Source organism: Dipteris shenzhenensis, chromosome 29, assembly GCF_047967505.1.
Source record: "Dipteris shenzhenensis isolate YYH24624 ecotype China chromosome 29, Dip_SZ_1.0, whole genome shotgun sequence".
NCBI lineage: Eukaryota > Viridiplantae > Streptophyta > Polypodiopsida > Gleicheniales > Dipteridaceae > Dipteris > Dipteris shenzhenensis.
In genome coordinates this window covers 15698871-15770959 of record NC_141624.1, presented here as the reverse complement: position 1 = coordinate 15770959, position 72089 = coordinate 15698871, and the positions used below count along the sequence as shown (strand labels likewise).

The window sequence follows — 72089 nt, the reverse complement described above, 5'->3', positions numbered from 1 at the left end:
GTTCAAATGCGTTGCAGCCCTTGCATCTCCAGCTGTCATCCCCTCTGAATATTTTGATGACCTTGATGATTAATTTCTAAGGGACTCAGCTCTCTCTTAGCCTAAAGCTATTCTCACCTTTTAGTTTGGTAATTTTGGGGTTTTATGAACCTGGCACAGTAAGGTTCTTTGTGTAATTATAACAATGTAGAGATAATCCAGTATGAGTTCACTTGTATGATTTACTCGCTGGCTAGGTACTGGATTGTGAGTCAGTCCAGTATCAAGGTTAGCTTGGAAGAGTTCAGCACTTTAGGAATATGCTTGAATATCCTTGCACTGGAGTGTGAAAAGTCTGCCAACCTTCCAAAAGGGTTGAAGTTAATCTATAGTGAAATAGAACTGTCTGGCATCAAGTCAATATGCTATCTGCAACTCAGGCAGATCATTTCAATGTATATTTATGCCAGCCTAATTGGGCTTGTCATTAAAAAATTTAGGTGATTTGATTTGATTCTTTTTGAGTGCTTACCAGATTTTATTAAGACAGAATCCTGTGCAGGTTTAAGCAGCTGATGGAGCTTCAGAGTGGAAGCACAATATCCAATTGAATGTTTTAAGCTTAGACCTCCAGCTATTGTATTCAGTTGCACCAGCAGTTAATCATTAAATGAGTTTGTTGAGGCAAGTGGATAGAATTGGGAAACTTAAACTTAAACTCAAACATACTATTAACCAGGATTGAGGAAAGTACTACATTCAAGGCAAGCTAAGAACTCTGAATGGCTATGCCATTTGGGTTGTCAAATGCCTCTTAGTCGATGACTTGGACTGTCAGGTTGATTTACATTTTAGACATTGCTTGAACATCATCATTCAAACTGATGTCCATCCTTGGATTTACCAACTTGATATTCAAAATTAGTGCCTCCTTAACTGCAAAGACTTCAATGAGCTGCCATATGCATGGATACATTCAAATTGCTACAAAGTGTGTTGTGCAACTTTATTCAATTTGTCAAGAGCTTGATAGTGCCTGCAAATCCTATAAGAATCATTCTTTTCAATCAACATAAAGAGAACTTATAGGGAGAGCTATTAATCTTGAGGAAGCTATGAAGGAGAACCAGCAAGACACCAAGGTTAGGCTTTTACTAGATCCTAAACAAAGTCAAAGGACGTTTCAGAAGGCAAGACTTAGAGCACAACTGCTTGAGATATGTGATGCCACTCAACAGATTGGTTTGGCCTTGATCATTCTAGGTTACGATAAATGTGGCAATTCCTTCTTTTCAACCCAAAGAGGAAAAGAGATCGGAGCATGAGATATGTAGCATGCACAGCTTGAAAATGCATAAAGATATTCATGGTCTACCACTGCTTAGTTTTGGGATGGAAGAACATGCACACTTGGTTAATTGTCTCCTTGAAGGTTACCTTGAAGTGAAGTATATAGCTCTCTTCACCCTAAATGTTCCAGCTGTCCCCCTCCTTTTTTAAGCCCCGAAAGAGTACTATCGCCATGTGGCAATTCCTATGCTTCATGGGTAGTCAACTAAAGGAGGGCAACAAGAACATCAAAACCTACTACAGCTCAATTTCTGGATGATTAAGGAACAGTTAATCAATGGGTTAGTTGAGTAGCACTACCTCCATAAGAGGAGCTATTGCATTAGTTTGGAAGGCTGAAGGCTTGCCACCTAAGAGTGTCCCCATGCATGCTAGAGCTTCCAGTATAGGAAGCTACGTGCCTGTGTCCTGAACTGAAAAGTGCTAGTGGTGCCAAGCTTTTAGCATTGCAATGCTCTGCCAACGATGCTTGCAGGCTGGCCGAAGGGTTTTTAGATTCGTTAGCAATGGAGGGAGCAGTCTGCACTGCTCAATCCCTGCAAAGCTCCATAAATGCTTGATCCTCCATGGAGATAAGGCTATGCATTGATAGCATTGGGCAGTCAAATGCAATCAATTGCCCTGGGAAGACAGCCAATTGTAGTCTTACGTGCTTTTGTCGTTGGGAAGGTTGTACTGCATCGACGACTCAGACCTGAACTTCTTAACCCTTTTGCCATCGAGAAGAGACTTGACATCGTTTGAAACCTTGACACTACCACCATCCTCCCCTACTTCGGTAGGGATTCTCCTCTGAGAATGTCTTGGCCTGCTAGATCTTCCTCCTCTCGCCTGATCTCCTGGAAAAATCAGGGGGAAAGTTCTTGCTGGAAAGGATTTGACTCTTTTCTAGAGGGATTGCAGTATCTCCAAAAACAGGGGACTCGGAAGCAAAACCTTTTGGTGGGATCCTCTGCAGTGAAGCCCATAGCATTTGTGCAGCTCCTGCTCAAGCCTTGCAATCTCCAAGGTGTACCTGCATCCAGTCTCGGATCCTCCGTTCTGGAATGATCCTCGCTTAAATTTCTGCAAATTCGTGAAAGTGGGTAGTGGGGACTGAGGGCAACTACGGTAGCAAAGGAACGAGTTTGCTCAAAGATAAAAGGTCAAGCTTCATAAACAAACCAAGAACAAGCCCCAAACTTGATGTCGACTAGCTGCTAGGCGTGAAGCTTTGGCATACTTGGTTCTTCTCTCCAAATGCTGACTTGGGTTTTGAAAATTTGCACAGATTGTAGCTTCCAAGGCAGCATCTGTACACAGAAAATCTCACTTGTTTTGGCGCTGGCATGGGTCTAAAGAGTAGAGAATGGTGAGGTGGCCTTTCTCCCTCCCAGATTCCCAAGCTTTCTATGAAGTGGGAAAGTGCTCTGGGGTTGAGTGTAAGACGATCTGAGCCGTAGGATCAAATTTTTGGAGGAATCTCCAACTTGCTGAAATTGCTGCTCGGATTGGTCAGAATGACAGGGCCGCGTCCCTGTGAAAGGGGGTGTTTGCCTTTGCCCTTCGGGAGAAAGACGTCCCCTTGGACCCGGCGTAGCAAATTTGAATGGCAATGCTGTGAAGATTTGCTTTGCGTTGGTGGTGTGAGTTGGTTGTGCGCCTTGGTGCACTCTGACGCGGGCAATTTGGCCCTTTGTATATATGCGAACAATTTGGTGTCCCTTGCTCTTTGCAATTTATGTGGGTAGTCTCTCTACAATCAGTGCATGCAAATTGCATCCTATGCTAGCAATTTTATCTGGTGGTTACTTTGTTGGTGGTTACTTTCTGTGGGTTGCTTGGTTTGCTTTGGCTTGTGTGTAGGTAGTTTGGTTTGTGACAGTGATTGGCTTTGCGCATAACATGTGGCAACAACTTTGTCACGAGGAGCTAGATGTCGCATTTAAATTCAATCTACTTTCATTATCTAGCTCTTGTGATTTATTATGCATTGCTTTGAAATTCGATCTCCTATCGTTTTCTAATTGTGGAATGCTATGCGTCGCCATTTTAATGGCTTTAGAATTTGGATTTACTTTTTGGGTTGGTGGTTAGAATTTGGATAGCCCTTTAATTGGATGGTGGAGATGTGTTTTCCATTAAGACTGAGGCCCTTGATGAGTACGTTGTTCTCCCTCTTAAAGTGCTAGGCAAGGCAATCCTAATCTTGACCTTGGAGATGGGTGAAAGTGTTTGTTATGTCCATGCTAGTTTTTCTTTCTTGGGACAAGATGTGATAGGTGAAGGTGTTTGTTATCAAACATGATAAGTTGAGGAGGGAGAGGGCAAAACCATTTTGGAGGGAGAAGGCCAAGATATCAAACATGATAGGTTAACAAAGGCATCCAAAACCTTTTTGGAGGGAGAAAGGGAGCTTCCTCTTTTTGTAATTAGTCCACATGTTTTTGATGTTATTGCATGATGAAATGGTGATTATCATGTGCTCCTTTTGAATTGCACTTGATGAGTAGAGGTTTCTTTAAAATCTTGTTGTGTCATGACAACAAAATGATAACGAGAAAATCAAAATATGACCCTAGAGTATAGCCTAACAAAGTATGTATGTGCAGTATAACTCTTAAGTTGTATACTTGGCAGTATAACTCTTAAGTTGTAAATAATCCTAGCAAGTACTAAGTTGATATTAACAGTAGTTGAATTTGTTGGGGAACATTGCTTGGTGAAAATTATTCTTGAATGAGTACAAGAACAAGATCTATCTTAAATTTAAGATGCTTTTCTTTTATGAAGTGATAGTGCACCTCAAAATGCCTTGTTTTGGCATGAGCGATTGGGTTCTTTGCAATGAAGGTTTGCTTGGCTTGTGTGAAAAAAGTATGATTAGATCACTTGAGAGAATTTCAATCTTTGATAGAAGTCTTTCAAAAGATACTACTCACATGTGATATTTGTGGATCCTTTGTATTTTGTTTCTATGGATGATAAAGCAATTGGTCTCTTGCTTTGTTAAGAAAAAGTAAAAAAATCCACTTTATGAATAACCATAGCATGGTGAGTAGATCTTATGTTATGCCTACAAGTGCCATGGACAAATAGGTCATTCTCTATAGGACTTGGTGCTGGGCGGTCAATTGTCAAATTGATTGGCATGAATACATAGTGACACTAACCAATGAGGGTGGCACCTTAGTTATTTCGATCGGCCCCAAAATCTTAGGACCATCAACAACTAGTGAATATAGGACCATGCCATCCATGAGCAATAAGGTAGCCACTCCCTTAAATACAACCAAGGCTTCCTCATCCACTTCTATTATTATCAAGACTATATTTGCATCTTTTAGTGCAAGTACCACCATGGCCTCAAAAGGGCCAATAAAAGGGCTACTCTTGACCATACCTTCCACATTGACAGCCCCTCCTCTAGTTTCCCCCTCCCTAAGAAAATAGAAGCTCATTGGATCTAGAAGGGAGTGCCTCCTATCTATACTCAGCACCATGTAGTGAATCACTCTCAATGTGCAACTTTATTCCCCACCTTACTCCCCACACACTCTCTCTTGCAATCGGCAAGTCCAAGGAAATCTCGAGCAAGGAGATGCACATCGAGAGGCAAGAAGTGAAAACACCAGCCCCAATGGATTCCTAAGTGGTTACTCCAAGCTCAAGGATACTATGAAGGTAATAGGTATATTTGGGTGCTTAAGGTCTCCAACTTCACCACCCCACCCACCTTGGGGTACCCATCAGGATCACACCCGCAGGTCCATTCAACGGCGCAATGGTAGTAACACAAGAACTTGTTGCAGCAAAGGGAATGGAGGTCCAAGCCCTCAAAAAGCTTTGATGGGTCCATAAGTGGGAGTCACTAAGATCAATATCTACTCCTCTTCCCATGTTGATGATTGGCACAATGGTTACATAAGAGCCTACTCTCAAAGAGGGAGTAGCACCACAAGAATTCCATAGGAAGTGTGCCCACAACAAGCTCCAACATCTCTATAAGTGCCACGGAATCTTGGACACTACCTTAGGTTTATCATGATCTCCAAGCCATACTCCTTCCAATAGATTGAACCGCATCCACATGCCTTGACACAAACAAGATGGGGACATCGTTGGTCCATAACTCTAGAGCACAGCTCTCTATTCTCTTCTTTGATGCACTTAGCAAAATATGTAGCTTGGAGAGACACCAAGAACACTAAGCCCTCACAAGATTAAGTCCACCCCCACCTCTCGCTGTAGGTGATAATAGGCAATCCCCCCTTATGTGAAAATAGGAGCTCCCCCTTAACAAAGAATCACTCCCTAGGTGAATAGGACACCACCAACATCCCCCATATTTTCCATTGACAAAGCACTAAAGTTGATAGGTCTCGTCACTCCATCAACCAATTCCACCACAATCACCCTCGTCTCTTTCTCTCATTGATTTGGCTTGCACACAGTCTTAGAAAATGTCAAGAAATGTCAAAATGTCCAAAAACACTCAGATGGAACTCCAGAGTGCCTTTCCAAGAAAACGTCGGGTCATTATCTCCATGGATATGTCAAGTTAATATCCCCTGCCCCCATCAGATTACTATTGCATCATCCATCGAGTTAGCTACAGGTTCATCGGGTTAGCTCCAGATCCATGAGGATAATATCTCAATGCACGTTGGATTGCTATAGTAGTGCTTGTTGGGTTACTAACACAGCATGTGCCAGGATGGGGTTTTATATAAACAGCACCCTAGGGCAAAAATCCTCTACGTTAATGCTTTTAACAAAACTCTTGCAAAATTTCCCCAAAATTTCCAGTTGTTAGATTTGCCTCCAAATCCATCCTATCTGCCCTCTTGCACCCTAGATCCTCCCAGTTTGCATGAGTTCACCTTCAAGAGCTTTGACGACTCTTTGAGCGACCTTTTTGCCATTTACTACTTCAGTCCCATGGAGTCCAGTCATCAAACCCATGTCTCTATTGCCAGCTTGACTAGTCCCTCTACCACTCCATCCACCGCCACAGTCCAACCCTCTTCCCCCCTCTCTACTCCATCCATTACTCTCCCTCTCTCTCTTCCCCTTCCCAATCATATAACTCAGCAAAAGCTTATAGAGGACCCATGGCCAACCCCGTCTCGAAGAAAGTGGCCAAGCCTCCACATCTCGGCCAGCCAATTGTAGGAAGGCCAACTCGACTGCCCCACTTTATACTGAGCATTCTATTACTACTTCCAATACCTCCCCCCTAAGTCATGACTGGGTCATTGCCCTTAACTACCTGTCTATCCACTCATCCTTTTGCTACAAGCCTCACCTACACGTCTGCATCTCTTATCACACTTACACATATTATGAAGCCTGTTGTGACCCCTAAAGTCCCAACCCTACCTCGAAGACGTCGACCTAATGTTGCTTGTGGAAAAGCTCCCTTGCTACCTAGATCTCAATCTAGTGATGTAGTTCATCACAACTATAGCCCTGCCACAAAGATGACATCCTTCACAGATGAACGAGGGATCACCCACCATTTCCAATGTAGTATCGATGCCATCAGGGCAGTTTTTAGGTTTCCAGTTATGCCTGATCCCTTTGTTAAGGTCCAATAGATGGAGCAAAAGCTTGTGAAGTGGGTTGATTACAATGCCCGTTGTCGCCACAAGGAGGGTATCCCATTCAATGACATCAAGAACTCCACCTACATCAAGCCGGCTCGTGTACTTAGAATGCTCACTAAGGTCAAGATTCCAACCACCACAATGTGGTAGTTGCCAACCTGCTATTAAGAGTTCCAGAGCCCATGCAATTCAAAACCAACTGGGCGGACCATTTTTATAAGGAGATGGATGTGCAATGCACAAGCCCCAATAGAAGATCGACAACCCCATGCTTTTCATGCCGATCATTAAGCACATCATGAAGTCCATGCATTGGCCGACAAGACACTATGGGGCAGCATACCACATGATTTGAGGGATTCTATCAACCCTAGCCCCACAAGTATCGATAGTAAAGGAAGAAGCATAGAAGCGCAAACAAGAAGAGGAGGCAAGGGCAGCCTCATAATGGGAACAAATTATGCATGAAGGAGCTCTTGTGGGCATGGGCCAACAAAGTGTTACGATGCCTCTTAGGCCCCTGTTCATTTGTGAATGGGTGTTAGTCCTCCCCCTCCATTCTGGCCATGCAGGCACAGGGCCAACACCAAGAGAAAGAAGAGCAGTAGCAAGGGGCAACTAGACCGAGGAACATATCTATGATGATATCCTCAATTTCAAAGACCTAGCTAGCCTTAAGTCACAGCCTGCTGAGCAGCCCATCCCCGATTTGTCACGGCATATTGCCTCCCTACTCTCGTTCCTCAAGGGCAATGAGCACCAATTGGATTGATGTACAAGATGCTCTCAACCATTGCACAAACTTGCCTATGGGTCACCATCACTAGGCACCAGTGCATGCCAATAGAGCAAATCCACCGGTTGACCGAAGAGATCCAATTGGCAAAGGCCGTATCATCTGTCTACAAGAGGTGGGAGAAACCTTGGAGGAAGCAGTTCGCAAGTCAAGGGAATGGGCGACGGCCTTGCAAGAGAATAACGAGGCACTAGAGTAGGAATTATTGGATGATAGCAAGACCTGATACGAATTTCATACAAATGGACGAAGCTAAACAGGCTCTTGAATAGTACCGATAAGAGGAAGTGAGAACACAAAAGGCCATGCACCACCACATCAAAGCCTTGCACGCCACCAATTAGGCGCAATTGGAGAAGTATAACCAATTGTACCATCATCTTGAGCTCGTACGACGAAGCTAGCCTGCCGAGGTGGTTGAAATGGATAGCCAAAGGGAAGCGGAGCATGATCAGGTATTGGAAGCATATGCCAACCTTAGCACCCTAGAGCCCCGCATAGTGGAAGACACCTTCCACTTTCACTTTAACATCCTTCGAATCTCTTCCATTCAGTATCACTTAGATCTCACTAACTCCCTTCCCCCTACTTACATTTTTTATGTAATCCATCGCCACTATGCACATGTATATCCCATCTTAGCAATGGCTTTTTTTAGTGGAGACCTTAAGGTTGAAGAGGACGGTGACATCCATCACCTCCCTCTACAACCCATTCTCCTAAATTTTCATAGCTGGTGTAGATGCTTTCTAGAGTGGTACAATACTGTCTTGTTGGCATTATCAACAATATAATAAAATCTTAGATGATGTCTAAGATTGCTAGATGAAGGTTTCAGCCATTTTGAAATTGAGCATGTAGCTTATCCTTGCTCACTCACTGGAGGAAACCAATATGGTCATCGCTATATTTAACTCCACCACCCACCCCAACATAGCTCACCTTCCCCATCCACAAAATAATCCCAACTACCACGCTGCTTCCCCCCTCAGCACTTATCTTAACTTTCCTAACCCCACCACTTCCTCTCCGTTTACACAACCTTATTCCACTCAAACATTTTAAGAAGCAAAAACATTTAAAAAATCTCAAAAAAGGAAAAGGTATGTTGTCATAGATGAAAATGTGGACAAGAATGAGTATGTCTCTATGTTTGTAATGCTTCTAAAAGTGTATTGAAATACATAGAAGCAATTAAAGACACACCATGTTATGAATGCTTTTCATGTGTGCGACTACTTTTTTCAAAAGAAAACTTTTTTCTTAAAGAAAGAAAACCATCACAGGCTCCAATGGCAAATTTGAAAGAAGGAAAGACTTCAACTATGCCTTCCCAACAAAAGCATACTGTACATGCAAGGACAATTGAAAAGCTATACAAAAGAATAGGTTGCCTAGCTACTTTGCACATAATCAAATACAAATAAATAGACGAAGACAACATGTTTCCATATTAAATGAAATAGAGGAAATATTAGTGTTTCTAAGAATAGCCTTTACACAAATAAGAGAACTTACTTTCAATGGTTAGTATGGAGTGAAGGGTAACATTGTTAAAGTTTTGGCTAGCATAACAAAAGTACAAAATGTCTTGCCACATTTCATGGATGGTGACGCCAACATAATCATTGGTATCAAACAAACATTGGAATGCAAGTCAAATGTATGATTGGAAATGTTACACCATTGATTCTCATGGTGTTAATGCACACACTCTTACCCCTCTCTACAAAAATAACAACATAACTATAAACAATGAATGGTACAATCACGTGCACACTCTAAAACATCGACAAAGTACAGAGGTCGATGTGGGGGCTAGGATACATTGGAAGAATAAGAGAATAATGATGTTGAGACAGACACATTAGTACACAATCTCATTAGTGCAGAGCATGTCCTTGAGTATGAAACAATGGTGCAATTTGTAGCACCATATGAGAACTAAAAGCCATTAGTATTGATCCAAGAAAAGAAAAGTGAGGTTGAACTTTCCCACACTATTCTTTGGTCAATAAGGTCTATTGGAAACTTGAATTTGTCATACTTGGACATTGTGAAATGGGAACTAACACACGTCCTTGAAATTCAATCAAAACATACCAAGCTATTCTTTAAATCAATTGACAATAAAAGTACTTATTCATCAAGTGATGCAATCTATATGGGTTTGTTTGCATAAGGGCATGCTTTAAAACTTTAGCTCGTTATTGCAAAGGATGTCATGAACAATACAACATTAGAAATGCCTTCTTGCATGCTCAACAGATGAGTGCACAACTAGCATCTTTCATAATATTGTCCTTTCCATTACATAAAACATCAAAACAGTTCCCATTTATTAATACAAATGAGCAAGGCAATAGAGAATTAAGTTTAAAAATAAAACGTCAATTGCAAAATGTAGATGATAATTCCACAAACATAGCATGTGACACAATCATTGACAAATACATAAAGCAACAAGGAACGGAGCACATTTTTGGAATATTGCTATCACAATCTAGGATTTGTATTGGTGAAGGACTTGAATAAAGATTATTGTTTCTTATACGTCTAATTTTTTGTATCATTGTCTGTATGGACATTTCAACAGATGGGAATAAAATTTTGAAGGTTTTTATTTTTCATTAGTGGTTATTGTTTCTTTCAAAGTTTATACCGAATAAGTTGTCCAAAATTTTTCTCATTGAAGTCCTTATGGAAAGTGCATGGGAAGATTAACATGTCAGGATATTGTATGACCATTTGTACTGTTTACCTTTGAAGATGAGTTGTTTATGTATTTTTTGTCAGTTTATTATCATGATATATTTGAATTTTAAAGTTCAAATCTCAACTATGCTTTTATATACAAGTGAATCCAAAAGAGATAATGTGAAAGTGATGCTATCCAATATTTTTAAATAGTCCTCGATGGTATTTATTTGAGGGTACAAATATAATTATTTTCCATCCACAATTAATTTTTTGTTATACCTTCAACAATCATGTTTTGAATATTAGTTTTCATTTGATAATTTAGCTTCAAGCTAGATTGTCATAGAAGCCATTGTCATTAGTCCATCCACTTGATGGAATAAGAAGGGTATTGAAAGGTCTATCAAGGGGATTTTTTGAGTAAGGGGTTGTTAATAATTTTTGGGTGCCATTTCCTTCTTGGATGATACCAAATGCAATTTTTTGAAGGAGGGAGGGTAGAGGCATGCTACAATTGGACTCAAGCTTCATTCTACTCTAAGTGAGGGTTAATCTCATGAAATTTGAGTATTAATAAGATTGGCATCCCTTGCATTAGGATTATGGATAAATTTCCACACGCGTGGACGAGCCTCACTTTTACAACATATACAAGAGTTGTATCGAAAGTGCTAGCTTTGATGTTGTTATCTATTTGCTCATCTTTCATTGCCTACTCCACTTCCACATCTGCAAAAACATGAAAGTTCCATCCTAGGTGCAATTCGAATCACATACCACTATGTGTCATCAATGTGATTGGTTTGAAAAGCAAGTTGAGAATTTCACAGAAATTGATCCATGGTAACAGTCATGTACAAGTTGCTCAAAATCCATGATACAATGACTTCTTTCATAAAAGGGTACTTAGTTTCTCAATATGCATGGGTAGAACATTCATGTTTATAAGGTCATCAAAAACTTAAGTAAATGGCAAAGATACCATTTCATTCCTTTCTCATTTTATCATGAGAAGCTCTATGCATGACCTTGAACCATTTGACATCAAAGATAAATACAAAGAGATCAACACATGGCACCACCATCAAGTCTAGGTGACTATATCTTAGAAGTCCCAATGAGATGGTTTTCACAAAGTCAAATACACAACATACAAGCTCATGCTAGCAATGCCTTATGTGGGGGTTAAAGGTCACTGTGCCTTTACCCCGGTTATGTACAATACTCAAACACATATATAAATAAATGAAAAAGAAGATTAGGGTGGTTCTGCACCCACCAAAACTTGTGTGGCTCTTTGTCTCTCTCTCTCTCTCTCCTCCTTCCGTTCTTGCTTCCGTTGAGAGCACTCTCAATTGGTATCAGAGCCCGGGTGATCTAGCTGAGCGTGCGTGAATGCTTGAAGCTCAGCAGCTCTGTGGGAGGAAGGAGAAGCTCTGTGGGAAGCTTTGTGGGTGACTTTACTTGCATCCGAGTAGCAGAGACCTTGGAGGAACATTTGGAAAAATCACTTTGGCTTTGCGAAGTGGTTTTGAGAGCCTGTTAAGTGTTTTCCAAGAAAAAGTCGTTTTTTGAGCTTTTCCCTGTTCCGTTTGATGACAGAGACTCCATATTGACTTGTAGAGGCAACTATTGCTTGCTTTTGGTATCCACTTCACTTCAGGAGCTTGGAAACGCCTTCATTCTTGAATCTGGGATCATTTCATTGGAAATCTGACTCACTGTGTCAGTTCTTGCGTTTTTTGCTTGGGTGTTGGAACTCAAGTTTAGAGCAACCATTTGCAGATCTGTCAGTTCCGGTGGACTCATGAGGTCCTAAAACTTCTATGTTGCTCGTCATTTGCACTCCGGTGGAGTTTACAAACAGCTCCGTTTCCAAAAACGTTTTTCAGTCCGTGTGTTGGACCCAGTGATTGAGACCACGGTTTCCAAAACCGCGTCTGTCCCATTGCATTCCGGACGCCCAAAAACCCTTTATGTCAGTTCTTACGCGATTCGGTGGAGGATTTTCAGAGTTATAGATCTCTGTGTATTCGATTTCGTCTCTCTGTTATGCATTTTTCATTCTAAGGTTTTGAAACCTTAGATTTATGACACATGGCAGTGGATAAGTGTTGACTCCCATTTCTCACTCATCGGTTGGGATTTTGGAGTTCTCGTAGAAGAGAGATATTTGCAGATTTTCTTGCTGAGTTTGATTATGCAATGGCGCCCATGTTTTGAGGCATCTCAGGTTCTATTTTCAGTAGCGGTCATTACCGTGGGACTATGATTTCTTGAGCATACCTTATGCAGATCACTCTGGTTGCAGTTTGAGCAGTGTGCGCTTATTCGTCGTGGTATGCATTGGGTTGCAGTGGATGATTTATAAGCCATTTGGATGCATTGCGGTCCTTATTGGATGCGTTGATAGGCCCAAATTGCCTTGTGGGATGCTATTTTTATGGACGCTTTACACATGGATGCTATTTTATGCTGAGGGACAGCTTTGACACATTGCAGGTGATGCACTGATAGTGCTATGCTCTCTTGGATGAGATATTATTGATGCATATGCCAGTGGACGGTGTTTATGCTTGAGTCATTTGGCACTTATTGGCATTTTCTTTTGGGCCAGATTTGCTCATATGGATGCATAGTATATGCACATGAGTCAGATGCATCTTTTGATGCTTTGAGCTTTGAGTTTTGGTGATATTTCACTCTATTGTGGCATACACATTTGGGTGCATCTGGTATTTGGTGTGATTCTCTCTTGCAGGCACTAGCATTTGGGATTTTGTTTCATTTGCATCATGGCATCCTCTTCCATGTCTGAAAAGGAGTTTTTCAGCATTAAAAAGTTTGATGGGACAAACTTTTCTTTGTGGAAAGAACAAATAAGGGATGTGCTTATCCAAAAGAAGAAGATTAAACCCTTGGCAGGGATTGAAGCTAAGCCTGCAAATATGTCTGAGGATGATTGGAATGACTTGGATGCATTAGCAAAGTCTACTATTAGACTTCATCTTGCAGAGTCAGTTTATTTCACAGTAGTAAATGAGCAGACTACGGAAGATTTGTGGAAGAAACTGTGTGCCACTTATGAGAAGGAAACTGCCTCTAATAAAGTTTACCTCATGAAGAGGCTGTTTGAGCTGCAGATGAAGGAAGGGGTCTCCATTGCTTCTCACTTGAATGAATTCAATATTATTTTCAGCCAGCTTCAAGCTCAGAAGATGAATTTTGATATGGAGACTAAGGCAATATTTCTCTTATGTTCATTGCCATCCTCATGGGATACCTTCTGTACAGCTATCAGTAACTCTGCACCTGGTGGAGTACTCAAATTTGATGATGTTGGGGGTAGCTTGTTGGCCGAGGAGATTAGACAGAAGTCTATGGATGGCAACAAGTAGGATGCAGCCTTAAATGTGCAATGGGGCAGATCACAGTTCAGGGGGAAGTCCCAAGAAAGAGGGAAGTCTCGTAGCAAATCCAGGGCACGGAACATTGAGTGTTACCATTGTGGCAAGAAGGGCCATATGAAAAAGGATTACTACAAGCTGAAAAGAGAGCAAAAGGATAAGAAAAAGAATGCAAATTGGGGTGCAAATCAAAAGGAAGAGAGTCCAAGGGAGGACAAAGGAAAAGTGAAGATCGAGGAGATCAATGCAGTCACACATGATAGTGACAATGACGTTCTCTTCATGTCTAGTTTATCTGCAGAAATGCTTACCACTTCAGATGATGCATATTCCCAAGATTGGATTTTGGATTATGGTGCTTCATTCCATGTTACTCCCCATAGGGAATGGTTCTCCACTTATGACAGTGGAAAGACAGGTTGTGTGCATCTTGGAAATGACTATGCATGTGACATAGTGGGAGCAGGTGACATAAAGTTTTCTTTTGCAAATGGGTATGCATTTGTTTTGAAACATGTGAGACATGTGCCTAAGCTGACCAAGAGTCTTATTTCAGTGGGTCAGCTAGATGATGCTGGTTTTCACACCACTTTTGGCTTTCAGAGTTGGAAAATTCAGAAGGGCTCTATGCTTTTGGCTAGGGGTGCCAAGTGTGGGACTTTGTATCCCTTACATGTATCAGGGGTATTTGATCATGTTGTTGCAATAACCGAGCAGCCAAGTACTTCTTTGTGGCATTGCAGGTTGGGGCACATGAGCCAGAATGGAATGAAACTCTTATGCCGTTTGGGTTATGTACCGCATTTGAGTTTCTCTGATTTTGAATTTTGTGAGCACTGTCTCTATGGGAAGCAAACTAAATCAGCCCATAGAAAAAGGGGAAAGAAAGAGTTTGAAAAGCTTGATTTGGTGCATTCAGATGTATGTGGTCCCATGCCTACACGGTCATTAGGCGGGGCTGAATACTATGTGACATTCATTGATGATGCAACTAGGAAAGTGTGGGCTTATGCTATAGCTCGGAAGAGTGATGTGTTCCAGGTATTTCAGAAATGGCTGGTCTTGGTTGAGAATCAGTCAGGTAGAACGCTTAAATGCCTACAGACTGACAATGGTGGAGAGTATCTCTATCATGACTTTCAGCATTTCTGTGATACACGTGGGATTAAGAGGGAGCTCACATCCCCTCATACTCCAGAGCAAAATCCAGTTGCAGAAAAGATGAACCGTACCATTCAAGAAAGGTTGCAATGCATGCTTTCCACTGCAAGTCTTTCTAGTGGTTTTTGGGCTGAGGCAATGAAGACTGCAGTGCATGTGATCAATAGATCACCTAGTAAGAATTTAAATGGTGGTATTCCTGAAGAGGCATGGAGTGGCAAGAAGCCCTCTTACTCTCATTTGCGTATATTTGAGTGTGAGGCATATGCACATGTGCCAAAAGAGCTTCGAAAGAAGCTAGATCCTAAGTCCACGAAATGCATCTTTTTGGGTTATGCTGAAAGTAGAGAGATGGGCTATCGTCTCTGGGATCCAGAAGCAAAGAAGATCATACGCAGCCATGATGTAGTCTTCAATGAGAAGAAGATGCATAAGGCACCCATGAGGGATGTGGAAATGAGGAGAATCACTTTCCAGGATGTGAATCCACCTGCATATGTTGATAGACAGCAAGCTGTCCATGCACCAAATGTGCAAGAAATGGTACCACCAAGTACTCCCATAGGTATACAATCAAGGGTAGATGATGGATCATCTATTGGTGGAAACAATGAGCCAAATGTGGCTGATATGCAGGTGGGAGAGCAAGCTGAAATGCCCTTGAGAAGATCATCTAGAGTGTCTAGACCGCCTGATAAGTTTGTTCCAGGGGTAGACTATGTGATGCTTACTGATTGCAGGGAGCCTTCTTACTACAAAGAGGCTATGATGCACGAGGATCAACGCAAGTGGGAGTATGCTATGCAATCAGAGATGAGTTCACTTATGAAGAATAAGACTTGGGACTTGGTTTCTTTGCCACATGGAAAGAAAGCATTGCCATGTAAATGGGTCTACAAAATGAAGGTCACAGGTGATGATGTGCCTATGTACAAGGCCCGTTTGGTTGCTAAAGGGTTCAAGCAAGAGAAGGGTGTGGACTTTGATGAGATATTCTCTCCGGTTGTGAAGATGACCACACTTAGATGCATGCTTGGACTAGTGGCAGCAGAGGATATGGAGCTTATGCAGATGGATGTCAAGACAGCTTTCTTGCATGGGGATTTGCATGAGGAAATTTACATGGTGTAGCCGGAAGGCTTTTAAGAAAAGGGCAAAGAGCATTTAGTTTGCAAGCTGAAAAAGAGTCTCTATGGTCTTAAGCAAGCGCCTAGAGAATGGTATCAGAAGTTTGATGCTTTCATTCGGTCCCAGGGTTTTAGAAGGAGTGAAATTGATCACTGCCTCTACACTAAAAGGGCTAAGGATAACAGCCTGATAATCCTGGCACTATATGTGGATGATATGCTATTGGCTAGCAAGAATACTTATGAGCTAGATGCATTAAAGGCCAAGTTGCATGAGGCCTTTGATATGAAGTATTTGGGACTTGCAGGTCATGTTCTTGGTATGCGCATCACGTGTGATCGGAGTAGGAAACTCCTTTGGCTTTCACAAAAAGAGTATGTTACAAAAGTATTGCAGCGTTTCGATATGGAGGGGGGGAAGGCAGTGAGTATTCCATTGCCTCCATATGTGAAACTGAGTCATATAGATAGTCCCAAATCAGATGAGGAAAGGGCCATGATGGCCAAAGTTCCTTATGCATCAGCAGTTGGGAGTCTTATGTATGCTATGATAGCTACTAGACCAGACATTGCATTTGCAGTGGGAGTTATTAGCCGGTATATGGCTAATCCAGGAAAGAGGCATTGGGAGGCAGTTAAGTGCATCATGAGGTACATGAAGGGTACCAAGGAGATGTGCATCTGCTTTGGTAGAGGAGACATGCGTGTACTTGGGTACACAGATTCAGACTATGCAGGGAATGTGGATAGTAGGAGATCCACTTCTGGTTATGTGTTCACCTTTGCAAGTGGTGCAGTGTCGTGGATGTCTCACGCACAGAAGTGCGTTGCTTTGTCTACCATAGAGGCTGAGTATGTTACAGCCACAGAGGGTTGCAAGGAGGCTATATGGCTTGATCGGCTAGTGGGAGATTTGGGGATTCAAATAGGTGTACCGACATTGCATAGTGATTCCATGAGTGCTATTCAGCTAGCACGGAATCCGGTCTTTCATGCAAAGACCAAACACATTGAGGTTAGGTACCATTTCATCAGGGAGGTACTTGAGGACAAGCGCATAGAGCTTGTCAAGGTTCATACAGATGATAACCCTGCAGATATGCTGACGAAGAGTCTACCTAGTCAGCGGTTTGAGTATTGTCGTGTATTGATGGGCATTGGATAGTATGCTCACTGGTTGTTCTCCCTTAAAGGCACATTGTCCTTTAAGTGGGAGGTTGTGGGGGTTAAAGGTCACTGTGCCTTTACCACGGTTATGTACAATACTCAAACACATATATAAATGAATGAAAAAGAAGATTAGGGTGGTTCTGCACCCACCAAAACTTGTGTGGCTCTCTGTCTCTGTCTCTCTCTCTCTCTCTCTCTCTCTCCTTCTTCCGTTCTTGCTTCCGTTGAGAGCACTCTCACCTTATTCATGTATTGGGTGGCTTTACTTCCTTAATACAATGAGATCAAAGCATGACACCACCATCAAGCCTAGGTGACTATATCTTAGAAGTCCCAATGAGATGACTTTCATAATGTCAAATAGATAACATACGAGCTGATGTGAGCAATGCCTTATTCATGTATTTGGTGGGATTCAATTCCTAACCTACCCATAACTACTTCGGTAATGAAAGCACTACCCCTGACATTGCATAGAGGATCAGGTTGCCATGGCCCCGTGTGGTATCTTATGTCTACGATTTTGTTCATTCTTTGAAAAAAACAACAGTAAAAATTGATAGGATTTAGGTTTATTTTTTAGTTAATGAGTAGCATGACCTGTCTACTACGGGTGAGACACTTGCGTCCCTCAAGTCTCAATGTTGGGATCTTATGTGCCCCGTAATTTCAAGAAATACAAATGTATATTTTATTTATAAATATTTGGATGCCTTAGAAAAATTCCAAATTGGATCTAGATTAAGCCTTGGTATTGTTTTTTGGTTAAGAAAAACGTTTTTGGTGGGATTGCATACATCTCTCTCTCTCTCTCTCTCTCACACACACACACACACACACACACACACACACACAATGAAAACCAAAAGCTCTATGCATATGTATATATGTGTATATGTGCACACATGTACATTTGCATATCACACGTGCACACATGCTTAGGTATATGTATGCTTGTGTAAGAACACATGTGTGTGTTTATGTATATACACATGTATATGTGTGTGTTAAATGTTTGTCTATGACACATGTCATGGTGTGTCCACACACATGCTCATGACACAAATTGTTGCCACCTCCTTGCCCAATATAACCTAGGCAAAAGAGAAACCTTGTTGAGTTGCCACCTTGTGGGCGAAGACATCCTTGCATAATCGCCATGATAGAAGCAAGGGTAATCACAGAGGAAGTCTAGAAAATCCTCAACTCTCTGCATCTCTTATAGGCACATTTTGCTACATTGTCTACTTGTTTATTTGTTCGTCATAGGCTTTCAACTACAAAATCAATACGTCATACTATACCTGAGAGGTCGTTTCAACTTTGAAACAATTGCTACATGATTATATTGCCTAAAGATCGATTTGTGAGTAGCATTCGCACCATTTTCACTACATTTGAAAGCTCTAATTTCAATCACTCAATTCCCTTGCTATTATGTTCTACCACTCATGCAATGTTAAGCCATACTATCAATTTACGAAACATACAATTTTGCAAGTCTCATAGTTTCGACTCCCAGCTGCATGTATCTATAGAAATCTGCAACCTTTTCCCTTAGATCATGGTGGCAAAATAAGGCATGCCTTTGTGGAAGCTACAATGCAGAGACCAATAAAAACTGACCAGATTATTCAAATCCTGAGTGCCATCTCCATCGATGATGATGGAGAGAACTATATACACATGTATATGTGTGTGTTAAATGTTTGTCTATGACACATGTCATGGTGTGTCCACACACATGCTCATGACACAAATTGTTGCCACCTCCTTGCCCAATATAACCTAGGCAAAAGAGAAACCTTGTTGAGTCGCTACCTTGTGGGCAAAGATATCCTTGCATAATCGCCATGATAGAAGCAAGGGTAATCACAGAGGAAGTCTAGAATATCCTCAACTCTCTGCATCTCTTATAGGCACATTTTGCTACGTTGTCTACTTGTTTATTTGTTCGTCATAGGCTTTCAAATACAAAATCAATACGTCACACTATACCTGAGAGGTTGCTTCAACTTTTAAACAATTGCTACATGATTATATTGCCCAAAGATTGATTTGTGAGTAGCATTTGCACCATTTTCACTACATTTGAAAGCTCTAATTTCAATCACTCAATTCCCTTGCTATTACGTTCTACCACTCATGCAATGTTGAACCATACTATCAATTTACGAAACATACAATTTTGCAAGTCTCATAGTTTCGGCTCCCTGCTGCATGTATTTATAGAAATCTGCAACCTTTTCCCTTAGATCATGGTGGCAAAATAAGGCATGCCTTTGTGGAAGCTACAATGCAGAGACCAATAAAAACTAACCAGATTATTCAAATCCTGAGTGCCATCTCCATCGATGATGATGGAGAGAACTCGCGGATGATGATGGAGAGAACTCATGGTGAGAGGTACTCCGCTTTGAGTTGTTTGGTTCCTGGCCCACAATCATCATTTCTGTAGGGAAGAAGAGAATGCACGATAAGGGGAGCTCACGCTCTTCTTGAATTGATATCCCATAGTGGCCAGAAATGGGGGATTCTAGGAGAATATGAGACTTGTATATATATTGTCCCTTTTTGCTAAACTTCCTCAAGAGATGATCCAACGTTTACAGTGTTCCTTTCCTTGGCACTTCATCATTTACAACGCCTTGAGATGCTATTTCTTGCTATTGTTGCCGAGATTGCTCCACATTCTATAGTGTCGTTTCGCTATAATCAGCCACCAACGTGAATCATTCTTTCTTGGCATTCCCAAGTGGCCTTGCAGCCTCTCGGCTATTCTAGTGGACAGCAAATCGTTTTCCATTCATCTTCTCTTTCCCAATGGACGTGGATCATTTCCCTTTGTCCCTAATTCAATCTGTCAAAGCTCCTTCCTATGGACAAAAACTAAGAACTCCTTAGTACTGCCAAGGAAAACTAAGAATCTTGGAGACTTTGCAACTGATTCTTGAAAAATACTAAGAAACCTGAGAAGTGCATCCACCAAAGCATTGGATAATGAGCAGGCACGACTGGTCACCCTCCAACAACGTCCTCAGCTAACCGAAAGGGCAGAAGTCCATTTGAATCATTGCAGTGAAAGCTGCACAAGGCCATATAGTAGAGAGGATGTCTACCTCCTAGTGCAAGCATTGCGTAATGGTTGATGACGATGCATCAATGTGCAGGAGTGCATGAAGAAAGAATTGGCACAATCTTGACCAAACGAAACAGATGCACAAATGGGTCAATCATGAAGAAGGGAACATGAAACAGTTAAAGAGAGATCTACATGTAGTAAAGGAATGGGCTGGAGGACGAAGCAAGGGAATTATTAGAGCACGTTCGTGGGAGGGGGGGAGGTAGAGCTCAGGAAGGATAAAGGGGGGTTGGGGAAGGCCAAACTTGCAACCGTCTCATCATGCAAGTAGGACATGTGGGACTCTCCTATATGTTTTCATAAATCTAGGAGAAGAGCTATATGAAGGACACGTGGCTAGCCCCTTGATTGACACCTCAATCTCTAAAATAAGGAAGAGAAGATGAGTAGGCGACAATCTCTAGCCACCATCACTACCTTAGTAATAAAAGCACTACCCTTGACATTTGCAAGGAGGGTTAGGTCTCGATAAACAATGTGTCGTGTGTTGTCTCAATGATATTACTTGTTCTTTTCTTTTCTCTTTTAAGAATTGATAAATTAGTAGGATTAGTCGAGTTCCGAGTTAACAATTATGTGCTCTATGATAAGAAGAAACTATAAAATATTAGGTTCGGTCGATAAATGTATGCAATGAGATGCAAATTTATCAAAGGATAGTCATTAAAATAGACCTAGATGTACATGGCCTATATAGACTCTAAATCAAGATAACCATAGCTTGCATACCCACTAGGGGAATGTAAAATGGCCAATTGCCAGCTAGTCATTGTAATAGGCAATAGGCCTAGATGCACATTTCTTTTTTTTAGCACCTTTGTAATTGCAAGCTTTCCTCACATTACTCATACATACTCAAATTGTCATCACTCATGATACCATTAGGGAGGTATACCCCTCCAAATAATTGCCAATTAGCCAAGCACTACATCAGGACCATCACCAACATTTGGCATGGCATCTTGCACAACATGTTGCCATTAGGTGATTGGTGTAAGTCAAGGTGGCGAGATAAAACCTTGCACAATTGTCGATGAAGATGTATCACATGGGAATGGTGGTCTATAAGTGTGTAACTTGCAACACTTGTTAGGGTGTCCATTGAGACTTGAACCCAAGAGCTCCTAAAGAGAGGCAAGGGTTTTGGCCAATTGGGCTACAAACTCAACGACATAGATGCACATAGCCTACACAAATGCACATAGTCGGGGGGGGGGGGGGGGGGGTGTCAATCCCAAAAGAACCAATACAAGATGTAGCTAGGGAGAGGGACAACCCTCAAGGCCTACGCTTAAAGAGCAACTAGAGCCCTATGAACAGGTGTGGGATTAAACTAGATAAGCAGCAAACTGGAGAAGGCAAGTATTGATCAAGGAGTCATGCGTACCTAGCACTGTGCTAGGTCAAGCACACAAACCATATATAAAAAAAGCTACTATTTTTTGTTTTTAAAAAAAAAGCACATAGCCTATATAGATTTTAAATCAATGAAAACCATAGCCTACCTATCCACCCCTACTTTCAATTATATGTGAATTGAGGTGCACATTATCTCTTTAGAGCATATTCACGTGAGTAGCTTGGTTTGGGAACCTGGAGTAGATTTTAAGAGCTTGGTTGTAAGCCACGAAAAAATCGGTTGCCCAACAGACCCCTCCTTCTAAGTAGGGGCTTATGAAAAAACCAGCAGCAATGATTGCTTTGGACTATTTCCAGGCATGTTCACACATCATGCGCACAACCTGAACGCCTGCTTCTAGTCTCATAAAATTGGCTGGCGCGTGAATGAAATTTGATTAGCAACTTGGTTTTTGGTAGGCGAATCTGGTTTGAAATCAAGTTTCAAAGGCCTCCATGTGCTTGAATGGTAAGATGGTTAGGTTAAATGCTCAAGTTGACAAATTGGGGAATGGGATGAAGGAAAGTGCCCTGAAAGTGGCAGGCCGTGAGCCACTTCTCGGACACTTTCTGACCCAAGGGCCCATTCCCCATGGGCCACGTGTACCAGTACGATCATTGAGAAGGGTGTCATCGAACGATGCGCGTGGACCATCGTGATTTGATCCCTCATGTAATGGCATGTGTGCAGAGCCATTTTTGGACCGTTGGATGTGAGACACATGTGGAGTGCATCAGAAATAGGGAAACGAGATTCACTTTCTGAATGTTGCTTGATGGGACGAGGCGGAGATTCGACCCTGGAGTGGAAACTAAAGCAATGGTGAGGTTGTTAAATCTCGGTGGAGTGTAAACTAAACCAATGGTCAGGTTGATAGGTCAACGCTAAGTTTGACAAAGACCTTGTTATATGAAAGAATCTTGTCTTCATCTTCACCTTTATCTTCATCTTGAATGTATGAATTGCAGTGCTGTGTACAGTTGAAGCTGTTGGTTATGGCGGAGCTATGAACAACCTGTACCCTTCCCCCTTCATCGCTTTCAGGCTTTCGCCTTCGAAATGCCTCCCTCTCTGCTTTCAGCCCCTCCTCCATCCATCTCTTCCTTACCCGAGCCCTCCCCATTTCACAGTTTTCAGACCCCATCCTGCAGGACCCCCTGGTTTGGTTTGAATCTGCGGCTCCCATCGCCTTCCCATCACAGAGCCCGATGTGGGTTCAACAGGGTGCAGGCTTTAATCCAGCTTCCTACCCCCTGCGGTTCCTATGCCCCCGGCACGTTGAAATCCCAGGATTTCGATCCCGCTTCCATGCTTCTCAAGCAGCGGATTATCTTTCTCGGATCGCAGGTGATTCTTCTCCATTCAATTCAGTTGTTTCGTTAAGTGTGCTAAGGAAAGCGTCTTCTCTTGGAGCGGAGTTCTGAGAGTGGGTAACGCCAATTTCGGCAGGTGGATGACTTTAGCGCTGATGTGACTATTAGCCAAATGTTGCTGTTGGATGCTGATGATCCAACGAAGGATATCAAGCTATTTATCAACTCTCCTGGAGGTTCTGTCACTGCCGGTATGGATTGAGAAGATAGCATTTGCGCTTGTTCGGGGGAAAAAAGGAAAAAATTAGCTCAGTCTAATCTCTAATGGAAAGGCTAAAGCATTACTATTTATTTTGCTAATAGGAAAAAAAAAGGCTAACTCAGCTCAAACTATCACCACTTTTTGATCTATGCAGGGATGGGGATATACGATGCCATCAAATTATGCAAGGCAGATGTTTCGACAGTTTGCTTTGGTTTAGCTGCATCTATGGGAGCATTCTTACTAGCTTCCGGTACTAAGGGAAAGCGATTTTGTATGCCCAACGCACGGGTGATGATTCATCAACCCCTTGGTGGAGCACAAGGCTCGGTTGGTTATCAGTCCATCTTCCTTTGTCATTGAATTCGTAGCCCTAACTTCTCATGTATATTCGTCTTGGCCTCCTTAATGTCTCATGTAACTTGCCTATTATAGTTTGCTTCACATACCCAGCCTTATTGTTGGATGATTGCTGGTGTAATTTCAGGCGATTGAAGTAGGTTTGCAAGTGAGAGAAATGATGTATCACAAAGTGAAGCTGACAAAAATCATGTCCCGGTTAACTGGCAAATCTGAAGAGCAGGTATTCATAATTTGAATTCCTGTGATCTCTTTATGCTGACTAAAAGTCGTAGACTTGTACAAGATTTAGTGGTTTGTCAGAGGCCAAGCGGAAGCATCTGTGTGCAAGTAGAACACGTAGTCTGCAAGCTGTTTTACTAATGAACGGAGAACAACGATTGATGGACTGCTCAAGGAGTGACCCTTGGAAGAGAGGGTAGAGAGAAGGGGGGAGGAGGGAATGCATAGGGACTGAGAGGTTCTATGGTCAACTGTTGCTTGATGCATTGTTTATGTGTTTTTTGGTGTCTTCCAGATTGATTTTTACCCCTCTGCCCGAACCAAAGTATCTTGGTCGTTTCCTCCACTCATTGTTTGGCCTTAATGCTGTATTTTAAATGCATTGTTTTTTAAAATGCTTCTGGCTTTTTTCCAATTATCATATCCCATGTTTATCGTTATAGCATCGGTGAAAATCAGATATGAGCTATATGTTGAGCAAGGTATTCGTCAATGAGCAAGTGGCTAGGATAAAGTCCCCCCATGTTATGCAAAAAAAATTTGCGCAAGTGGTTTGCAAGGCATGCTGTGTATAGGTCACAATGTGTTCACTTCCAATGACAATCAAATCTGGTGGTCACATGGGGAAGGAGTTTATTACTCGTCATTAGCTTGTGAAGATATTGAAATTGAGTTTGCAATCTATGAGCTACATGTTGAGCAAGGTCACAACGTGTTCACTTCCAATGACAATCAGATCTGGTGGTCACATGGGGAAGGAGTTTATTACTTGTCATTAGTCTCTTAAGATATTGAAATGTAGTTTGCAATCTATGAGCTACATGTTGCCCAAGAGACTCTTTGGTTCTTTCTAATGAGCTACATGTTGAGCAAGGTCACAACGTGTTCACTTCCAATGACAATCAGATCTGGTGGTCACATGGGGAAGGAGTTTATTACTTGTCATTAGTCTCTTAAGATATTGAAATGTAGTTTGCAATCTATGAGCTATATGTTGCCCAAGAGACTCCGTGGTTCTTTAAAAAGCCAGTATAGCTGCTTATGCTTGGGCACTGATGACGTCATAAGTGTTGCTTTGCTTGCTAAGTCTGTCCATTTGTTTTTAAAAAAAAAATTGTTACGTCTTTCTTCTTCTCTTTCGTTTTCTCTTTTTCTGTGTAGATTTTTGGACTTTAGAACATCAGAAAATCTAAATTTGTATGATTGGATATATTCTAGTCTTAGAAAGGTATATGTACATGTTGAGCAAGGTATTCGTCAATGAGCAAGTGGCTAGGATAAAGTCCGCCATCTTATGCAAAAAAAAATTGTGCAAGTAGTGTGCAAGGCATGCTGTGTATAGGTCACAACGTGCACCTCCAATGACAATCAAATCTGGTGGCCACATGGGGAAGGAGTTTTATTACTTGTCATTAGCCTGTTAAGATATTGAAATGTAGTTTGCAATCTATGAGCTACATGTTGAGCAAGGTATCCGTCAATGAGCAAGTGCCTAGGATAAAGTCCCCCATTTTATGCAAAAAAAAATTGCGCAGTAGTGTGCAAGGCATGCTGTGAATAGGTCACAACGTGTTCACTTCCAGTGGCAATCAAATCTGGTGGTCACTTGGGGAAGGTGATACACCCTTGCCAAGGTAATCCTTTCCACCATCCCTCAGTTCTAATGCTTCATAAACACCTGTAAAAAAGTATCAAGGATGCCTGTCACGATCCAGAAAGGCATAGATATAGAAGGTAAAAAACATGTAATATTAATAGCATGTACACCACTTTTAGCATGTACATCATTGGAATCAGAATCAATTCTTGTAAAACTGAAAAAAGGGCTCATGCAATAATGAATACTAGAAAGGAGTATCTTTGTTTATGAATAGATCCAAATGTACAACTTTCTAAACCAAACACGTACCTAAAAGAAAAAAGTTCAAATACAATAAATTTACGGTTTGTTTTTAAAGGAAAAAAGGTCACTCAAGAATTCATAGGAAAAGAAATCTTAACAAATTAAAAAGCAAAAGCTTATGATGTTTTATTACTTGTCATTAGCCTGTTAAGATAGTGAAATGTAGTTTGCAATCATGTTGAGCAAGGTATTCGTCAATGAGCAAGTGGCTAGGATAAAGTCCCCCATCTTATGCAAAAAAAATTTGCGCAATTATGTCCCCCCATACATTGAAAAATAGGAAATTCAATTAGTATTAGTCCTGGTCTTGGCCCAACGAAAAATTAAGGTAAGGTTTTCCAAAAATTTTAATGATTCGAAGGCTCTACAATTTTGCTCATTAAGCAAGGCATTCTGTGTAGAGGTCACAACGTGTTCACTTCCAATGACAATCAAATCTGGTGGTCACATGGGAAAGGAGTTTTATTACTTTTCATTAGCCTGTTAAGATATTGAAATGTAGTTTGTAATCTATGAGCTACATGTTGAGCAAGGTAATCGTCAATGAGCAAGTGGCTAGGATAAAGTCCCCCATCTTATGCAAAAAGAAATTGTGCAAGTAATGTGCAGGCATGCTGTATATAGGTCTTAACGTGTTCACCTCCAAGGACAATCTAACCTGGTGGTCACATGGAGAAGAGTTTTATTACTTGTCATTAGCCTGTTAAGATATTGAAATGTAGTTTGCAATCTATGAGCTACATGTTGAGCAAGTATTCGTCAATGAACAAGTGGCTAGGATAACTATAATGCAAAGCAAAGCTTGCAAAGGTACTGTGCAGTTTTTGGCCTGCCCTTTAGGGAAGGTCTTAGTGAAGGTTCGAGTTCTTTCAAAAGGAAAAATAGGGGTTTTTGGATTTTAAAAAATTCTTCAATTTCATTGGCTGTTATAGGGGGCTTTCAATGCATGCATTTGATGCAGGTGGGAGCTGCGCCGTTTTGTTCCTAGAACCGAAACTAATTTTAGGCGAGTTCATTGATTGTAGATTAATAACCTGCAAATTTGCAGGTCCCATGCCATCCATCCTCTCCTTCCCCTTCCAATTCAAGGCTTCCTTCCCATCTTCGCCAACATTATCCTCCCCAACCTCCTCCTTTTTGGAGGAGGATGGATCGCACGCGGAGACAGTCTAGGAATTGGACTGGCTATCATCCCCCAGTTTCCCATCGCCTCCTCTCTCGAATGAGTCTCCACCGCATTCCCTCCAATGCCTCTCCAAGAAGAGCATTCTCAAGTATTGAGCTCTGCCCGAGCCACGGCGTTCCTGCCCACCTGGGAGCCGATCCGGGTATCAGCGATGCAACAGCTTGCATCTTTATGGAGCAGATTCCGACCCACCTTCCCAGGATGGCGCCTGCGGATGACAGGATTGTTGCCCAAGATCTGCCCATGACCGATGATGCTCACCTTTCCGGTACGCTGCCATCTGATCCTCTTGCAGTGCAGGCCCAAGGCGCTGGTAGCAGTAGCCTTGAAATTGTTGTGGTCAAAAATATGGAGCCAAGCATGTGGGATTACCTGTCGGATCATATCTTGGAGCATGTCCTGGCATACGTCCCCTTTTGGAGCATTCTCTGCATGCGATCCATCTCCCACGCTTGGCCTTCTCTTTCCCTATGCTCCTGCTTTCCCATTCCTCAGCAGGTCGTCGCTAATGCCGGGTATCTAGTGCGAGGCAGAGTTGACGATGTGTTGGGTCTGAAGAGGGGCATATTGGCAGGAGTGAGACAAGGCACACACAGATAAGGACGCTAAAATGCACTACGCACTGAGCAACGCATCGGAAGGAGTCCAAACACCAAGGATTAAGCAACTGTAATTGTTGACCGTCAAAACATGCAAACCATGTAAAACGATGCATTGCTTAATGCACCTGCGAGCCATTGTGTGTGGGGAGAACAGAGTGGGAAGGAGGGACAGGGGAAAGAGAGAGGAAGAAAGATTTTGGTTACGATAGAATTCACGAACATATTTACTGTCCTCTCTCCCAAGTAGCCTGTTCTTTCGAGCTATTAAGAAAAGCTAGGAAGAAGCCAACCTCGCTCTCGAAAATCTTGCAAGGGGATGTCTATGTATTTCGTTCACATTGGTGTTCTAATCTCCACTTGGTAGGGATGACAACTTGTTGCCTCTAGCTCCGCCTCTTTGCTTGTAAGTACCCTTGATGTTCTCCATTCCTCGGCCATAGATCTGGATGCTGGTTCTGCGCTACTCTTCTTCCCTGATTGTGGTCGTTGACATGTTATCCTGCTAAATCAGTGAAGAAATTTCTAGATTTTGTTGGTTCTTTTCGATTATTTCTGAGATAGGGTGTGGCATAGACTATCTGGAAACGTGGGATGCTTTGTCTTTTTTCAAATGTGCGAGCAATTCTGATGTGCAAGACTCTACACAACTAGCCTCGTTGTCTGTGTCTGCGTTTCCATCCTCCGACCTAGAAACAACACTTGCCTCTATCTACAGATCGAGGAACCCATTTCTCGAACACCGGTATTAAAATTGATCCTGTGCTATTGATGTAGTTCTCTTTGCCAGCGCCTCCTTAAATAGCTCTCTCACTTCTTGTAGCATTTGTTCTCTCAGCATTTTTATTTCTTTCCCATCCCATGGCATTTCCATTGGGCAGGCCCATTGAATGAAATTCACCTTGTTTAAAAATATAATTGACGAGCATTATTGTCCTAACCACCATAGATTGCTTCAATGCCTTTAAGACAAACAAAATTGCTTCCTCAATTGGCCCCTCCCTTCTCTTAGGGTGGCATATGGACTGGGGAGGCTGACTAAAAGTCCCACATGTAATATAGATCTGAAGGGGACCTTGAATATATATGGTGTTTCCCTTTACATAGTTTTTGGAGTTTAAAGGCTGCAAGGCTGTGAGGCTGGTGTGGGACCCCTGTACCCAGTGTACTGTGTGGGTGTGAGCGTGGTCTACACGTGGATCCTGCAGGGGTTTAACATGGTAACAGAGTCCCTGGGCTCTCTGTTAGCAGTGGTGGTGAGCAAGCTTGATCAGTGAACTGTGTGTGCAGGCTTGTCGGCAATGGCAGCAGCAGCTGGCTGAAGTGGTGTGATGTGTACCTGTGGCAGCTTGAAACTGGATCGCAGGCACGTGATGTGCCTTGAGGGCAGTTGGGCCCCATATTGGGCAGCTGGATATCATCAGGGTGATGTGGTAGCTTGGGTTGGGACAACGGGGGGGCGTCGAGAGAAATTTGCCTGTCCCCTTTCCTGGGGTGACAAGTGGACTTAGTAGTTCCACTCGCAACATTGGACCTAAGGGGACCTTGAATAGATGTGTTGTGAGGCCTTATATGTATCCATCCCAGGATTTCTGGGAGCTTCGAGGGCAGCACAGGGGCTTTAAAAAATGACACCCCATTTGATAGTCTCAATATTAGAGGATCTCCATCTCTATTGCTAAACTGACACACAAAGATGAGTTGTACCACATGATAAAGAAATTTCTTAACCACAACTTTAAAAAATAAATCTGATAGGTTGTAACAAACCTAATATCCCATCTTGCCTCCTGCTCGACTCTGGAAAGAAGATGACATTCAGGACATGAGGCAAGATACTTAATTGCGAAGCATGCCTTGCACACTACGCAATTTTTTGTTGCATAAGATGCGGAACTCCCTCCTGAAATGTCCTGATTCCTGAATCGTATCTTATATTCAATTGTTGATTAATTTATTTCTGCCGTACTACAGCTTTGAAACTGCAGTTAAGCAGTCTTTTAATAGAAAGTGGATGTGATCTATTTGTGAGCAAGAATCTCCCTTTCAGGAGGCAGGACAAGATATTACGTTTTCATGTGGCAAAACCTATCAAATTTCCAGTAAAGAGTCTTGCTTAGCAACCAGATGTAGTTTTCATGTGCCACAACCTGTCCTTGTGTGTGCAGTTTAGCAATAGAGATGCAGATCTGTAATAACTTTATAATATTAAGTGATTTTCCCAGATTCTTATGGTCGTCGATTGTTTTGTCAACTGGCAGATTGAATTGGACACTGATCGGGACTACTTCATGGATGCGTGGGAAGCAAAGAACTATGGACTTGTAGATGCGGTTGTAGATGATGGTAAGCCTGGCCTTGTGGCACCAATTGGAGAGGCCAAGGAGCCACCAAAATCAAAAGTTTGGGATTACTGGACAGTAAGAGAGGGAAAGGAGCGAAAGATTTTACCCTCAGAAATATCATTCCCACAGAAACAGCCAGACGAGGACAAGCCATCCAAAGGCAAAGAAGAAGGATCAGAGAACAAAGAAGAGGAACCAGCTGCAGTTTAAACTTACATGTGGACATGTATTCTGAGTTCAGGTCTTAGCTGTGAGTGTTTCAGCTATTCTTGTCTGTGTGGATTGCAATTCACAGACATAGTATTGAAAAACATGGATAGTGTAGAAAGGTGTATTTTTAATTCAGCATACAACCCAAAATGTAATCCAAGGTCTAATCTTTTAATATGAAATGAAATTGTACCTTCCTGTGGATGGGGGTTCTGTTCTCATTGTGTTTCATATCTTACTTTTTTTTGGCATGTGGTATATTACCAAAGAGTTATGTTCATTGAGTGCCGACAGAAACTCAGGACAAAGACTTTGTATAAACGGATGCTCAAGTATGTGTGGGTGTGTGGATTTGTATGTATGAGAGCATATTTTTATACTATGGTCTACACCCACTGTGGGGCGCTGATGACATCAGTGGGGATGTCATAGTAGCTAGTCCCTGCTACGCGTGATCGAGTTTATGGTTTTCAACCTTATGAGTGACTATCATGAGATTGAAACTGCACTATGTTGTGTTTTTAAGGGATGCGTTTGGGAATGTCCCTGGATTCATCTAGGTATATGTTCATCGAGTGAGTGAAATCACAAGGATAAGACAGTAGCCAGCTTTTGATAACTTATCCAATCTAGAATTCAAATTGTCGAACGGTTATGGCTTAAAGGCTCCCTTGTATTCGTCCCATTAACCCAAAGAGCATGCATACGACCATGTGAAATGGGGACGATACTTGTTGAACTAGAAAATATTAGTCTCTTATCCCTAGGAAGCTAGTTGAGGGGAGAATAATGTAATGTGTCTCATCAATTATTGACAAGAGTTCGAAATTTTATGAAGAAGCTTGACATCCTATAGAATAATTTTGATTATGGCCAAGAGCTGAACAGCCCGTTTTTCTTTTACTTTCAAAAGAGAGTTTGATTGAGTATGCATGTGGTTTCTAAGGTAGGAATGTAATTTTGCATCTTTGTAGGAAGCGGTACATAGGTGTAAGAGGTTTAGTTAGTTTTTAATGTTTTAAATACTTCATTCATTCTGTAAATTCTTTCTTTCATCCCTACGTGAGAGAGAGAGAGAGAGAGAGTAGATTTTGATTTGTTTGTTTATTTTTGCTTAGTCACCTTCTTCCTTTCTTTTTATTTCTTGCATCTTTCTCTTTTGTTTATTTGACGTACTGCTTATGCTTGGGCACTAATGACGTCATAAGTGTTGCTTTACTTGCTAAGTATGTCTACCTTTTGTTTTTCAAAAATTTTGTTACCTCATTTTTCTTCTCTTTCGTTTTCTCTTTTATTTTCTTTGTAGAATTTCGGACTTTAGAACAACAAAAAATCTAAATTTGTACGAGTGGATATATTCTAGTCTTACAAAGGTATATTTATTAACAAAATTCGTTTCTTTTGTTATCAGTTACTAACTTAAAGAAGGCTCTAAATTGCACTACAAAGGAAGCTTGACAAAAAATAGTATTTTGCTTAAGGTTTTACATGGCAAAGGATAGAGTTTCTTTGAATGTGGGTTCACTACCATGTCCTTTTAAAATTAGAGATCAGCTCTACAAATTCTTCGTTTGAAGATGCACAAGTCTTGGTTTTTGGATTGCCTTTGACAGTACTCTTTTTTTTTTTGGTCGAGCAAATTAAAGAAAAGTTAAGTTACAAAACTAAGATAGAACTCAGAGCACGGTGTGCTATCGCATAGTTAGAATGCCTACTAGATATACTTGAAGGACATCTAAAATCTCTTGGTGAAACTCAGTAAGCCTTAGGGCAAAACAAGTGGAAAATTATGTTATTATGGATCAACCAAAGCCTACATGGAAAAACAGCCCGTAATTGGGACCAAACTCATAGTTGGGAGCCATTAAGATTGCCTTTGGCTCCTAGAAGGGCTTGCTTTCACTGAATCAATATCGAGATCTTGCTAGAGACATTCACTTAAAAAGAAACTTCCAGGCAAGCCGAATTTGTTGGGCAGCCCTAGAAAATAAGGAAATGGTTCTCAAAATGCACTTGACAGAAGACACCACATCCTTCCACATGGTAACCTCATCCTTAGTAGATAGTTTACCCATAATCAACCGCTATTTAAAAAAAGTAGGACGAGCAGTCACAACCGAGTGCCAAATGCGACACAATCTCATATGCCAAATACAAGTAGAGTTGAGTGGAGCATAGTGAATCCACTCTTGGTGAGCTATAGCAGGTAGATATCTTCATGAAAGTGCTTCCATTACCCAAGTTTGAAGCTTTTTGACAAGCTTTACACTTATACATGGAGGCGGCGTAAACTAATACCAATCGAATTTTGATTTTATATTCGAAAGGGGGACATGGATTTGTCAATATTAGTGGGACATGCTTCGCTCACTCAACTTTATTCCTATTTGTTTTGGTCCATGGAGGCTAATTAATTTGTATTTGTCCATGGTTTAATGGGGTGCACATCTTTTATTTCACACACTTGAATTCTATCACTAAGCTAGAGAGTAGTATAGCATCCCTAAAGATAAATACAATAGTATAAATGGTCCCTCCTTCCCCTCCATGTCCCTCTTTAATGCCTCCTTCATAAGTGGTCCCTTCCTCCCTTCCCCAATCTCACCTCACGTGGCTCCTTTAATGCCCCTAATGCTATTGTTCTTTAATTGAAACTCCTTCCCCCCCCCTTTATCCCTTAGTATAATCATGGCCTTTCCATCTTCCTTTTCACCCCTCTTCTTTTCCCCACAACTAATTAATAAGAATTTTTATTTTTTCAATGTTATGGGGACATACTTTTGTCTCCTTACAATGAAAGTCCCAAAAAAGGGCATACAATGTGGCCAAGCTACCAATGAAGAATATTACAGTATTGCCATGAGGTATTTCCTTTTGTTTGTCAATCATTCTTCACTTGGAGTTCACCATTAGGCCAATACTAAGTTAGATCTTTGATCTCCTCTAGTGAATTACAAAGCACAAATATGCCATAGATCATATTCCATTCACCCATGCGATTTCAAAGAATCACTCACAAGATACAAAGAAAGAAGCCACATCATAGATGACATCAAGAATCCATAAGATGAAAACCAAAAGTATAAACAAATATTGTTATATGTGGTATCCTATGTTATTTGTACAGATATAGTTTTGTTTATAAATATATGAGCATATGCAATAGTGCGACATGCAATGGCTGTCATTGTAGATTGGATTGTATCATGCCACTCCCCATTGCATCCAAAAGCAAAATACTAGATGGCTAGTAGAGGAGCAAGCTACTGCAAGTCATCCACTCTTGTTCATTTGGAGATAACCCTACTATCTTTTTGGTTCATCTAGGGATAACCCTACCATCTTCTTTGACAAGATGGCTAGTAAAGGAGAAATATATTGCAAGTCCTTCACCCTTGCTCATCTGGGGATAACCCTACCATCTTCTTTGACTAGTGTTTATATAGCTCACATCATGTTCTTAGATTGTGTTGAGTTGCATTGAACTATGTAGTCTCAAGCCAACATAAGATGAAATATGAGCATTTAATGTTTTGGCTCAAATACTCTTTAAACAATGTAGCCAATGTATTTGGCCTATTAATGACTGCTAGTACATCCTCCTTTCATTCTAGTTCCAAGTATCACATTTTCTTAGTTGGCCTTTTTCATGAACTTGGATTGATGCTTAGAAGTATCTATTTTGTGGTGGACAATGTGGACGAAAAGTTATTGATCGACAATGTCAGCATTACTTTGTTGGAAGTTATTGATCGATTGTTCCCTTATCAAAACTAGAAAGAATAATACACATGCCATACCATCATAAGAGATCCTATGTAGGTCCCTCAACTTCTCTATTGCTACAAATTTTCACTGATCAAGGTGGGACTCTGACTTGGGAGGGAGGTAGAAGAATCACATTCAATTGGTACAACAACACACAATATCCTTTTCATATAGAAATCAAGGTCAAGGTGCCAAATTTGAGAACACGACTAGAGGACACACCTCCTTTGAGAAGAGGACTAAAGAACATACCTCCTTAGAGCCTTCAACATATGTCCTTGGCATGTTCAATACACACAAAATGTTTATTGAAAAAACCAAATGCATACCATAGGTCGTACTGCCTGGTTTGCCCATCCTGCTAGGGTTATGACACCTACCTCATGGAATGCCCATTGCATTTGCTTGGGGTGGTTAAGTAAGGGTGATGGACTTGGAATCAAGTGGTAAGCTATTATGGGTGGGTTAGTTAAGGGTGAAGGAGTTCCATCTAAATTGCAATTTATGGTTGCTTGTTGTGGGTGGGGTGTTGTAGTGCATTGTTCGGCCCCATTAGTGCTAGGGTCATAAATACCTATTTCATGGCATTTCCATCGCATCTTCTTGCGATGGGTTGATGACAGCTGATGGAGTTGCATCAAAATTGAAATTCATGGTATACTTTATCAACATTATTATTTCTTCACACATTGATGATTGCGGATAACAATGAAGAGCAATTATCACCACATATGTGAATGTACTATGCTTTGCATGATGCCAATGCTTGGACAATGATCACACCTTTTAAAGTATGGAGCCAGGTTGATGTGAGCTCTTTGAGTTGTGGTTATAGGCTAATGGAAGGCAACATGAGAATAAGGTGAGTCTTGCTACATTCCAAAAGCTCCCTCCCTCCCACACTCTCTCTCTCTCTCTCTCTCTCTCTCTCTCTCTCTCTCTCTACATATAAATAAATAAATAAATAAATAAATAAATATATAAAATAGATATTGTGGAATGAAGATACCATGATACATAAGAGGGAGAATTACTTGTACTCATTAAGAAGAACTTTATTAACGAGGCATAGTATTGGTGAAGGCATATGCAAGACCATCATCCCTATGGCACATAGCAATGTGCAGCTGAACATGCATTAGCCTATGTAATAATCATAATATAACTATGGCATTATGCAACCATAATATAAACTCATGACATTATGTAACCATCATGAATTAAATGTATGTAACAACACAAATGGTTGCCAAATGACATATAACTCGAGTAACAAGCCAAATGGACTACCAATCAAATGAAATGTCAAATGACATTCGACTGTTGAGTGGTCACTCATGGGGCTAATACTCTTGAGATTCGTCAAATTTTCACAGTGTTAAAACCCATTTGTTGGTAGTTCGTGCCAAGTGGGAGTGAGCCCCATTTTGGCATGATGACATGGTCAGACAACCCTCTGCGGCTTCCCATCTTGCTCCCTTACATAGCATAGCAGCTTAGTAATCCTTGTTCCCTTACACAGCATAGCAGCTTCATTCCAAATATTCATCATATTATATATACAAAAAGCCAAAAATGCTATATGCATACATGTGCGCATGCACGCGCATGCACACACACACACACTTACTATCCCTTCCTCCATTGGTTTGGTCACTTGCTCATTAGTTCTCCCCCCTCCCCCCTCCCCCCTCCCCCAAACCCCTCTTTCAACTTCTCTCCCTAGTATTTCCCTCTTTTCACCCACTCTTCATTCATTTCCCTTCTTAAAATTTCCCCCTCCCCCCTTCTCCCCCCTAATTTTCTCCATATTTTTCCTACCATTTTTTCTAATTTTCTTCCTAAAATTGTCATTTAATTTTTATATATTTTTTGCCTATTTTCCTAATTATTTTGTATTTCTCCCTAAATTTTCCTAATTTCTTCTAAAACTCTTTTTAATTATTTCCCTATTTATTTCCTAATATATATTTTCCCTAATTATTTCCTATGTACCCTAGACTTTTCTAAAATTGCAAACTTTTCTAGATACAACTTTAATTATTTCCTATGTATCCCATATACTTTCCTAGGGGTAGATACAACTCTAATTGCAAACTTTCCTAGATATAACTCTAATTATTGCCTAGATACAACTCTAATTATTTCCTATGCATCCTAATTATTTCCAATGTATCCCATAACCTACACTAAAGGAATCATGTAAAACTTGGTTAGCCCCAACTTAAGTTGCCTTTGAATACACTGATATTGAGGTACCGTGTCTCCTGTTGGCACGCAGTGGTAGGATCAGTAAAGGCTATAACTACATGCCTTTTCATGCCCTTTAAATCCCCAATGATCTATTGAACTTTGAAGTCCCGACTAGGCCTACCTATTTAATGAGACTCCACGGCCATAATTGACCTCCCGCACGCTAGTCTTCCCGCTCGCTGCCTTCATTGCCCTCTGCAGCTCTGCCTCTGCCCTTGCTCTCTCAGTAGAAGTTGAGCTCCTTGGCTCGCTATCCCGTCCTAGGTTGGATTTCCTTTCCTCTGGCACAAACCTCCACCAGCATTAACTCACTGGTGCCACAATATTGTGCTGACGACCCCCCCTTTTTTTTGCTCACTAAATCTATGATCAAACCGCGTCTCATCCCCCGCACATCGCCACTTAGTCCAACAACAGGGTGCCTTCTCCTCTCCTTGGAACCGAGGATTCACAGGTTACTTTTTACCTAGCTAATTCTTATTAACTACCCCCCCTCCCCCTCTCTTAGTTCTAGAAAAACCCTGTCCCCTTCTTTTTTTACAATCCTCCCTTTTCCTTACTTTATGTAAACCTTTTTTGCCTTGCTTTGCTTTCATACAAATTTCATTAAACTCTAAGCCCCCTTTTTTTCATAACATATGTCCTTTTATAATGTTTTAATTTCTTTTCTATATATTAGGACCTTAACCCTTAGTTTTAGCTTACTTTGTGCTATGGACTCACCCCCCCCCCCCCCGCGCGCCCCCCTCGCCCTTTTTTTCATATTGTTAGTAATTCCCTTATTTAGTTATATACCCCCCTCCCCTCCCTCTTTAAATCCTTTATTATAACCCCTCCCTCTTTTTTAGATTTGCTATAACTCTAAGCCCTATTTAACCTTTTTAATGTATTATTGGTCTTTCTCTAACATGAGCTTGCACCTTAGTTAATTCTTGTTTTATTACTTGTTCCAAAGTGCTTTTTAATTTTATGCTCTCATAGAAGTTAATTGTCACTCCCTTTTCTTTTTTTTGTTACTTTTGCTAAAAGGTAAAAATTTCCCCCTAGTCTTAAATTTTTTAAATAAAAAGCACTCTTTTAACCTTTTTTCTATATATTTTTACAACCATTTTTCCTCTTCTTAATATTCCCCCCTTCTATATGGTTACATCTAATTCCCCTCTTCTCAAAATCAATATCTAAATTCCCCCCGATTTTCTAAATATCTATTCCTTTGGGTCTCCTTAAGTCTCCCCGCTATTTATCCCCATTTAAGGTTTCCTATACTAATCTCCCAAGTAATTCTTTCTTACCCTCCAAAATCTCGTTATTGGTAACTACAATTCCACACCTAACCTTCTACCTAACTAACCTTTTACCTTATACACCCTACCTAATCAACACTTGAATTTTTTACATATCATGCTGGTTAAGTTCATGGCTAAGTGTCTATTTTATTGTGACCCCGATAACACGGGAGGAGGGTTTATGACACTTGTCTTCCCAACTTAAGTTAACGTGGTTCTCATCATGTTTTCTTGTTAGATGGTGGCAGGTAAGCAGACTCCCCTCTTCAATAAAAGTGATGCTTGCCAGGACTTATCCAAGCTCAACTTCTATACAGTTTCCACAAAGACATGTCTACAAAAGGGCCCACTGCTAGTTTCCTTTACAAACAGACTTGTACAAACTTTTTCATTAATTTGTCCTATTTCATTGTCTAGCTTCGCTCTTTTGTCTTTTCACTATGCAAAGGCGTGTTGTAAAATCTTCCACACACTCATCAGGCGCATACACATTCGAGGTCACTCTTGCATAGGATAGTAGCTCTATACCACAATATCATCATGTAAAAAAAAAAAAGGTAAGACAACGTAATTGCACTCATTGAGTGCCTTAAAAAATAATGGGTGCACTACTTGAGAAAGTAGTAACGATATGAGAAAAGAAGAGCTTAGTGGTCATCATAGGTTGCTCCAAATGAAAGCACATCACCAAGAATTATTGTACGCATTCTAGTAATATCTAAAGATAGCTCTAAAGCATTACCATGGAGAGCCTGTGTCAAGAATAAAAAATCAAACATGTCACTTTGCCTTGACCACTCCTACTCATTATAATTTTTTATAAAATTGCCACCACAATTCAATGTCCTAGCTATAAGGAGAAAGACCAAGTCCACAAAGCTCTACCCTGAAGTGATTTTTGTTAGGCCTCAAATTTGAAGGGTAGCCTAGAATTTCATTCTGAAAGGTCATCCTTCTAGTCAAGATGTTTTTGATAATTTTGAAAGGCACTCCAAGAATTTGTTTTAAATGTGGCACTTCTTTTTGAAGGTTTATTTCTCTCTTGCCTTTCTTATAAAGGGCAAAATGCCCTTTGAAGGGCATTGCAATCTTCAAATGTAGGGAGTGAGTTTTGTAACATTGTAAAGAGACTATGTCTATAGTAGTTGAGTTTTGTAACATGAATATTTTATAGAGACAATGGACTCAAGATTGCAATCTGTTGAGATCAGATAGAGACAATGGACTCAAGGTTGCAATCTGTTAAGACCGAATTGCCGGAACATGTTTAGAGAAGCAATGTTTCTGCATTTTTATTGGATACCAACCTTGTGCTAGACTTTGTGTGCTTGTGTAGTCCAATTGCATCTATCAGACTTCCATCAAGCATCGGATGGCTTTACCTTTGCATTGGTCTCCCTTCCGACAAGCATCCAATTGCATTCAGTGTGGGAACGTTCCAAAAGTGGTGCATGTGTCGAATGTCGAGTGAGGGGGTCTCTCCCCCCCCCTCCAATGAACAAGACATGATAATTAATTTGAAGGTAAGGCTAATTGATGTTGCAAAGCTAAGCCATTTACTTGTGGACAGACAAGCCGAATCTCAGACGATGGAAGAGTACGAATCGACAAATTGCTGACGCTCATCCCTATCTCTTCAAACCTCATCTCAGTTGCGGATGACAATTTTTAGGATTCCATCGATCCTGGTTCCTTTCATCCTTGCCAAAGAATGCCGTACCATCTAAGATGAGAATCTTGTGCCAGCAATTGAATCATCGACCGATCCCCCGGAGTCACGGATGCGTAAACTATCGTGAAAGCCAGCTCGAACGCAGATTATTCTCAGATATGGAAGAACGAGCACGCAGGATTTCTCTGCACTGAGTACTGGAGGTTTTGGGCGATAAAGAGGTCCGAAGGTGAATTTGTTGCATGAAGCATGAAAGAAATGCTGGATTCTTTGGACGAGAAGAGCTTGCAGGATGAATTGTTCTATGAAGCATGTTGGTGGGCAAATTTTAGCTGAGGATTGCGAATTGAAATTGGGTTTGGTTGAGATCTGGAAGAGGGCAGCAGATGGAAGAACGGAGATTGAAGAACATATTGTCACACCTTTCACCCAGCTCCCGTGTGTTAGCTGGAAAGTCTGCCACCTGTGATATACTGAACGGGAAAAGCAGAAGTGGAGCTGCAGCGGATGGTCTTGGAGATAGGTGGAACTTGCCCATCACTGTCGTTGATGACTTGCTGTTGCCTCACCGCCGCAAAGAAGACTTGAGACAGCAGGATGAACGTAGGGATTGCAGAGCTAGACAACATGAGCACAGCCAAGATCAATCAATTAGAGGAAGACATTTGCTTTCTTCCTCTAGCATTGGAGAAATGGCAGATGGTCGATTCATAAAAACAGCAGGACAAATTGAAGAAGACAATTCCACGTACGCCTCAAATGGGCAGGTTACGAGGAATTCTATATCGTGCGCGCCTGAGTTCGTAGACGATCTGCTTTCTTTTGGCAGGTGCAATGTTGCTTCAAATGAGCTCACATTACAGAGGTGCAGAGGCGCAGAGATATCGAAAACAACCACTGGTGCTTTTAAATACCAAATAGGAAGAGGAGGAGGCGCACGCATCGCAGGGGTCGACAAAATCCATGCAAGGGTGATGTTAAAGGGAGATTTTACTGAAGATGATCGTCTGGCGGCTCTAAAACTCGAAATCGAGCAGGAGGAAGGAAGGGAGCATAACAGATTGGCAGTTGAGGGTCAAGCCGAGGACGGGGAACGCGAGCTGGAAAGCAATCTAGGAGTTACAAATCAGGGTTCGCGGATCACAGGGAAATCTTTCGGAGGTCGGGCAAATTACATAGCTGAAGCTAACAAAGATACCAAGGGTCTCCAAGGCATAGACGGTCATTACAAAGCACCTGTGGATAATAATGAAGGGGACGCAATGACTCGATCCATTTTCAAAAGTCTGTTCAAGCAAGACTCCCTCCGCAGTAGGCAGAGCCTGCCCAACTCGCAGGCTCTAGAATTTAGGAATCAAGCTCCCGGGAGCATGAAAGTGAGTAGAAATAACGCTATGACGGGACAGAGGAGGATCACAACAGAAGATTGTATATTTTGTCTCATTGTTCAAGGCCGGTCTCCTGCATTTAAGGTGAGCATTTTGATGGATCCAAATGCTATAGCTCGGAATGCGGTATAGTAGCTAGGGGGTATGCCATGTTACTTGTGTATAGCCAACTTCAAGGAGCTGTTTCTAAGAAAGCAACTTGTGTATAGTAGCTAGGGAAGCCATGTTACTTGTGTGTAGCGAACTTCAAGAAATGCCCACAAGCGTAAAATTGCTCGAGACATGTTTTCATTCTTTCAGGTTCCCGAGGTTGTGTAATAACAGACAGGTTACCCTGTGACCTAGCACCTGTGTGGTGGTTTTATCATTTTAGGCTTTTGGTGCTTGTTCTATACAAAAATTTGATTTGTAAGATTGGATACATTCTAGTCTCATGAAGGGATAAATATTTTGGTATGGCATCAATCACACCCCAAACTACAACTTTCAATGTTTGTCATAGAAATCTTTTAAGCTGTTTGTGAGACTTCTTTTTATTGTAGACGTATTTCTAACTCTGTAAATGGAAAGATAAGAGCTTTGAACCCCTTTTCACTTTTTGAACATGGGTGTTTGTAGAGCTTTTATAGATCTTGGCAATCGGTTGCCAACATCTATATCTGTACCAAAGGGCAGATTAGACAAATCTGAGTTAGCGCCCAGTTTGACTGGGATTCAATTTTGACCTGATTTGTAGTGTCTTAAGGATATTTTGGTTAACCTACTGGTATTATATATTATGTGATTACAGTTTGATGTGAGAGAGCCTGTGGAGTAACCCCTCACTTGAGCTGGTTATATCACTAGAGGCGCACTTCTCTGACCGGTGTTACATGCATATCTTGCTTTTCTGTTCAATTGGCTCATGACAGGTGTCGCCAAAGCCATGTGTGGCTGTCGCATGTGGAGGTGCATGAATCCACCTGTCAAGGGAAATGCCCTACTGGTGATTACCCTCTTATCCATCAGTGGGTTAGTAGCCCTGCTGAACTGCAGAGTGAACTGAGTTGGCTTCTTTGCTACTTGACTCTCCCAGCCATCAGCCTACAAGATTCCTTGTGCATAGGAATAGTGGCAGGAGGCTTATCTGTGTTGTGCATATAGCAGGTGGAGAGACAGGATAGTTCAAATTACTCCCAGTCTCTAGTGCAAATTCGACCTTATGTAGTCTTTTAGGGTTATTTTTGTTAGTTCACTCGATGGAAGGGGCACTGATGGAAAGTGAGAGGGCAACCCTCACTTTTACAGCCCATCGATGGGTGGGGCTGATATGTCCTCAGGCCAGTGAACCTGATTTGATTTGCCACGTGGCATGTCGACTGCAGCTGCCATGTCAGCAACAGTGCCCGACATGTGGCTGCTGCCATGTCTGCATCTGTACAGGTCTATGTGACTGTATGCCACATCAGCAGCCCATGGAACCTGCCATGCTACCACTACAGATCCATACGGTGCCACATGTTGCTAGTAGTCTGGTCATCTCCTGTCTGTACTATAGGGAGTGAGGGAGGTTATGTGGATGTGCCCGCCCGAAATAGTTGTAGCTTTCTCTTCTTTTCTCCCTGGAATTTTGTAGTTGGGGGGACTCTGCTAGGGCACGCTTTCTAGGGAATATATGGGAGCTCTTTACTCGCTCTTCAAAAGCCCAATTTGGATGCTCTCACCAACTTCACCATGTTGGTACAAGAGGTGAATGTGAAGGAGGGACAAATAGTCTGTCAAGGTCAGAAGATTACCATCATTCCTTACCGTACAACCGTAGTACAACCGTACACAACAATCTGCACAGAACCTCGGAACCCGTACAGTCCGTACGTTGAGTTCCGTATACACCCTTGGAATTTCCAGAAAGGGGGAGAGGGTAGGGGAGAGGAAGGAGGAGAGAGAGAGAGAAAGAAAGAAAAACGTCTTGAGAAGCCCTCGCAGGACTATGAGACAAAGCGCACACATCAAAAAGGGGTAAAGACCAAACATCAGTTATAGACTGTGAGTCTCTTGGAAGTGCACATACCACTCCCAAAGTTTATGACTGAGAATCCTTGGGTTTGGATTTAAAGTCTATGTAAGTGCTTTTCCATCTCTGTAGACAGCCCATTTTCCTTCTTTGTGAGTGTCCTTCACTTTGTTCAGTTTTGTGGACTTCATCTTGAGCTGAATTGGGGTGAGCTCCTCTGATATCCATACCTTGGTACCTCTCATTGCAATCTGAGGGGTTGCTGCTATGATATTTTTTTTGCCAGGCTCCCTTCATGCCAATTTTTAGGTAGTTCTCCAATGCATAGACATCGAGCATTAGCAGCCCTTTTTTGCTACGCTTGTACCTTTCCATATACTTCACTCTTGTTGATTTTATTGTCCATGATTGCTGAGATTTACTCTTTGATTGATTTGACCTCATTGGTAACCACGTCCTGGATTTTGGTTACCAACTGTGATGCAAGTGCTGCTTCCCTGAGTATGTGTAGTGCTTCTTGAATGATGTCTTGCTTTCCATTGTTCTCCATCTCCTACACTTTCTTCCCGAGAGCTGCAACCATAAGTCTGAGCTCCCTTACTTCCTACTGTAGAAAGCATATCTGCTTCTATGGGTATGAGCTAACCCTCCGCTTGTAATGCAATGTGTATGGGCTGGGTGTTACTGTGATGTTGGAGTAGGAGGGTTTACTAATAGGGGTTGTAACAAAGGTCTTCACCTTTGGGAGCTCCATGGTGGCCTATGAATAACTGGGGGTCCTTTTGCTGTCTCTAACACCCCAGACTGAGCCCGAGGCTCAGCTCAGCCTGGGGGCTGAAGATAGGTTGTTCTTGTGCCTCTCCTAGGTTAATGACCTGCGAAAAAAGGACCGCCCCCTCCCACGCGACCTAGACTTTGAAAACGGATTGCTGCTAAGCCGCCGCCACCGCGACCTGGTCCTGGGCGCCGCCCTTTGCTGGTGTGCTATTGCTGTGCTGGTACTACAGCAGATGGGAGGAGTGGGAGGAGATATGCAGAAGGAACGGGAAAAGAAACGGGAGAGGGAGGAGCTAGGCGCTAGGCGGGGGTGCAGACGGATAAAGAGCAGGAGGGGAGGGTGGAGCAGACAAGAACTGGAGGGAGAAGCAGACAGGAGGAGGGAGAGAGAGGGAGAGAGGAAGAGAGAGAGCTAGGAGGGAAGAAGCGGGGGGAGAGATTGGGAAGAGAGAGAGAGAGAGTAGGAGAGTAGGGGGAGAGAGAGAGTAGGCACATAGGAGAGCATGAAAGGAGGTGGGTAGGATAAGATCAATTGATAGTACATGAGTGGTAGGGGGTTGACTTACACTACAACTTAGTTTCCCACTTTTCCCCTCCATAGGTGGTAGCTCAGGAAGAACTTGGACATGCTGTCCTACGTGTGGCTTCAGCAAGGACACATGGAAAACATTATGAATCTTGGATGTACTAGGTAGCTCCAACTCATATGTCACCTCTCCAACTTTGCAGATGATCTTGTAGGGACTGTAATACCTATGAGCAAGCTTCGTGTTGGTGTTACCTTTGAGCGAGGTATAATGGTTCTTATGGAGGCGTAATGCAATAATCTCTGTCTTCAAAAGAGAGATACCTCCTGCATTTATCCGCATACTTCTTCTGCTTGGCTTGGGCATCCTGCATATTCTTCTTAGCCAATTGTAGAAGGGTATCCAATCTTTCCAAGTCACTTCTTGCTTGCTGATTTTTCACAGCCACGTCTGCAATTAAAGGCGGCATCCCAACCTTGCATCCATACATTGCTTCAAAAGGGCTCATGCCAATAGAAAGGTGCTTGGTACTATTGTAACAAAGTGCAGCAAGAGCCAACCACTTATCCCAAGACTTCTATGTATCATGACAAATGTGCCTCAATTATTCCTCCACCCATTTGCTCACCCTTTCTGACTGTCCATCCGTCTTAGGGTGGGAAGCAGTTAGGTGTGAGGAGAGTACCTAATGCTGTGAATAACGCCTGGCAAAAGTGACCCATAAATTTTGCACCTATGTCACCGACAATTTCTAGAGGGAAGCCATGATGCTTCAAAACATGCGCAATAAACCGCCAAGCACTTGTGGTGATGCTGAATACCGGGTCTTAGTGGGTTTGAAGTGAGCCTAATTTCTCATTCTATCCACCACCACATAAATGCTATTCCATCCCCTCTCTATAGAAGGTGACCTTGTGATGAAATCTATAGCTATGTGAGTCCATTTGCCTTCTAGAATGGGTAATGGTTGTAAGAGACCTTCGGATAGCTAGCTGTCCAGTACTGCAAAGAGCAAGTCCAACCATCCAACACCTCCCGTGCGATAGTGACTTCTCAGTCAGCTTGCGACCGGCAAGGGCAAACCATCACTCATCGCCCCCCTTACTCTGAACTGGGTAGTCAATACCATCAAACCAAAGTAAAAACAAGTACATTCAGTTTTGGGGGACAACCCAGGGTAGAGTACCTCTTATTGACTCCAAATACATTCTGTTTAGAGGGACAACTGAAGGCTGAGAACCTTTATTGGCTCAACACAAACACACATAGAGCTAAGCATCATTTACCTCCTCAGAGAGGAATAGATCATGAAACATAGCAGATGAAGCTTCCTGCTCAGGTCCAGTAGATATAGCATAAATTGAGCTTGTCCAAGCTCTCCTTAGCTGAAGTAGTGAGGTCACGTTGATGAAGCAATTTGTTGAACAACCTCACACCAATAAGCACCATTGCTGCTCATCCCTAGCTGAAGGAGTGGGGATGAGTATGCACCACGAGGACGAGGCTCCATAGTGTCAAACTGAGGTAGCAAAGATAGCAAGCGGGAATAGATAACCAGCCAATAAAGGAGCGTGTCTAGGGCTTTGAAATGAATTAGCAGCTTGAGAAAGGCGTGGCTAGTGGATGACTCGGAGGTGCCAAAATGCAATTCCTAATGGAAAAGCAGCAAGAATACGCCTCAAAATGGAGAACTGAATGAACCCGAATAAGAAACCAGCAAGTATATCCCCTGAAATGTAGAATTGAGTGCTGAAGCCTCCTTAGAACAGCTCACGAGAGCACTCTGAAGTGTAAAAACAGGCTGTCCATGTGGAAGGTGGCTCGCTAGAACAATTCGAAATGAAGTAGCAGGCCTCCACAATGCAAACCGACTGTTGTAGATGAGCTGGAGGCTAAGAACAGCTCGGATGTGGCTGGAAATGCAGCTCCAAGGTGATTGAGGGTTTCAAAATGCTGGAGCAGATGAGGAAAACACCCAAAGTCACCTCTGATGTAGACGGTTATGCTGCAGCAGCACCAAAACAGCTCGAAATTGCATTAGCAGCTCCAAAACGTGTTGAAAATGCCTCCAAAAGTGACGAAAATGTGCAGCCAATGCATGTAGGTAGATAGCTCTGCTTCAACGGCTTGAAAACTCTAAAAACGGGAAGGAGACAGCTCTGAATCATCTCGTATGCAGGCGCCACTTGAAGAAGATGCCGACCAGCAGCACGTGTGCACACGCCTCTTGAAAAATGAGCAGAAATGGTCACAAAAAGGTGCAAAACAAAGGCGAATGAGGGCAGCAAGGATGGCGGCTATGCAGAAACCCTAAACGGATAGAAGGCAGTTGGAAGGAGATTAAAAGGAAGCTGAACTGTGGCGGAAATGAGCAGAAGGAAAGGCTCCAGCTGAGGCAGCTCAGAGAAGAAAGGTTTGAGCAGATTTAGGGTTTAGTGTTAGGGTTAGGTCAGGGATGACGTGGCAAGACAGCTATGGCAGGGTGAACCTGCTTTGATACCATGTTAGAAACAGGGTGTGAGGGAGAGAGAGAGATAAGCTAGGGAGTGAAGAAATGATACTCAAATGAAGACATAATGAAGGCTTTCATTCATTCATCAAGTATGACTTGACAAGTGAAGTACAAGCCTTATATAGGCTATACACTAACACACTTGCACCAAATGCATATGCGATAAGTCCCATAGTGACACGTGACACTCACACGTGACTCACACAATCACTAGTACTAGATCTTCTAGTACTACACACCAACACATCACATCAACACACTCTTTGGCTATGCACATACCATCCCAGATGAAGTTTGTTTGATCTTTTCATATGTCTTAGTGATACCCACATGTCCTGCTGTAGAAGATGAGTGCATTTCATGCAAAACCAGTAGCCTATGCTTTGAATTTGGCACAAGATAAATTCTGTCCTTGCAGTACAACAGCCCATTATGAATCTTAAATTCAACATGCCCTTCCTTGGCTTGAAGGCTCCTGTAACTCCAAAAATATGGGGGCTGCCTTTGAATTCTGCATATATTCTTCTTGAATCCCATGAATCCACTCCTAATAGATGGTGGAAACGGCAGATAAACTGCAAGCCCACATTCTAGATGAGGCATTTCGACCACATTTTCTTTCCCCTTCCTGTACTCAAATGTCGAAATCATAGGACGGAAGTGCAGCCAACTAACCACCCCTTCTGCTTCATGGACAAATTGCACTGCATAAGGAAGTACTTGAGTGTCCTATGATCCGTCTTAACCTTAATTGTGCTACCGTACAGGTAGTGGTGCCATTTCTGGAAAGCATGTAGGATAGCCAACATTTCCTGATCATAAATATGATAGTTCAATTCCTTGGCCTCAAATTTCCTGCTCTCGAAAGCGATAACTCCACGTTGTTGTCTTAGAACAGTCTCTGGGCCTTTGCCAATTGCATCTGTCTCTACAATGAAGGGTCGTGAGAAATCAGGGCATACAAGTGCGTTACCCAAGGCATCTTTGAGGTCCTTCAGACTGAGTTGTGCGTCTTCTGACTACTTGAAGGCATCCTTTTTCAACAAGTCAGTGAGAGGGGCTGCCCTCTTGGCAAAATGTTCAATAAATCTCCTATAAGAAGAAGCAAGGCCCAAAAAGCCTCTGAGTTGGGTGGGATTCTATGGCTGTGGCCACTCCCTCATGCATTTGACCTTGGCCCGAATCCACCCGAATTCCATCCCTGCTCACAATATGACCAAGATACTCAACCTCTTCTACCACGAAAGTGTACTTGCTAGCTTTAGCATAAAGCTGATGTAACCTCAAAATTTCCAGCACAGATGTCATTAAAATATACCAGCACACACTTGTAAAGAAGAGGCTGCCAAATCTTGTTCTTGAGTGCCTGGAAAGTAGCTGGTGCATTGGTCAATCCAAAAGGCATCACTTTGAACTCATATGAACCTCTCTGTGTGCTTAAGGCTGTCTTGTGCTCATCTCCTTCTTTCATTCTGGCTTGATGGTAGCCTGACCTCAAATTAAATTTAGTGAAGAATTGAACATCCTTGAATAGGTCATCTATCATGGGGATCGGAAACCTGTTCTTGATAGTGGCCTTATTCAAGTCTTTGTAGTCAATGCACATGCGATATGAACCGTCTTTCTTCTTTGCCAGGAGTACTAGGGATGCAAAAGGCTAAGAGAGAGAAAATTCTTCTCAAGCAATTCTTGCACTTGTGTTGTCACTTCTTCCCGTTCTACCTTAGAAAGACGGTAGGGGAACTTATTAATTGGCTTAATGTGATGTTCTAGGACTATGGCATGATCAACATCTCTCCTTGGGGGCCACTGTGAAGGCATATCAGCAAGTGCATTTGCAAATTCTGAGAGCAATTTCTACATATCACAATCCTGAACACAGGGAATGCTACCCTCCTAAGATAATGACACATTTAGTGCATAGATGGCGCACTCTCTCTTGAGCTCCCTAGCCATCTGCCGCGCTAAAATGACATGCAATTTAGGGTTTGCGATACCTTGCACTGTTACAGATCTACCTTTGTGGACATAAAGCATTTTAAATCCATGCTGAATTTTCCCAATGTTTCAACCAATCACAGCCCAAGACAGCATCTATTGGGCCCATATCCAATGCCAAGAGATCACCTGCGAATTCATAACCATCCGAGAACTTGATCCTTGCATCCTAGCAACATATCTGCTGATCATATGCTGTCCATTTGCCAACTCTACTCTTAGCCCATGATCGATTTCAGTAGTCCACCAGCATGTGAACAGTCCTGCCATTGGAGAGTAGGAAAGGAGGTGGGTAGGATAAGATTCAAATCAATCGATAGTACATGAGTGGTAGGGGGTTGACTTATATAGTCCTCAACAATTCTCAATCTCCCACTATAACTCCCACTTTTCCCCTTCATTGCAGTTGTATACAGTACACGTCAGATATCAAGCCTGCCTAATTCTAAGCCTCCCCAAGCTACTTGAGCTAGTCTTGTGTACACGGTACACGTCAGATACCAATCCGTGCACATGACATATTTCCCCTCCTCTAAGAACTCACTCCTGAGTTCGCTAAAAAACCCAGGAGTGTCTTCTGGAGGTTCTGTAATGTCTCCCATGTTGCATCCTCCTCAACACGATCCTTCCCACTTGATCTTGTATTCCGTGATAGTTCTATTACGAATCTGTCTTTCACGAAATTCAAGATTCGTGTGGAATAAAAGTCAAATCTGTAACTTCTATTATTTCTTGAGGAGGATCATCCGCACCCAATACTTCTTTCAGTCTACTGACATGAAATACTTGATGTACTTTAACTTTAGGAGGCAATTCTAGTCTATATGCAACTGGTCCAATTCTTTTAATAACCTTGAATGGACCACGGTATCTGGGGGATAACTTTGGAACCAAACCAGTACTTAGGCTCTTGGATTCCTTGGGAATTCGCAAATATACCATTGTTTCTTCAGAGAACTCTCTAGGTGAACGATGTCTATTAGCATAAAATCTGTCCCGATCTTGGGCACTTCTAATAGACTCCTTGGCAAACTGCAACATTTCTTGCATGTCTTGCGAGAATGTCTTTGCAGCATCATTTTGGATTCCCTTTAACCCAACCATAACTGGTGACTTAGGTTGAAACCCGTACATAAGCATAAAAGGACTGTTACTTAAGGCCGGGTAGGATCGGGTAATGCAAGAACGGGTGCTTCCTTGATAGTTAACTTCAAGGTTTTAAAAGCTTGTTCAATGCATCATTTCAAGAGATCAGCTGGGTAGACCTACGTCCACGACCTTTCAATATGTTGGTCAAGGGTGCTGTGATGTGTGAATAATCACGCACAGACTTCCGTAGAAATACCGTGAATCGTAGGAAAGAACGAAGTTGTTTCACAACCTGAGGGATAGGTCATTCTAAAACCTTCTGGATACGATCCAGATCAATGCTAATACTTTCAGAAGAAATCTTGTGTCCTAAGTAAATGATCTCCTTCATAAAGAAGTCACATTTACTCATCTTGGCATAAAGTTTATGCTGTCTTAGTATAACTAAGACAATCCGCAGGTGTCCAATGTGATTCTCTAGTGATCGGCTATATACCAAGATGTCATCTAAGAACACGACAACGAATTTGCCGAGAAAATATCGGAACAAATCGTTCATCATTTGCTGGAAGGTGACAGGGGCATTGGTCAAACCAAAAGGTAATACGAGAAACTCGTAGTGGCCATACCTAGTTCGGAAAGCGGTTCTATCTATGTGTTTAGCATAGATACGGATTTGGTGATAACCCGTACGCAAATCAATCTTAGTGAAATACTTGGCCAAACGGTCTATCAAATCATCGGAACGAGGAAGAGGGTATCGATTCTTAATTGTCACTTTATTCAATCGTTTATAATCTATACACATTCTCCACGAATTATCTTTCTTCTTTCTTAAGAGGACAGATGCTCCCCAAGGTGATTTACTTGGGTGGATATAGCCCATATTGAGATAATCTTGTAGTTGTGAAGCTAACTCATCCTCCTCAAGCTGGCTCATCCTATAAGGTGAAACACTAATAGGTTGAGCCCCAGGTACTAAATCTATGCGACGGTCTACTGCCCATTCTGGAGGTAAATCTTCCGATAGTTGAGCAGGGAATACATCCATGAAATCATCTAACAACGTTCTCAATTCACGGTGTTCAAACACACTTAAATCATTCTTGTTATTAATAGAGACAACAAATGAAGAAAGCGGAATCAAAACACACTGATACACATCATAATGAGAAGTGTTTAATATATTCCGAAGCTACATCGTAGATACAATAGGTCCATGAGAAGAGGGAATATTATCACACTGATTATAAAATTGGGTGTCCTTATCCAAAAAAGAAAGAGTATGTTCCTTTCATCCAATCCGAATATTGTGGGTTTTAAACCACTCTATTCCGATTAACAAGTCCACATGCTCCAAGTGCATGACATAGCACGTAATAGCAGCTGTGTAGTCTTGAATCCGGATAGAAAGCGCTTCAATCTTGTGATCCCAAAACTACTTCCCAGGTGGAAGTTGCATCTCGTAGGTGTGATCGCTAGGTATCGTGGACAGTCCCATCTTCTGCACAAGTTTGTAATTAATAAAGTTGTGAGAGTTGCCTGGGTCAAAGAGAATGTGAACTCTTTGGTCCCTAACTTCTCCATAAACTCGGAAAAGATCATGGGAACCAAATAACAAATTATTAAAAGTACAATTACAAGAAAGTGGGCAAGCAATGACATTTACAAATAATTTGTCATCGAAACTTGATTAGCTCCCTTAGCTTTGGTACTTAGACCCGCATGGAGCTTTGGTCCCGGCGCTTGTTTGTGATTCTTGTGCTTAGGACAATCACTCCTAGTGTGGCCCCGCTCCTCGCATATGAAGCAACGTCCTTCTTTCTTTAGCTTCAAGGTACGAAGGAAACGGGCACGACCATTCTTCGCTTGAGTCAAATGTTTCTTGGAGGCGGCGTTGTCTAAAGACTCTGACTCCCTGGTACCAGTGGTAGACTGGAAGAACTTCCTCTTGTTCTTTCCACCCGTGTCGGCAAGTGTGGTTCCCTTTGCATTGGCCATGGTATCATCATAGATGCGCGTGTAATTCATGGCCTCTTGCAAAGTGGTACACTTGTTATTCTTGATCTGTGTCACGGGGGCATGAAATTCTAAGTACTTTAATGTACTACAAGACCGTGACAACTTTGGTTTTAAAAGTCCAAGCGTGGGCTTAATAATGTGTAATTAAACGCGGCATGGTGCCTAGCACATTGGGATGCCTTGGATGTACAGGGTGGGGGCTGATGTGCAGATGAGAAACAAGAAGATTTCTTTAACTCATAGAGGCAAAAATCATATACTTGATGTAAAGTTGAAAGGGGAGTCCATCCCTGTAGTTTCAGCTTCTTGTATTTCCAATGTAATAAAGTGTCATATTTCAGCGTACTTGATTTTTGTCAAAGAGGACAGCCAACCAGTTCAAGAAGGCTCTACTCTTTCTACTTTAGATAGAGAAAGGGCTGCTTTTATTTCAGATTTTTAGGATTGTTTCTCAGATGCACTTCCTCAAGAATTACCTCCCAAGAGGCCTGAGGATCATCAAATTGATATAATTCCAGGAAGCTCACCGCCTAATATACCTCCCTATCGTGTTAGTAAGGCACAACAGAAAGAGATAATGTCACAAATGAAGGAACTCTTGGAAAAGGAAATAATACAGCCAAGTAATTCTCCTTATTGTTCCCCTGTGTTGCTTGTGCAAAAGAAGGATGGCAGTTGGAGAATGTGTATTGATTATAGGGCTTTGAATAAAGTCACAATTAAGAACCGTTTTCTAATTCCACGCATTGATGATATATTGGATCGGTTGGAAGGTTCCTCAATGTTCAGTCGTATTGACCTTAAAAGTGGATACCATCAGATAAGGATACGGCCTGAAGATGTCTATAAGACTGCCTTCCGCACTTCATTTGGCTTATATGAGTTCCTTGTGATGCCTTTTGGTTTGACTAATGCACCTACCACTTTCAATAGAACGATGGACATAATTTTTAGAGCACATAGAAATTTTGTGGGCACTTTCTTCGATGACATCATTGTGGTCTCTAAAAATGAGCAGGAGCATAGGAAACACCTCACTATTGTGTTTCAAGAGTTGAAAAGACACAAGCTATTAATAAACACCAAGAAAAGTGAGTTCTTTATGCATGAGATTCATTTTCTCCATATAGTGTCAAAGGATGAAGTCAAGATGGGTCCTGCAAAAGTTGAGGCCATAAGGAGTTGGCCAATTTTGAAAAACCTGCATGAAGTCAGAAGCTTTCTTGGGTTGTGTTCATACTATCGGAGGTTTATAAAGTACTTTGCAGAAATTGCTTCTCTCTTGCATGCTTTACAAAAGAAAGCTGTAACGTTTCGGTAGGGACCAAAGGAAAATGCAGCTTTTGAAGAGCTGAAGCAAAAGTTGTGTTCTGAACCCGTTATTATCTTGCCAGATCTTGCAAAACCCTTTGCTGTAACTTGTGATGCATGTGGGAACAGCATAGGAGGCACTTTGATGCAGGATGGCAGAGTGGTTGCATATGAGAGTAGAGTTCTCAAAGATGCTGAATTGTACTTGCAGACATACGAGAAGGAAATGTTAGCAGTGATACATGCTTTGACCACATGGAAACATTACCTTCTTGGAGCTGATTTTTATATGCAGACAGATCATCAGTCACTTAGATATTTTCTCATGCAGAGAAAATTATCTGAAAAGCACATGAGATGGGCTAACTTCCTCTCAATGTTTCATTTTCAAATTGTGTACGTGCCGGGTAACAAAAATGTCGTGGTTGATGCACTTTCCAGGAAACTACAGCCTGAAGCAATCTCCAAGAAACCCAGTGTTTCAGCAGTGATCAGCTTTCTGATGGTCAAAGGCATGATCACTATATGTTGAAAGAGGGTTTCATTTTGATGCATGGACGACTCTGTGTCACTGATCAGATGCGACAGAAAGTCATAATGGAAAGTCATGCTCCTCCATATGTAGGACATAGGGGAATTACAACAACAATTACAGCAATGGAGCAATACTTTTATTGGCCATCTTTGAGGAAAGATGTGGAAGAATATGTGAGAACATGCATGGTTTGTCAGAAAGTAAAGTTTGACAGGCAGAAGGCACCTGGGTTGTTACACCCTTTGCCAATTCCGGATAGACCATGGCAAAGCATAGCTATGGATTTTGTGTTTGATCTTCCACGTACTCCTAGTGGGCATGATGGATTGTGAACAATAATTTGCAGGTTTAGCAAACAAGCCCACTTTGTGCTAGTAAGAAAGAAAATTACAGTAGATCAAATGGCCAAATTATTTCTGCAGCATGTCTTCAAGTATCATGAGATGTTTGAATCCATAATCAGTGATAGAGATCCGAGGATGACCAGCCTCTTTTGGAGAGGGCTGTTTGAAAATATGGGCACTACGCTGAATTTTTCGTCATCTTTTCACCCTCAGTCTGATGGACAATCGGAGCAGGAAAGCTCTACCATCTTGGATATGTTTAAATGCTATGTCTCAGACCACAAAAGCAAATGGGAGCATTATTTGCCTTTGCTGGAATATGCTTACAATAATATGGTACACACATCCACAGGTAAAGCACCTTTTGAAATAGTGGAAGGTGCCAGGAAGATACTTCCCATTTTGCATACAAAAGAGAAAATCTTCGGAGCTGATCGTTTTGTGGAAAGCCTTGAAGAGGCTTACAAGAAGATCAAATATGCCTTGCAAAGAAGTCAGGACAAGCAGAAAAGAGCAGCAGATAAGCACCGCAGGGAATCGGTATTCACAGAAGGTGATTGGGTTTTGCTGCGTTTTCAAAAGGCAAGGCTGAAAAATAAGAAAGGCAAGGAAAGGTTGTACACAAAGCTGAACATGCGTTACTATGGTCCTTTCCAGGTTTCTAAAAAGATAAACGAGGTAGATACATAATGCCTTTCATGTGAGCTTATTAAAGCAATATCATGGAGATATTCCCGAGGATTTACTTGATGAGGTGTAGCCTGAAGTGGAAGAATAGGATGAACTTCTGGTCCCAGAGCAGATTCTGGCACATAGAGATAGAAAGCTCAAGGGTAAAGTTATCCGTCGCTACTTGGTAAAATTTCAAAATTACCCATCACTTGATGCGAAATGGATGGAGGAAGGTGAATTGGCAAATTCACCTGGGATATTGCAGCTAATTAGAGCCGGGTGTGGTCCGGGCTCCTACAGGTAGTTCAGCAGAGCGAGCGTCTGGAGCATTACCTGGTGTTCGAGAGGGGGGTAGCACCTCCACTCCCTCAGTACAAACGGGCTCATCGTGATTTCATGAGGTCGCTTGATGACACTGTATGTTTCATCCGAGATACTGCGCTGATAGTATTTCTGCTATGAGACTTCATGATATTGATGCATCTTGACTATTGATCACCGAGGATCACATAGATTTTGAGCAGTGTATATGGATGGATGCATGCCTCTCCTAGCCATATTTTCACTATCTCTGTATACTATAGCTGCGGCTTTCTTGAATACTCTTTTATGCTATATTTCATGCTCAGTCCTGTGTTTTGGGGCAGCAAATTGTGGTTTGCTATTTCAAGAGAGGGGTATGTCACGGGGGCGTGAAATTCTAAGTACTTTAATGTACTACAAGACCGTGACAACTTTGGTTTTAAAAGTCCAAGCGTGGGCTTAATAATGTGTGTAATTAAACGCGGCATGGTGCCTAGCACATAAGCGTAATTAATCCCTAGGCCCAAAGGCATTTCAAGGAATTAAAAGAGTGGTTGTTGGGAAATGATGATGTGGCATTTTTAATGGGCCCCCTAGAGAGCCATGCACCTTCAGTGCCCCCCCTAGAGTTCCAGGTGGCTCTAGTGCCTTCTACATGCTCCTTTGCCATTCCTGGACTTTCGTGGGCCTTCTAAACTTCACATGTGTGGTTTTCTTCTCATCTTCTCCCTTTGGTGAGATTTTGGACTGGTTTTTGAGCCTCCTTCAGCTGAATTCTGTTTTTCTTCATAATTCCTCACCCGTTTGGATTCCTCGATTTTCGTTTGGCCCGATGGCTTCCCCTTTGCCTCCCCTTCGCAGTGATATGCTTTTCCCTCCGTGCGTTTGGTAGAATGGGCAGAGCTGAGCACTTCTTTTGCTGGTCAAATTTGCAAAAGTGGCTTTTTTTGGACCTTTTTGCTTCTACCGCCTCCTGGGCCTCTCCTCTTGCAAAGCTACAGCTTTTTGTTGAATTTCGAGTGGTCCCATGCGCTGGTTGACTGTTTTTTCTCAGTTTTGGAGGACTTTCCGGCGATGAAACTTCTCCAAAATCTTCTCAATGCATTCCTCTCTGAAGCATGCTTCTTTTCAGCCCAAGAACTCCCACTTCTTCGCGACAGAAGTGCTTCTTTTCGCATTTTTCAGTGGAATTCTTGTTGGTCGGCTCTTGTAAATGCTCTTTCTTCATGCCTTTGCACTCCTCTTTGGCTGAGAATGCAATTGGGCATTGGCTACTATGTCCTCTTGGTGATTGAGGACTTGGTTCGAGTTTTCAGGGCTTGGTGAGTTGTGATTTTGCTGCTGCAATTTCTTTTTGCCATAAGCTATTGGTTGGCCTCGTGTGCTGCCTCTTTCTTGGCTCACAGGTGCCCAGGCAGTGCTACATGAGTCATTCTTTAGTTGGGTACTTTGCTGATTTTATTTTAGAGCTTTGAAAAGCTTTGTGAATGCCATCTGGAAACCACTCAAAGAGAGTGTAGCTGGGGTGCAGTGTGATTGCATCTGGATAGCCAATGGAATTGCACTCAGAATGGGTTGAGCCTATGGGTTAAGTGCACTTATGTGATGGTGTTCTATGCTTGAAAGCCTTGCGAAGGCTTAGTGAATTGGGGCTGCGTGCTCAGTTGCAGGGAAGGTCTCCCAGATGCAACTTGTAATCATTTCATTGTGAAATATAAAGAAATACCGAAAGGGGCGCCATGGTGTTTGGGGCCAATCGGGTGCACTTGTCTATGTTTGTTGAGCAGGGGCATTCTAGCCTCCATCCCTTTTTCAGTGGTTTTGTTTGTGAACAAATGGGTAAATGCCAAATGGTGATCATGCAATGGTTCATGGTTGTGATATATGCTTTGTGAGCTGTAAATAAGTGCTGAAGTGATTGAAGATTTAGTACCACTGCCCTCTGAGTAATTAGAGGCCGGTTTCAATCTGTAACTTGTACAAGTCAGGTAAACCATCCACAAAGAAACCTAACAAGGTCACTGGATCCATCTTTGTAGCTCTGGTTTGCAAATCCCGAAACCTCAAAGATAAACCTCAAAAGTCAGATTTACCTTGGACATATTGAGGGCTTTAAGCTTGCCTACGATATCGTAATCTTTCTCCTTCTTCAGAAACTCTTTCCTGAAGACCCCTTCGACTTCTATACATGTTGCAGGTTTGGGTCGGAGTTCCTTCCACCACAATAAAGCCTTTCTTGACATAAACCCTGCTTCAAGCTGTGTCTTCTTTTCATCCGGATAATAGTGAAATTGGAAGTGTACTTGCCACTTGTGCAACCAAGTGTCAACAACCTCCTTGGTACGAGACTTTTGATTTCCGAGAAAAGGATCTGGAGTGATGTTCGGACCTAACACTAAAGCCATGGCTTCCACATGCGTGAGCACTTGCACAGTGCTAGTCAAAAGTGTGAGTGTAGTCTGAATCCCTTGGAGTTGCTGTGTCAACCCCGTTTGATTCGTGTTAACCAGCTCAAACTTTTCATCAAGAGCAGTGGTGAATTCACTGAAGGATTTCTTCATAATCAGATCATTGTCGAGACCGTGGTCATCCTCTGCATGGTAGTTCATCTCCTGGTCTCCCATCGCAAAAAATAGGCTGAGGGAAGAGAAGGAACAGGTGGGTTCGAAACTAGGAGACTGGGACAGAGAGGAAAACTAACGAAACAGAGGGGGATGAGAGGGAGAGGCTGGCTGGTCGAAAGAAGAAGGGGTGGCGGAGGCTATCAATCTAGGAGCCGAGCTCCTTGGTGGCCTGTACGGAAATCTGCAGCAGGTGGTACCTGAGAGTGGAATTGTCAAGAGGGGTGTAGAGAGGTAGAGTCTTGCGCATGGGTCACGATAAGGGGAGGAGCTGCTGCTGCGCTATGCTCTAAAATAGGTGGGCGAAACGTTTAGAGAGCTCATCTTTCTAAAAAGCCCACCCTCCTCAGTTGGAGGGATGGTGCTTTGTTTTAGCATCTACCCCCCCCCCCCCCCGGAATTAGCACAACCTTCCCTGTGACCTGCTCCAACCCATGGCGCACCCCATGACTCGCCCCTTGATTGCGAACTGCTCTAGCCTATGGCGCTCTCCCGGTCTTTGCTCAGTCCGACCGTACCTAGGTTCGACCGAAGCTCCGCCTTATCGCATCGCTTACCAACGATCAGCCCATACTCCTACGAGCACTTCTCTCCTGCAATCTCGCTCCCCTGCAATCGTTCTATGGTCCTCCCGAGCTACACCTCGCTCTCTCTCTCACCTAATGCCTTAGTTCAACTTCGAATTCACTCACCCTGTGCCTTCTCCTACCTTCTTTCCCTAATCTTAACCACTTCCCTTAACCGATGAACCAAACAAGCACTTTAAGGGTAATGAACATGAATTTCGAAATTAGGGCATTACAGGAGAAAAAATCGTCCAAAATTCTTGCAACAGAAGTTCCTACCTCAGGAGTTGGCTCTGATACCAACTGACATGACCCTACTGGCCAAACTCCCAACCAGATCCTAACTAGCCGGGTGTCCCATATCACCAGGTGGCGGCGTGAAGCCTGGGATCTGCTGCTAGGGAGGAGGGAGAGGTAAGGCCGGGAGGGGGCCTTGGGCTATGACTCAATCCAGGATCAGACCTAGCACCTGGGAACGAGACTTGCTCCCATCGGCTCTCTGAGAACTGAACCTCTGGGCCCCTTATATAGACCCGGGCCCCAAGCGCCAAAAATAGTGAAGACCTCTAACTAGTTCGTACCCTTGCCACTCAACCCGAGCATCAAGCCTGCCTAATTCTGAACCTCTCCAGGCTACCTAAGCTAGTCTTGTGTACACAGTACACGTTAGATACCAATCCGTGCACATGACAGTAGTGGAAAGGCTTAAGAAGACTCACCTAGAAAGCATTGTGAATCCTCCAATGAGCTGGTAGTTAACATGTAAGCTACATCATTGATTTTCTCTGAAATTTGAAAAGGCCCATAGTATCTCATACTCAGCTTAGGGAACAAATGGTCTTTGCCCCTCTTATTTTTCAGCCTTGCCTTTTTAAAATGCAGGAGAACCCAATCACCCTTTGCAAACACTAGTGCATGGCGGTGATGATCAGCTCAAAAATCTTATCCTTAGTATGCAAGATAGGCAGGACTTTCATCCACCCTTCCACTATTTCAAATGGAGCTTTTCCGGTGGAAGTATGCACCGTAATGTTGTAAGAAAGCTCCACTAGTGGCAAATACTGCTCCCATTGTGTCTTATGCTCAGACACATAGCATTTCCACAAGGCTATTTTCAGCTTGCAAAGTGAGCCCTTCAGTGTTGTTCTGATTTGGCAAGTGGCTAGAGGCACAGCTCCATTTTAGTGGTTTTTAAGGACTATGATTGTGTTCAAAAGGGTTCAAGATATCTAAATGTTTTGTCTCTTTTCTTTGGTAACCTGGAAGGACGAAAGGGCTCACAGCATTCTTTGCTCATGTTCACAAGAGATTTCCGTTACTTTAGTAGTTTTTGATCCAATAGAATTATAAGAGAACTTTTCTACAAGGCGTGAGGGTAGTTTAAGATCTTGCAGTTCAATTATTTTATTGTCAATTTCGAAGTCGTTTGTGAAATTGTGATAAATTGCTTTGACTAGCTCACTCGATAATAGAAGTTCCTTATATGGGGGATGGTCGTGAAAGGATAATGCCTTACAGTATTTTGATAATACTTTTCTTCTTAATTTGCAAGACTTGTAAGCACATTCATTATTGGCTTTAGGAGGAATTCTTTTCTTTAAGTAATAACGACTCTTACTAGTTTTATGAAGATTTGTAGCAAATTTTTCCTCACCCTCTCCTTATCTCTCTTAAGTCAAGATCTATGCAAATAACTTCCTTGAGTCTCTTATGCTAAGGAACCTGGTGGATTTAGTTTTTGGCTGAAATCAATGCTGTTATGACTGCATCGATAAAAATAATATTAATTTAAACCAACTTGCTTCAGAAAACAGTATTTTGTTGCTGTTTAAGCTTCAAAATATTTATTGGACTGAAGTTTTTTTTCTTTCTTGCTTTTTTGGGAAAAATAAGCTTTAAATGCATTTTTCAGGAGTTGATTTAAGGACTTTTGCACTGCAGCTCTATGAAGATGAGATGTGCATTTGCATTCTTGATGTTCATCCTCTAAGTCACGGGTATGTTCTCTTATGTCTCCTTTCCTATGTGCGTTGTGGTAGTAAGTCACATATCATGATGCATCATTCTTGTTTGATTGAGATCCATTACCAGGATTTCACACTGACTTACAGATGATTTTTCACTCGCTGTACCTTGATTTCAATAAGCAAGTATGGCATATATCACTGGGTGTGTACATGCTTTGTGAGTAAGTCGGGTTTTCTATGTTTAGACATATTGAGAACTCCTGCTCTGCTGTATATGATGATGTGGCCCTTGTCAATGTTAATATGTTTTTTTTTTGGCACTATGGTTGGTGCATGCTGTTTTGATTGTAGACATGACATTACTCTAATAAGCCTCAAGGGCCCTTACGTTCTCTGAGATGATCCGGATCAACGTTTTTACGGTGGTGCTCTGTTTCAGTGTCATCTGCGTAATATATTAGTGTTGAATTCAAATTGCATATGGAAGATTTTTATTCATCTGCGCGGGTAGATGAACCTGTAGGAGGAAGGGATGAAACTGCCATGTGAGCAGCAACATGCCTGCCACATGGGCAACAGATCATATTCCTTGTTACGGTTTATTTGGGGCAGCCCAAAGGGCAACCAAAGACTGCCTACGGGGGTTGGCTGTGGGGATGGAAAGAGCCTAGCCACTAGCCCATGCAGAGGGCACATGGTTTACAACAGTGCGCAGCAGCAGCAGCAAGAAAAAGGGTGAGAGAGAGAGAGAGAGAGAGAGAGAGAGAGAGAGAGAGAGAGAGATGACCAGGTCAACGGCAAGGTGGACTGTACAGCAGGTAGAGCATTAGGTACAGGTCAGCATAGACGCAGACGAACAAGCAGGTGGCTGGAGCGGAAATCTGAGTTGACCTTGTTACATGTTGTGATCTCGGAGGAATCTTCCGCTGCGTAGGTGCGTTGGCCTCAAGCAAGCAACCTTCCTCTTTGTTTTCCAACATGGTATGAGAGCAAAAGGTTATCAGCTAGGGATAGCCTTGCTCGTAACACAAAGCCCAGGAGATCAAAGACTGCGAACCTTCTTCAAAATGAAGGGTGGAGTCCTTGGCGGGGAGGAAGGAGCTCTCACATTCAGGTGTGCTTGTGTGGCTTGCAGTTAATGCAGAATAGGTAAGCAAACTTCAGGTCATTGAGACCAAACCATGGGATCCAATCCACTCATTTTGAACTTCAGAGAGTCTGGGAAGCTGGATGGAACCAACTATCCTATCTGGAACGTGAAGGTTTGTAGGAACCTAGTGGCCAGAGAGATTGGGGGGAAGATAGAAGGCACAGAGCTGAAACCTGTCAATGTGCTGGACTCTACGGGGAAGATCATAGCTCCAGCAGATCCAGATGAATTGGAGTGGAACTTGAGAAATGCAGTCACTCTTTCCATGATCATTTGGTCTATTGTGGATTGGGTGATCCCTCATATCCAGCTGGCAGATACAACATATGGGACATAGAAGACCTTGCAGGATCTCTATGAGACCAATGCAATGGTTAATGCTCGTGTAATCGCAGCAAGACCTCCTTTTAAACTTTTAGCAAGACCTCCTTTTAAACTTATGCAAGAGAGAGAGAGAGAGAGAGAGAGAGAGAGAATGCACCTTCTTAATCCCATCACCATCGAATCTGTTTTGTACCCCCCTGCCCCGAGACCCAGACAAAGGGGTACATGGAGCAGGGGGTGCATATTCTGATAATTCTGGATCGGGGGGTATGACTGTCGTTTGTAACAACATAGATTCAAATGATCCCCACTCGGATTCTGAGGAGGTACTGCGGGACCAGTGAGCACTCTTCCGTTCCGTAAATATATAAGGTGACATCTTGGGATTCCACTTTTGGGTTTGATGACCGAAATGGATGCAGGATGGCATACGATTGCTTACAAAAGCAAGAGACTTAAAGAAGCTGAAGTGAATTATGATCTTTTATGAAAAAGAATTGTCAGCAATTGTTACCTTCTGGGTGCTGAATTTATTATACATACAGATCATTAGAGTTCTCAATATTTCATGCAGAAGCCCTTGGTTTGAGAAAAGCATATGCTTTCTGCTTCAAATTCAGCATATTCGTGGCGAAGAGAATATTGAAGCTAATGCATTATCCAAAGAGAACAAAATTTAGTACAATGCATGTGGTTATCTGCAGCCATCTTCTGATTGAGTGTTCTAAAATACGGCTGCTATATATCCCAGAGGTGATAAAACTATGAAGAGCACTTCTGTTGCCAATTCTTGTGTTGTAGAAGTTTTTATGTTTAGGAAAGTAATTAAGGCACATTCAATGTGGTACACAGCTACACAATTCAGTGCTCCATTTCAAATGCCAGATTATGATGTACAGCCATATTATGTCAAAACACTTTTTGGTGTAATATATGAGGGATGTAATGCTGAGTGCACTTGAAGTTGCAAGAGATAGCTGTATTTGATTCAAGGCAAACCCAATAGACAAGGAGTCATGCAATACATCAAAATAAGTTTGCAACAATCTGCCTAAATAAATTACAATTCAATGTAGAATCTTGATTTGACTGGATGTAGTCCTCGAACTGGTTTTGAAGTACATTTGTTTTCTTGCCTTCATGCATCATAATGGAAGTTTTTTGATGTTTGTTGAGTTTTTTATGTCCTTATTTTCAAATATGATCCAGAATTCGAGCTAGATTTCGTTCATGTTGACGTACTGTCAAAATTGATGGTTTCAGTCCTTGCAATTGTTTGATGCTGAATTCGTTGATCACTGATGACAGGCATTCGTTGATAATTCCAAAAGCACACTTTCCATCATTGGAGTTCACTCCTCCTGAGGTGAGGTTTTATTATCAACCAGTTGCTGTCTCAGATTGTCATAACTTAAGCTCCACTTAGAAACAAAAAGGCAGACTGGGTTTGTGTGTGTGTGTGTGTGTGTGTGTCTCTCTCTCTCTATATATATATATATAGAGAGAGAGAGAGAGAGAGAGTAATGCATTTGATTTTCCCGATAATGTGTTGATCAATGTTTGATTCTGTCGGTCTATTATGTTGCATCGGTGACCTGAATCCATGGAACTGTAATGTAGGTTGCTGCAGCTATGTGTGCCGCTGTGCCACTTTTAAGCATTGCCATCATGGAGGCAACAAATTGTGGTGAACTTCTGTCTTGCATGGACTATATACCTTCGTAATGTAAACGATGTGCATCGATTAAGATTTGAATGTTTTTCTAAAAGAATCAAATCGAAGGCCAACTGAAGGAGTCTACTTTTGCAAAAGGTGATTGATGCTACTACCGGAATCTATTGACTCATATATGTCACATGGCTGAAAGAATTGTGTGGCAAATGTTGCTTTGCAGAATCTTTTAATTTGCTCGTGAATAGCGGTAAAGCAGCTGGGCAAGTTGTATTCCATGTAAGTTTTGTCTCCAGGATGGCTCTAATTTCATGTAGTCTCTTTCAAAAGCTTTCTACATGAAACCAATCAGACTCTTTTGGATGTTTTAAAACGTATTCATGTCACCTTTCATTTTCACACAACATTAGGATCATATGCATATAGCACCTACCACCATTGTCCATGCAGTGCAGCTTACTTGCAATTGTGTAACTTTCAGACACATTTTCATATCATACCAAGGAGATTGGGGGATGATTTATGGAGGTCCGAGGTACGTTTTTGTGTAACTTCATTGTTATCGTAATTCAATGGCAACGTTTACAGCCTGCTGGTCCTCTTCCTGTTTGTACAAGTATTATATCTGCCTTAAGGTTATCTGTGCTCCTTGAATATTATGATGTCATGTGTCTAGTACTGGCCCTCATTTATCTGCAATATGACAAATATTTACAGGTTTTAATGTTAAAAGCATCTTTTTCACAAATCAACAAAGTTTTGTGCAAGAGCAGATAGATTATCGTGGAAATTTATATCTTGTTATGTCCATTATCAAGCATTGGACTGTAGGCTGCTTCAACGTTTGATGTGGTTAAAAATGGGCACGCCTCATAAAGACTAAAATGGAGAATAATATGTCAAATACATCAATGGAACAGACCAAAATGCTTCTTCCAATTTGGTTAAGAGAAGAAGTAAAGCAAGTAGATATGAAGTGAGTGGTAGATATCCCTCAAGATGAATGTCCAATGATAGCAAGCATGCCAGATCCAGTTTTGAAAGCACCAGCAATTATGCTAATGCATGTGGTGAGTGGATCCCAAGCTTGTTCACTGACAAAGAATTTTGTAAGGGTCCTCATTTTGTGGAGAGATAGTAATAGTCAAAGCATTTGTTGCTTTAATCAAACCAGAAACCTGTATCTTGTGCTACGGCAGAGAAAGTCGTATGTGTATCCTGTGTGGGATCCTGTTTGTATGCTCTCAGCAGAAGGTATCCCAATGGTCTGTTCCTGTTTGTGCAGAATGATGTCAGCTGGTTTGAACAGATATCTCTATCCAATATTATATAATTTGTAATGTGCAATTGAGAGTAATTTAACATCTGAAAGAAAGTTTATCAAAAGCCTTGGGAAGACCAAAGGGTCTATGAGACCAAAAAAGACCTGATACAATGAGCTGAGGGGTTGAGCCTCTGAACAGGCGTCAACAGTCTGTTTCAATGATCTAAACAACACTTTTCTTTATGAAGCTTTTACGAAGAGCTTGAGTGAAGCTCTGCTCAATGTCCATTCTAGGGAGGAACATTTTAATCAGCGACGACAGGAACATTTGCATTGAAAGTTCTACAACAAAGGGGTCAAATAATTGCTGTTGCTATTTATTTCATAGTTGCTTTTTCTCTTTCCTAGTTGCTACACATTTATTGAGGGTGATGTGCCCTGCCGTTCTTCTCCTCTCTTCAACATGTGCTCCCTTTGTGCTAGCCACTACACCAATATTGTACTTGGTAGTAGATTTTTGACCCCCCGTTACTACAAGGTGAATGGTGGTGCATGCTCAGTATCCCTTCCTTTTCATCTATCATGGATTAAGTTAAGTAGGCTTGTCTGCGAGAATGGGGAGCTTAGTTACTATATAAGTGCCATTCTTTGAAATTTTTCTGAAGTTTGTTTACGCAGGTAAGACTCTTGTTCTTTGCTCTTGAGCTCATGAGAATGGCACCTTGTGGTTCCCTCGAGCGGGAACTTTGGTTAAAAACTGTGATGGGCTAATGGTACTATGGGATGGGAGGGTGCTTTCACAATTTGATTTGCCAAGATTGGAGCTTATTTCCCCTACATTTTGTATTGGGAATATCTTTCTATTTTGTGATGGTCTACTCCTCGGGATCATATTTCACTTGCAGAGAGTCATACCTAACTGGAGTCATGTCCTTCAGACCCTTTCCAATAGTGTATGTAGATTGTGTGACAATCTATTCATGCTTATCTACATGCCATATCATTAGGTGACAGATTTATCAAAAGTGTATCATCAGCAGTTGCTTCCTTGCAAGCAAAGCAACATGCAAGGAGGGTAGTATATTGTAGAGAGTCCCAATTTAGTCTCGTGTGCATAAAGACTCAATTCATTCAGGAGTGAATTAGGGATTCCTGAAAAATCTCAATTTCATTTGCAGTGGGATCTTTCCCATTGCGGTGGCATATTGGTGAGCCATCGACTATCTATCCTCTATGTGCAAGGACTTTGTATGTGATGTTTCATACATTTTTTATCAAATATACCACACAAGGTTTTTTTGAAGCACTTCCATTCGACATGTGATGCTTTTGGTATGCCCCATATGTAACGGGGATGAAAAGAAGAGGGAGTAAGGGATGGAAAGAAGGCAAAAAAGGGCGGGGGGGATCTGCAAAATACGGCCACCCTAAGAAAGCCTTTCACAGGCCTTTCAAAAACAGCCAGCAAAGGAGAAAGAAAGTTCCTGGCCCCAAGCAAAGAGCAAGGGAAGGCAAACCTTGCAGGCTTTGCTTCAGCCCTGCAAGTTTGGGGGGGGAACCTGGCAACTAACAGTCCTTACTAGCAGTGGGAGCAGGGAAAAGGGGCAGGCCCATGGCCTGTACAGAACAGCTGCAAGGAGGCGAGGGAACAGGAGGGGGGTGGCACAACAGGAGGAAGGGAGGCAGGGGAGGAGACGGAGGTAGGGGACCAGAAAGAGGGGTAGCGTGATGGGAGGCGGGAAGCAGATGGAGGATGGTGGCGGTGACAGTAGGCGAGGAGAGTAGATGGAGGAAGGGGAGAAGTTGGAGGGGGGGGGGGGGGGCGCGACGGAAGGCGGGGAGGGAGGAGGGGGCTAGCATGCGCTTGCAGCAGGGACACCGGAGCTCGAGTCATGACTGCATAGATATTCAATCACAACTATCACCGTGATTCATAAGGGGTAGTTAATGCATCGAATAAGCTGTTCTTAAGGTGTTACATGCACCGTATTCAAGTTGTCACAACCTCCCAACCTTTGATGAACTCAAAGTGTGGGGCTTATATTCCAGCATATCAAAACCTTGCATGTGTCCTTACATGTTCTCATCAATGCCCCAATAATAGTACAAAAGCCCCAAACCTTTTATGTCAATCTCTTGTGAAAATGCGCAAGAGCCCTAAATCATTCATGTTAATCTCATCTTAAAGCAATGTTTTGTTTCTCAATCTAGACCACTTGCATATAAGCTTTGTTTTTGTTCAAAAGCAGAATCGAAGCTACAACAACTGATCAAAGAACAGTTTCAGAATTTAAGGTTCTCACAAACTCACGCAAAGATTACATGTGAAATCTGTGAAAAAGATAACCATGATAAAGACAAATGCTGGTATAACCCGAATTTCAGGGGAAGAGTGCCAGCTCACATTCATGTAGCCCACAATACAACTCCACCACCAGCAGCTAATCAGATTGCAGTACAAGTACAGAGACAACAAAGATTCAATAATGTTGCACCAAGGAGGCAGAATAACCAGAACTGGGGAGGCCAACAACAGCTAAACATGAATCAAGCAAGCAATTATTGTGGGGAAGATGGCCATAGACAAGGTCCACAATGTGAGCTATGGTGCAAACATAGATGCACTTTAGGTCACAAGTGTTGTTTTCTCTATCCTACAATGTCTCTCTCCTCTTTTCCCTGTCTTCATTTCTCTACTTGGCATCAGAGCCTGCCCCCGTTCCTCTAGTGACTTGCTTTCTTCTTCACATTGAACTTAGAGAGGGTTTTAAGAGGAGAAAGGTGCTTAAGAGAAGCCACAAAGGCTTGTGAGGTGTTGGAGCAGCTTGAAGATCTCAAATTTGCTGTAGTTGCTGTTGTACGTCTAATTGAGGTGGATTTTCTGTGACAAACAGCTAGAAAAATGGAGCTTATGTCCTTGTGCAATCTCCATTTGGAGGTTTGGATTGTGTTGTTCATTTGTGGTTTGTGTTTACAGCATGCACATTTGCTTGGTTGAGCAATTGGGAAGAACATAGAGAAATTGGCAATATCCTTTTTTTGAAGAATTGTATACAGAGAAGCCATGTGTGCCAAAAAAGGCGTGGAAGAGAGAGCGAGAGCTTTGGACCTATACAATAAGGCATTGCAAAGATTGAACTTTGGAAGGTTCTGAGAACTCCTATGTATAAGACCTTCAAGTGAATGAGAGATGTTTAAGTGATGTTAGTATTCTGGTTTCATGTACCGTTGTAATAGTAACAGTTTGTATACGTGGGTAGGGTGGCGTAAAACAGGAGAGGATGTGATGCTTGAGAGTGCTGCAAAGAACGTGTGCACAGTAATAAGTATGGATGCAAACAAGTGAGTGTAGAGGGTTAAAACCTTTAAAGATGTATATGGACGGAGGGATTTTCCTCTCTCAAGAACCCTTAGGTCTGGGAATGGCAAAGTTCTGGCTGTCCAATTGTGGTAGTAGGGTTCCATTCCCATCCATGAGTAACACTTTCAAGTGTTTATTTATCCTCATGGGGCTGACATTCAATCAAGGCTTTCTCTATTGACCTTCAACAACACATCAACTCATGGTTAATTTCATGTTAAAGTCACTTAAAGTCAACTCATAGTGAATTTGAACTGCACCGAAGTGCAATGCATACAGATGAAAACTATATTTCTAAAAAACATCTTCCACTTTGTTACATGTCAAATTTATCATGAAGAAAGGATGGGAAAAATGCCTTGTTACAGAGTCTTATAACCCCTCTTAGATGACTTTATTGGGTTTATCTGGATGTGCAGGATGCGGGCAGGAGGCCTTTGTCTCTGGGTCATGAGACCTCCCTTTTTGTTCAGCAGATTCGCCTTAAGCTCTCAGGCGACCATGTGTGACAATGACAAAGTCTAAGACATTGGGTATCAATTGTACGCCTTGTGGGGTCTTAAATTGTGCTTATTTTCTTTTACCTGTAAAATACCATCTACAACGAGGATCTTATGTAAATGTTGTGTCGATTGATTTATGAGATAGTAGGATACTAATTTCTTTGTGTTTCTTGTAAAAAAGAGTTGGATGTAACTCTTTTTGGGTTCAAAGTTTTCAATAGAGTTCCATCTCAGTTCTAATATCCCAGCATCACTTTTCCTCTCTTTCTATGGCTGGATTCCAATTGTCCTAAACCTGATGTTCAATTGCTTAATTGATTTCCTAATATTTAGCTTGTGTATGTAATTTTCAACTAAGTTGATGATGCAAATTGCAATTGACCAGCAACTCTTTAAGTCTCTTCTAAAGGATTTGTTTATAGTGGTCCGATCAGACTATGCATTGGCTTATTGATACATTCCTCTACTATTGGATACAATGCTTCTGCTTTCATTATGAGAACTCCTGAATCTATAAAACTATCTTGTTCGTCATGCTATGATGAAAGTCTATAGAACTGCATCTTCTAAATGCACAACTGTACAAATGAGAGTCTGTTACCTCGTATCTTCTAAATTCAAAACTGCACAATTGGAACCCTGCAAAGAGATCTGGAGGATGGACCATCCTATGTAGATAGCCAAAAAGATGATGATGCAAATTACAATTGACAAGCAACTCTTTAAGTCTCTCCTAAAGGATTTGTTTATAGTGGTCCGATCAGACTATACAGTGGCTTATCGATACATTCCTCTACTATTGGATACAATGCTTCTGCACTCATTGTGAGAACTCCTGAATCTATAAAGTTATCTTGTTCGTCATGCTATGTATAGAACTGCAGTTGAGATCTGTTTGCATTGGCATATTAAGAGAGCCTGTTGAGAGCTAGAGTCCAGCAGACATAGATTTTTGATCAGACACTCCATGCTTTGAGCCATGATAAAGCAGCCTAAACACGAGAAACACCTTATTATTGTCGCGTTGTGCATCTTTTCTTCCCTGAAAAGAATGAGGTTTCTATATTAAGCTTTGAAATTCGATGTAGATCAGCTATTCACAGGGGAGCTAGCAAGAAAGAGGGATCAGCTGCTTTGCAGCCTGCTTCTCAGGATCTTGGCTCACTGTCATAGGTAAACTGGAAGCAAGTTCCAAAAGCAGCTGACTATACAGCCAATGAATTCCTCGATCCTTGAGAATGTAGAAAATTCTTTCAGGCCATGCACCATGACGTTGGCAAGCGTCTCTCCAACATTCTCCTTGGGTATTGTGACATTGTGGATCTCCTGGTGCTTGTCTCTCTCTCTCTCTCCCCAATAATCAAGAGACTTGGGGGATACCAGCTCAATGTGGATGGCATTTCACCCCTTTGTGAGTTAAGTTACAATTGCGCAGGGGACTAATTGCCATATGCATCATAAATGTGAGATGATCTTGGGTGAACATTGCAAGAAGGGGGAGGGATTTTATTTCTGAACCCTTGTCAATGCAGCAGCGACATAAGCCAGTGGCTCAAGCCAAGGGCCTACAGGGGGACCTCTATGTGCCACTTGCCAAAAGTAGTTCATCTAGTTTTGGTGACGGGTCGAATCTTTGACAAGACTTGGAAAGGACTGCATGTGGTGTACATATTACTCAAGCCAATGCACGGATTATGAGGGAGTCCAAGAAGATGTGAATAGCAAGAGATTCCTATTAAAGTGGGTGTATGGCATGCGGGCACTTGTGCAATTCAATTAGTCTTGGCAATCCATACCACTCTCCCAAGGATCGCAATGTACCTCCCAAAGAGTGTAGTGCTCCCACAATCGCAATCCCACCTTTGCATGTGATGTTGCTGTTTACTTGCATAAAACCATTGCTTGCCCTATTGTCTAACCACCATGATCCCCTTTCGCTATACAAAACAATAGTGTACCAAAAAATGCGGGCATACTAGTTGGGGATGTCTAATTCTAGAGAACTACCCCTACTAGCATGTCAAAGGATCCTTATACATGGTTTAGTCCCTCTTGTTAGGTCTTTAGGATGGTGGCATCAAACTTACTCTTGCATCTTGCTCCTCTTAAGTTGACATAACCCAGGTTGCTCCTGCTCAATAGACTCTAGGATTTGTTTGAGTCACTGTCCCTTTATGCTCAACAATGTAGTTCATGGTTTCTAGGATGTTGCCCTTCGAGTCTTGGGACTGTTGAGAGATCACGCTCAACATCATGTGATCATATGTGCATAGCACTAACCCAATAGATTGCTATAAAGGAAGGAGTTAGATGTCCTAATCCTAACCCTAACCCTAAATGGGTTTGTATATATTCTCAATTTTTAACTAAATCTAGTGTACAATTAGTCATTTGTGGTGTGCTCTCTAGCTATACTGTTTCTCCTCATCTCCACTCTTCTCCTCTCCCCTCTTCATATTTTATCATGATATCAGAGCTCCCTTGCCTTCTGTTGAGGCATTGCGATTCTTGAGAGTGCAATAGAGATTGTGAGATTGAGAGTTCTCTCGAGTGTTCTCCATGAGTCCACTTCCGGTGAGAGATCTTCATCTGTCCTTTGATAGAAAATTTTCGTCCACTTTCAGAGAATTCCGTCCATTATTGTGAGAGCTAGATCAAGTTCTTTGATTGAAAGTGAGAGAGAGATTCATGTTCATGCCTCTTGTTGAGAGATTTGTTTGATACATAGAGATAATTCTCTCTATGAGAGAGAATAGAGAGATTGGAGCTAAAAGGCTTCCTTCTTAGCAAGCATTGGAGCTTGGAGGTAGCCTCGACCTCCATGCAAAGACCTAAAGCAAGCCCTTACAACAACCACCTACAACTAAGGCGGCCTATTCCATAAGCAACTGAGACTCAAACTCAGCAACCCGAAGCAGCATACGAGTACAAAGAAGGCAGCGCCAAGCCCAACCTCAACGGGCTGCACTTAGTGGCTGGAAATCCTCACTCAGTAAGCTCCTCAACAAGCTCAACAAGCTTTGCAGCTCCTCAAATGGCCGACCTGCGATGCACCAGCAAATGAGATGTCCTCCATGGCCTTCAAGCTTCAGTCACTCCTATCTTTGACTCAACTGCTCATTCGACATCCATACGAGTCTTCTTCTCATGGCGCCCATGCTCCAAGGTGCCCACGCTCTCTGCATCTACTGAATCCAAGGTGCCTACTCCACCGAGTGCCATAGCTGCAAGCCTCACAGCTAGCAGCAGCCGACCCATAAGGGCTTTACAACAGCCGAAAGTTGACGGCCCTCCTGCAGCACTAAAGGCTCTTGCAATGCCTTCTCTGCAATGACAATGCTCAGCCTAGCCTCACGGTCACCAACAAAAGCAACTGGCTGCTCTCCACCCGCATCTCTAACATGCTTCAGCGCTTCCCACAAACTGCAGCGCCAGCGAACCTGCCAGCAGCTCACCTTCCTTCACAAAGCTCACGGGCTCTCCTACTCGACGACCTTCAGCATAGTCCAATGCAGCAAGCGGCTCCTTCTCCAACGTAGCACGGGCGTCTTCAACAGCTCGCAGAGCTTTTGTAGACAACCTGTCTTCCGCAGTCTGAAAGCTCGTTCAATTTGCTCTTGCAAGGCACCTTCTAGCGCCCACTGGCCGACTAGCCTATCAACTAGCGCCTCCTGCACACCCAGCTTCATACAACGCCTTTCCAACGCATAGTCGCGACGGCTGACTCCATAACCTTCATAGTCGCGACGGCTGGCTCCATAGCCTTAGTCGACGGAGAAGAATGAAACCTCCGAAGATTCTGACGCATCTTCAAAAGATTCTGGTCGCCCCCCTCCAAACAGGTGGCGATCCTATTCTCAGGGTTAGCCTTAGGTCACGCAATTGACATGTGGCAGTCGACTGCCACATCAGCATTATCCATCCACATCAGCACCACGGAACTCGTGCCACATTAGCATAGTCTTGGCCATGTCACTTGACAATAAAGTCAT

General features: G+C 42.2%; 3 protein-coding genes across 3 annotated transcripts in view; all 3 read left to right on the top strand.

The window, feature by feature from the left end:
- The window catches only part of LOC147882491 (cyclin-A1-4-like), a 5697-nt gene extending 5269 nt beyond the window's left edge, over positions 1–428 (top strand). Inside the window, exon 12 of the mRNA XM_087400194.1 lies at positions 2–428. Within this exon, the coding sequence (XP_087256320.1) occupies positions 2–73 (72 nt within the window). The 3' untranslated portion in view covers positions 74–428. The remainder of the gene's footprint in view (position 1) is intronic.
- A 22312-nt stretch (positions 429–22740) lies between these two features.
- Positions 22741–30421, top strand: CLPP3 (CLP protease proteolytic subunit 3). Its single transcript, XM_087400680.1, has 5 exons — positions 22741–23166; positions 23269–23383; positions 23549–23724; positions 23882–23977; positions 29926–30421. Exons 1-5 carry the CDS (start codon positions 22879–22881, stop codon positions 30217–30219), a joined length of 969 nt encoding a protein of 322 aa, XP_087256806.1. The 5' UTR covers positions 22741–22878; the 3' UTR covers positions 30220–30421.
- An 8601-nt stretch (positions 30422–39022) lies between these two features.
- HINT3 (histidine triad nucleotide-binding 3) lies at positions 39023–68239 on the top strand. Its single transcript, XM_087401156.1, has 7 exons — positions 39023–40670; positions 59798–59853; positions 62606–62663; positions 62918–62984; positions 63193–63248; positions 63451–63504; positions 68014–68239. Exons 1-7 carry the CDS (start codon positions 39585–39587, stop codon positions 68101–68103), a joined length of 1467 nt encoding a protein of 488 aa, XP_087257282.1. The 5' UTR covers positions 39023–39584; the 3' UTR covers positions 68104–68239.
- Positions 68240–72089: the final 3850 nt, after the last annotated feature.

What these genes read in the sequence shown, in the direction of transcription:
- CLPP3 (XM_087400680.1), top strand. Translation starts at nt 22,879, where the DNA reads ATGCCTCCCTCTCTGCTTTCAGCCCCTCCTCCATCCATCTCTTCCTTA. An exon ending in TTGGTGGAGCACAAGGCTCG is followed by an intron (nt 23,725 to 23,881) that starts GTTGGTTATCAG and finishes GTGTAATTTCAG; the next exon opens with GCGATTGAAGTAGGTTTGCA. An exon ending in CTGGCAAATCTGAAGAGCAG is followed by an intron (nt 23,978 to 29,925) that starts GTATTCATAATT and finishes GTCAACTGGCAG; the next exon opens with ATTGAATTGGACACTGATCG.
- HINT3 (XM_087401156.1), top strand. Translation starts at nt 39,585, where the DNA reads ATGGAAGAACGGAGATTGAAGAACATATTGTCACACCTTTCACCCAGC. An exon ending in GCCGGTCTCCTGCATTTAAG is followed by an intron (nt 40,671 to 59,797) that starts GTGAGCATTTTG and finishes TTTGCACTGCAG; the next exon opens with CTCTATGAAGATGAGATGTG. An exon ending in ATGATTTATGGAGGTCCGAG is followed by an intron (nt 63,505 to 68,013) that starts GTACGTTTTTGT and finishes CTGGATGTGCAG; the next exon opens with GATGCGGGCAGGAGGCCTTT.